Source organism: Musca vetustissima, unplaced genomic scaffold, assembly GCF_032173495.1.
Source record: "Musca vetustissima isolate MV318-11 ecotype Yass unplaced genomic scaffold, APGP_CSIRO_Mvet_v1 utg3042, whole genome shotgun sequence".
Classification (NCBI taxonomy): Eukaryota; Metazoa; Arthropoda; class Insecta; order Diptera; family Muscidae; genus Musca; species Musca vetustissima.
The window spans coordinates 239372-311460 of NW_026885372.1; the positions used below are offsets into that span (position 1 = coordinate 239372).

General features: G+C 33.0%; 1 protein-coding gene and 10 non-coding genes across 11 annotated transcripts; 7 read left to right on the forward strand and 4 right to left on the reverse strand.

The window, feature by feature from the left end:
* Positions 1 to 3871: 3871 nt before the first annotated feature.
* On the reverse strand, positions 3872 to 46945 carry LOC133332644 (serine-rich adhesin for platelets; the record flags this gene model as incomplete). The annotated part of the gene is made up of 13 exons (XM_061541032.1): positions 3872 to 3903; positions 6034 to 6486; positions 11210 to 11546; positions 11615 to 11907; positions 12790 to 12972; positions 13044 to 13458; positions 13516 to 14544; positions 14617 to 14778; positions 14900 to 16536; positions 16600 to 17485; positions 45508 to 45669; positions 46064 to 46212; positions 46615 to 46945. Coding segments are annotated over 13 exons (6069 nt in total), but the record flags the coding sequence as incomplete, so codon positions are not given.
* Positions 37869 to 37942, forward strand: Trnat-agu (transfer RNA threonine (anticodon AGU)). Its single transcript has one exon. It is a non-coding gene; the product is annotated as a tRNA-Thr (tRNA).
* Positions 39474 to 39547, reverse strand: Trnat-agu (transfer RNA threonine (anticodon AGU)). The gene has a single exon. It is a non-coding gene; the product is annotated as a tRNA-Thr (tRNA).
* Trnat-agu (transfer RNA threonine (anticodon AGU)) lies at positions 40450 to 40523 on the reverse strand. The gene has a single exon. It is a non-coding gene; the product is annotated as a tRNA-Thr (tRNA).
* Positions 40897 to 40970, forward strand: Trnat-agu (transfer RNA threonine (anticodon AGU)). Its single transcript has one exon. It is a non-coding gene; the product is annotated as a tRNA-Thr (tRNA).
* Positions 41568 to 41641, reverse strand: Trnat-agu (transfer RNA threonine (anticodon AGU)). The gene has a single exon. It is a non-coding gene; the product is annotated as a tRNA-Thr (tRNA).
* Positions 41849 to 41922, forward strand: Trnat-agu (transfer RNA threonine (anticodon AGU)). The gene has a single exon. It is a non-coding gene; the product is annotated as a tRNA-Thr (tRNA).
* On the forward strand, positions 42400 to 42473 carry Trnat-agu (transfer RNA threonine (anticodon AGU)). The gene has a single exon. It is a non-coding gene; the product is annotated as a tRNA-Thr (tRNA).
* Trnat-agu (transfer RNA threonine (anticodon AGU)) lies at positions 43004 to 43077 on the forward strand. The gene has a single exon. It is a non-coding gene; the product is annotated as a tRNA-Thr (tRNA).
* Positions 43699 to 43772, forward strand: Trnat-agu (transfer RNA threonine (anticodon AGU)). Its single transcript has one exon. It is a non-coding gene; the product is annotated as a tRNA-Thr (tRNA).
* Trnat-agu (transfer RNA threonine (anticodon AGU)) lies at positions 44038 to 44111 on the forward strand. The gene has a single exon. It is a non-coding gene; the product is annotated as a tRNA-Thr (tRNA).
* Positions 46946 to 72089: the final 25144 nt, after the last annotated feature.

Consider the following 72089-nt stretch of genomic DNA (forward strand, 5'->3'; position numbering starts at 1 on the left):
GGAGGATCAATGGGTCTAATATTGAAGGACAATTTGGAATTATATTATAGCATTATTCGGTCTTCTATAAGAGGGCCATGTAACCTTTTCTTAGTTGACCACTTGGTCTTCTATTGGAGGATCATTTGATAAGCACATTTGGTCTTATCTATTATAAAAGGAGGATTAATGGCTCTGCTATTGAAGGAAAATTTGGTCTTTTATTAGAGGACTTTTCGGCGTCTTCTAATTTAATTTGATTATTCATAAAAACACCATTTGGCCTTCTATTAAAAGGAAACCCATTTAGTGTTCTATTAGAGGACCAATTGATCTACTATTAAAAGAGGATTAATGGGTCTACTATTGACGGACAATTTGGTATTCTAATAGAGCCTCATTTTGTCCGCTATTAGAGACCATGGGGTGTTTTATTTGTTGGCCATTTATACTTCTATTAGAGGACCAATTGATCTATTATGAAAGGAATATCAATGGGTCTACTATTGAAGGACAATTTGGTATTCTATTTGAGCATAATTTGGTCTGCTATTAGAGAACCTTGTGGTGTTTTCTTAGTTGATAATTTGGTTTTCTATTGGGTTTCAAATGGTGCTATTCTAATAAAGCACCATTACATCTTCTGCACTATTAGAGGATCAATTTACCTATTATCAAAGGAGAATCAATTCGGACTTATATAAGAAGACAATTGGGAAACCATTTAGTCATCCATAAGAGAATCATTCTTCCATAAATGATCAAGATCAATTGATCATTTATGGAAGGATAATCAATTGGTTTTGTATTCGAGACCTAACTGGTCATCTACTACGGCACCTTGTGATCTTCTTTTAGAAGATATTTGGATCACCTTACGGCCTTCTCTTAGAGCACACTTGGGTAATCTATTATATTATCATTTGGTCTTACCTTAAATTACCATTTGATCTTATATTTGATTGTTTTGGGTCTATGAGGGAACCATTGGATCTTCTATTTTGATCTAATATCAAAGCACAATAAATGGGTCTTCTGTTTAGGAACCACATTTTTTTCTTCTATTAGGGAACCTTTGGATCTTCTATTTTGATATAATATCAAAGCATAATCAATGGATCTTCTAATCGATAACCTTTTAGTTTTCTATTGGTGGACCATTTGGTCTTCCATTAGCGGGGATTTTGGTCTCATAATAGATCACCTTTTGGTATTCTATTAAAGAACGATTTAATCTGAAGGTACCTGAAGGTCTTCATATTGAAATTAGAAAGTCCTCCTATAAAATACTAGAAGGTCTTCTTTTGAGGAAACAAATGGTCAGAGAAGTACAGATAGTCATGTTATAGATTCTTTTAGAAGACCAAATAGACTTTAACTTAGAGGTTAGATGGTAGGGTTTCTCAGAAGACCAATAAGTCGCCTTTATAAGAAGCTGAAGGTCTTCATATATAACATTTTTTAATGAGATAATATGTCTATGAAGTCCAGATGTTCTTGAATTAGATCGCAAGTTCTTTGTATAGGAGACCAGTGTGGTATTCATATTGAAAATCAGAAGGTCCTCCAGAAGATCTTCTTAAAGGATACAATGGTCTAAGATATACAAATAGTCATGTTATAGATTTTAGTAGAAGACCAAATCCACTTCAGATTAGATGGTAGGTGCTTTCAGAAGACCAAAAAGTCATCTTTATACGTTGCTGAAAGTCTTCATACAGAAGATAAAAGGAACTTCTACAAAAGGTCTTTTTTAAGGAGAAAAAAGTCTTAATCAGGTCCAGATAGTCTTGTAATAAAATTGCAGATGTTCTTTTTAAGAAGACCAGTATGTCTCCTTGTAGAGTACCGGAAGATATTCTTATTGAAGATCATAAAGTCGACTGTTAGGCGACCAACAATTCTTTTTGGTAGGCAAGAAGTTATTCTTGTATAAGAGTTTTTAGGAAAGAGCTAAAGAGAAGATCTATTAGCGGTATGCTGGTATTCTATTAGCGCTCAATTTAGACTTCAATGTAATAACCAAATCGTTCTCTAATAGAAGACCAAATAATGCTTCATTATGAGAACAAATTGGACTAGATAAAATAATAATTGAGAGGAGGAGAAGAGGATGCCAAATATCTGATATTAAATATTAAGAAGTACAATTTATTATCAGACGCATTTGCCATCCTATTCTTCTCTCAATTATTTTTTGCTCTGTGTATTCTTATATGGAACACAAAAAAACGTATATTTTTTTAAAGCATTCAAAACCCTGCTGAACAAAAAAAAACATTTTATAATAATCTGTACATAATTATGTATATGCCCGTTTAACAAAAAACAAAACAATATAGAATAATGAACAAAATAATTGAAGGGGGATAGTATGAAAAGTTGGGGTGGTAGATCGGGGGTGTAACAATTTCATATTTTTTTGTTTTTATTTTGTTTTACATTTTAATAATAATATTTTCATTTTATATATAAGGATTTGACATTAGGAAAAAGGAGGTGTTTTGTTGTGGTTGTTGTTTTTGTTAGTGCCTTACATATATATAGTTATAAATATTATAAGATTTTGTTGTATCTTTTTTTATTTTATTTATTTAATAGTTTTCTTTATTTAAATTATTTTAAACTTAAATAATAATAAAAAAATTGATTTTATCATAGAAAATTGTTTATTATTTAATAATTAAATTGTTTGTGTGTTTTTTCCTTAATTAAGTTAAATTTCTTTTTTTCTGTTTTGCAAGAAAACAAAAACACACAATATAGTTTAAAAACTTAATGATGAAAAAAAAACAAAAACATAATAATAATGCTACTATACACAGGAGGAAAAACAAAAAAAAAATAATTAATTAATATTTAAAAAATAATAATAATTAAATTACAAAAAAAACATGTTTTCAACTTTGCTAATAAGTTTAGGTTTCATTCGTGTTATATATATTTTTTCATATTTATTTTCATATATAAATAACATGCAGCCATTTTCCTATAATTTCAGGTTTCCTTCAAGTATCCAGCGGTAATGGCTGGTGGCTTGGCTTCTTATTTCTCCAGGGGATTTGTTATATTTATTTATATTTTTTTTTTTGCTTTGCACTAATAGTAATAATAATATTTATATATATTTTTTAATTCATGTTTTGTTAAAGGGAGTTTTACTTCATTTTTTTCGTAATATATATTTTTTATTTTAAACATAAAAAAGTTATTTTTATTTTTTTGCTGGTTTTTTGTTTTATAAAAATGCATTTTTTTAAATATATATAATTTTTGTTTCACTTTTTTGTTGTTTGTTTATTTAAAGTTGTTCTTAAATTCAAAAAAACATACTATCATCAACATCATCTTCGTCATTTATTTTTTTACTTTTCTTTTTTGTTTTGTTTCTTAATTAAATTTAAATAAATGCTTACGCTGTGTATGTATGTATATGTGTGTGTATTTTTCATGTTTGCAGTATTTTTGTTTTTTTTTATTATATACTTATTTATGTATATGTATATATATAATTTTTTTAGTAAAAAAGAACAGACTATTGCACCTAAATGTTACGTAGTACGTGTGTGTGTGTATTTTTAATTTCATCAGTTTTCATAATATGCTGCTGCAGTGTTGGGTTTCTGGAAAAGAAAAACGATCTCTTTTTTTGTGTGTGTGTTTTGAACAACCAGGAAAAAAATAGTTGGGAGCTTGAATGGATGGATGGATAGTTGTTGTTTAGTTGGTTGTGTATTGTTGTTGTTTTTGTATAGAGGAAATGGCTGTATATCGCTCGGGTTTTCTTAATTTTTTCTTCGGCATTTAGGGTTTCATTTTGCTGGCGGTTCATCATTATAGATGTTCATGTTGACAACTTTTTGTTTTTTTAAATTAAAAACGCATTTTAGGGTCACCTTGTAGTGCTGCTACCGAAAAAGTCTTCTGTAAAACGGAAAGAGGAGGAAAAATTAGATTTTATTTAGCAGGAAAGATCACAAAATATTCGTAGGTATCCTGAAGGATACCTTATTGCAGACGAAGAAGGGTTCGTAATACCAGACCTGATTGTAGAAAACCAGAGTAAGATCTTCTTGGAGGTTAGAAAACAGGACTTCTAACGAAAAAAAGTCTTCTCTTCTAAGAGTATGAAGGTCTTCGTATTCGAAAGCAGAATGTCCCCCAATAAAAGACCAGAAAGTTTTCTTAACGGAGACAAAAGCTCTGGGACGTCTTGTTGTAAGAAGGATAATCATGAAGGTTTTGTTTAATGAGACAAAAGTCCAGATAGTCTTGTTATTAATTCTTGAAAAAGATCAGAAGGAGTTGTCTCAGTGATAGAAATCGGGTATTTTTTTCAAAAAACCAAAAGTATTATTTTAAAGGACCTGATGGTTTTCATATTGAAAAGCAGAAGGTAATCCTATAAAATACCAGAAGACCTCCTTTAAGGAAATACTCTTCATAAAGATTCTTGTAGAAAAGCAAAACATTTATTTTTAAAGACCTGAAGGTCTTCATATTGAAAATCAGAACCGAAAGTCTTCCTTAAGAAAATCTTCTTATTAAAGAAGTCAAAGTCTGGACAGATTCTTATAGATTCTTAAAAAAAATTAGAAGCACTTGTCTCAACCTTCTTTTAAAGGACATACAATTCTTATTTTTAAGCATCTTAAAATACCGCAATATCTTATTTTAAAGAGACAAAGGGTCTGAGAAGTCCAGATACTCTTCTTAAATATTCACGAAGAAGGCCATAGGGACTTTTCTCAGTTATTAGAATTCGGGTCTTTTTTTTTTGAAAATCAAAAAAGTCTTCATTTTAACGACCTGAAGGTCTTCATATTGAATATCAGAAAGTCATATTATTAAATAACCGAAGTTCCTCCTTAAGAAGGCAAATGATCTGTCTTCTTTTTAAGGATATGAAAACCTTCATATTGAAGACCAACAAATCTTTTTATTAAAGGAACCAAAGTCTGGGTAGTCCAGATTGCCTTGTTATAGATTCTTGAAGTAGACTAGAAGTACTTCTCTCAGTGATTAGAAATGAGGTCTTTTTTCAAAAAAAAAAAAATAATAATAATAATAATTTTAAGGGGCTGAAGGTATTCATATTGTAGATCAGAAGGTCCTTTTATAAAATATCAGAAGGTCTTCCTTAAGGAGGACAAATGGCCTGAATAGTCCAGATAAATTCCTGTATAAGACCAGAGAAACTTTTTCTGTTCAAAGGATCTGAAGGTCGGTCTTCATATTATAAGGTTCTCCTATAAAATATTAGAAGATCTTCTTGTGAGGAGATAGTCTTGTTATAGATTCTTATAGAAGAAGAATCTATAACGAGTTCCTCTCAGAGTTTAGATAACAGGGTTATTTTTTCAGAAGGCCAAAATGTAATTTTTATACGTAGTTGAAGGGGTTCATATTAAAGAACACACTTAAGATCACAGACCACTTATAAAAAATACTCTTTTTAAGGAGACAGATGGTCGGGAAAGTCTAGATAATTTTGTTAAGGATTTTTGTAGAAGACAAGAAGGATTACAAACAAAAAGTGGTCTGTCAGAAGGTCCTCTGATAAAAGGTCAGAAGGTATTCTAATAAAAGTTCCTATATTCTCGTTATGGATTCTAGTAGAAGACCAGAAGATCGGAAGACCAAAAAATCTTCACATTCAAGATCAGAAGATCCTCCTATAAAATACCAGAAGGTATTCTTTAAGTCTTCAAATGGTCTTAGAAGTCCAGATAGCATTGTCATATACTCTTGTAGAATACCAAAAGGATTTGTTATCAAAGATTACAAAGAAAAAATCTGTGTTAAAAAAGACCCGAAGGACTTCATATTGTAGATCAGTTGACACTTCTGAGGGGACGCCATGAATTACTTTATTTTCCTTTTTTACATTTTTGTATTTTATCGTTCTAAATGCTATCGATAAGTGTATCATTTACAATGGGTGTGTTTGTTGTATAATTCGGCTACAGAAGTTATCCAGATAGTCTTGTCATATATTCTTGTACAAGATTAGATATCTCTGATTTTTTTTTTTTTTTTTTTTTTTTGACTTACGTGTATCAAAACTAAAGCCCATTGTTGGATCGGGTGATGAGTGTAACATCGAAGTAACACCACCGCTACTTGTACTACTGCTGCCTACAACACCTGATGCATTGTTTGGTCCATTGCCACCAGCACCACCAACCACATTACTATTTGGTGTTTGTGGCTGTTGTTGCTGCTGGGTCATGGCCGCCATAGGATTTGTATTGTTCGTACCGTGCTGCATGGGTCCACCGCCTGCACCACCACCACCGCCTTGTGGTGTCTGTGGTCCTCCCAATGGACTTTGAGGTGTGGCAACACGCAGACCGCCGGGTATTCCAACGGCACCACCACCAGGATTACCACTACCACCACCGGGTACACCATTACCTCCACCAGAATTTGCCGCAGCAGCTGCACGACCACTAACCACAGCGCGCAATTCTTGCTTAACATAATCTGAAGAGGCGGGATTACCAGCTAAAAGGAAAAAAGAAAGCGATTTAAATTATTATTTTTTGAGGTTATATAGAACTATTAAACTATTTATATATAAGGATGTTTGCCTACATTAATTTTTGCTTACAATAATAATTAATTTTTATTATTTACACAGAGAGGGGAGCAGAAGACCAACACACAACAGTAACGGTATATTTATATATATATATATATTTTTTTTTTGGTTTGGATGTGGATTTTGGGGAATTTTCATTTTTGGTTATCACACTTGAGGATTTTCGAATTCGTTGGGTTACTCAAATATAGCATTTACAGGTTTCGGAGTTTCTTTTTTTTTTAATTGATTTCAGGTATTATTAGATTTTTTATGTGCTTTAATGTAGGTGTAAGTGTGTTATACATAAAATTGTTTATAATAAACATATACATATACATAATCATAAAAGGGGATCTGTATACAGCATCACATACAATTATTAAAGGGTTTCTGTATTAAAACTACATAACAGGAATGTTGCCTAGAATTTTTAGAAATTTTTCTATTATACAATTTTCGAATAAATGGCTTAAGAATTGGTCCTTCGAGCAGAGGGTTATTTAAAAACTTATTAGAATATTTACAATACTACTTTAGAGTTGAGAAGTGGCCATTATTTGCCAAAACAATTTAAAACAATTTGTCTATACAGATCAGCGATATATATTTAAGGCAAGGCGTATTAAAAAATGGCCATATGGGAAAAGGTTAGTTAGAAAATGACTTTATTTTGTATAAGAGGACTGTTTTTTTATATAAAAGGATGATATAGAATTTTCTAAATTTGAACGAGAAAATGAAAACAGATCCTACGTGAAGATAATTGCCTCCTATAAATCAAATAAACTTCAATAATACTGGGACCTTCTGAATGACCGGCGGAGGATTGCGTACTTTGTTAGAAGACAAAAATACTATTTCATACGAAGAAAAAAATATATATGTATCTTAAGGAAATCTAATTGGACTCTATCGACCTTGAAATAAAGCGTCAAATATTCTTTTATATAAAATGTTCAAATTATTTCCTATCAAATTGACTTCTTTTTAGGCGATCAAATTAGCATCTAATAGAGGATCAACAGAAATTCTAATGAGAACCTACACACAGAGTAATAAAACCGATAATTACACCATTCACAATGAGGTTGACATTGGAACTACCTAAAATCGATCGGAATTTGTTTATGCGGGATGGGCGGGTCATTTGTAGGATTAATTAATAACCAATGAGAACCTGAAATTAGAGCCAATTCGGGTTGAATAACCTGGTAAAATTCCCATAATACGAAAAATTCGAACGCATAATACGAAATATCAACTACTTCGGCTCAAAAACATATTAAAAAATCTCGAAATTTTGTAAGGTACCGTTATATGGGACCTACCTCGAAACTTAAGACCCTACTAATCAGTTTTGGTGCAGAGATTTTTATACTCAATGAGAATCCAAAAGACTACATTACTGCTATTTTAATTGAAAAACGTGACCAAAATACGGAGGGTACTGGTGGCTACCCTAAATAGTAGACCAAATATTGAAAAATGTCTGTCCAAATTAATGACATTTTGGAGGGGTACTGTTATGTGGATACTATTCTATAAAGTAGATCTATGAAAATTTTCTAGGCACTTAAATTCCAAAATACTGAATTACATTCAACTTTGTCGAAAATAATACCGAATATTGAGGAGTACTATTATTTGTGGGCTATACCACATGGACAGATAAATTCAAATTTTAAAGCTATATCTTAAATAATAAGTCTACCAAACTCAGAGACTGTTTCTTAAAGACGATAAGAAATGTTTGTTATAATTTTTTTCCTGTTAGTCTTCTTGGGAGCATGGGGAGGGCCATCACATAATCGCTTAGTCCCTGTGTTAATTTCCTAAATTTCCGTCCCGGGCGATGGGGCTACCATCTATGGTTATCTAGAAACAACGACATCTTTTGTTCAGTGGTTGGGGTCCCAGCTTGTCTGCTATCCACCGTTATTCATATTTTGTGTTGTCCTCAAGAGTTCATGTTAGTTATTTAAATGACAGGGGTGCTTTTGAAGGAGTAGGTGTTGTCCTCTTATCGATTAAAAGGGTGTAAATATCGTAACATATTACCCAGACTTGGAATATTAAAATTTAGAGTTCAGTGGTAGTTGTATATGGTATCCGTCCGACTATACTTCTCCGCATACTGGTTTTGTTCTAGTTAAGTAGTAGTAGATTGGGCTTTACACATGTCCTAGTTAAATAGACTGGCATCTATTATTGCCTAGAAATAATGACTTCTTTTTGCAGTGGTTGAGTCCATGAAGATCATCTAGTGTTGCCTAGAAACAACGAATTATTGTGTTCAGTGGTTCATGTCCTAGCTTAATTAGTGCTACCATTATCATCAGGGTGGCGCTACCACTTGGCATATTTTGTGTTATCCACAAGAGTTTGTGTGGGTTATTTAAATGCCCGGGGGCTTCTGATAGAGGATATAAACCTCTTTTTACAAATATTCGAAAACCACTTTGAAATAATGTCTCCTCCTCTGAGATTTGAATCCGGGATCACCTCAGGATATCACAACAACTTCTTTATAAAGAAAATCAAAAGACAAGACAAGCCTTTGTCAGAAGTCCAGAAATTGCATCAGTATAAAATTTTTATAGAAACTACTTATTAAAGGGTACCACAATAGGGTACCAGAAAATACTTTTCATAGAATACCAAATAAGTTTGAGAATGGTTGCCAACAGATGAGCAAAAAGAGAGATATTTACAGAAGTTTGGAAGGACTTATGGGCTTCATATTAAAGTAAGACGAGGAATATTAGATGACCACAAAGGGATAACCATAGAATATCAATAGAACTTCTTTATTAAGAAACCAAAAGACCAATTAGGGTAGTCCACCAGATCCATCTGTTTAAGTTTTTTATAAAGAGGACTTCAAGAAATTATTCTTAAAGAAGTATGGCTTTAGACCTTGGTACAATGTACAAATGGTCTCGGTGTAAAAGTAGAGGACAGGCAAGATTAGATGAGCAATAAAAAAGATATTCACAGAACCGATGGACTAATGGGCTTCTAAAGACTTTATTATGAAACATGTAAAACCGGAAGGACCGGAAGGATTTATTTTAAGATGAAAGGGAACTCCAATAAAGTCAAAATAGTTATTTAAAAATGGCCTTAGACCTTGCTACGAGGGTCTCCTAGTAAAAGCAGCTGACATATGATTGGTGGATGAATACCCTACAACCTTACCTAGACCTTGCTATATCAGAAGATTCTTCCAAATAGAATTTTGACAAATTACATGGCACATAAAAACTCCGACCAAAATTAACGTCAATTCCGCTTGTTTGTGTAATGGCTTATCGAAATCGAGGATAAGTCACTTAACTTTCCCTGCTTTTTATAATTTAAAATTATGTGATTCCAATTATTCTGGAGGGGTTGGGGAGGATATTTGTATACAGGTGTAATTTGTTTTTGGATTGAGGGTAAGAGAGCAATAATAATTGTGGTAATGAGTATTTGGTTTTTGTTGGGTGGTAATTACAAAAAAAGAAGTTACACACTGTTTGTACTCCTCTTACCGGTCGTCGGATTGGAGCGACCATAAAAATCATTTGTTGGTGGATTTGATGATGAGTTTTGTTGTTGTTGTGATATTGTTTGGCTGTTGTTAGTAGACGACGATGAATGATGATTATTAAACAATAAACTGCTACCATTGGCTCCTGCTACTCCCACTCCGCCTCCTCCTGTTCCACCACCAACATTGCCACTGCCACTGCCACCGTTACCACCACCTCCACCATTGGCCGTTATAAAACCATTCATATTACCATGGTTTACCGAAGTCGCTGACAAACCATTTAATAGACCAACAACAGCAGATCCCAAGGTGATATCATGACTGGCGGCAGCAGATGGGCCATTCGTATGTGTATGATGGGTATTATGATGTTGGGAATGATGACGTTGTTGTTGGTGCTGCTGCGGGTGGTTATGATGTTGATGGTGGGCATTGTGATGGTGATGATTATGGTGGTGGTGTTGTTGCTGCTGCTGCTGTTGTTGTTGTTGATGATGTTGGTGGTGGTGTTGTTGTGATTGTTGTCGATTGTTATTATTATTGCTGTTGTGACTATGATTGTTGTTGTTGCTGTTGTGGTGATTGCCATATGATCTTGGTGATCCTAAATTGATTTAGGGGTTTTTGTATTTCTTATGTATATTGAGATTTGTTTCATATATTTTTTGGTGGGGGTTAGGTGTTTGTTTTTTAAAGCATTAATAAGCTTGGGGTAATTATTAACTTATTATGGGGATTTGATTTTTTTTAATAAGATTTTAAAAATAGCTGTAATTTTTTCTCTTACTCCCCCAATATTTAATTTTCAATTACCTTCCATTAGGTTTGGATTATAAATTTTTAAAAATACATTCCTTCGATTTTAAAGCCCTTTTGAAATCATGGAATAAAAATCACAATGAGCAATTTTGAAGTTATGTATAACAATCGGATACAACATTATACGTGTAATCCTGTAATTGATGAGCTTTCAATTGGTGAACAAAATTTTACCGACATTTTGGAATAAACCATATTTTCTTTTCCTCTAAAAGCCTGATACAATTTTTCTCAAATTCCAATCTGTAAACTAAATTTACTTCAAACTATTTTGAATTCTCTTAGCTTACCTGGCAAATGTTGTGTTGCTTGCGGTATGCTACTTTGTCGTTGCATACGTTGCATTTGTTGTTGTTGCTGCTGACTTTGTTGTTGTTGGAATACATTGCCAGCGGCAAATGGTGATTGAGGTGATGGGGAATTTGGTGTTGGTGTAAAACTACTATCGTTCGTTTGAAATGAATTTTGACGCTGGAGACCAGCAGCAGCTGCTGCAGCAGCATTGGGACCCTGTGGGCCACCAATCAGACCAGGACCGGCAGGACCTTGAGGTCCAGAGCCGCTGGGTGAATTTAAGCCTCGTCCTCGTTGTTGTTGATATTGTCTAGCATTGTAAGGACTAACTCCCTGGAATTAGAAAAAAGAGAAAAGTGAGGTTATAGTTTGGTAAAAAATAAAAATTCTTTCAAACTCACCTGTAATTGTGCACTTAACATTGGATTATGTTGTTGCAGTGAATGTCCTCTTTGTGGCCCAGCATTAGGGCCTCCGCCCCATTGCTGCGGCGAGGAGTTTGGTCCCAATCCCGGTGAGGGTATACCAGCACTACCTGGGGTATTGGGTCCGCCGCCGCCAAAATGTGGTTGTCTGGGTGAGAGCTGAGCTGCCGGATTACCGGCCTGAAATGCAGCCATTTGTTGCTGCTGCTGTTGTTGTTGCTGGGGTGATAAACGTTGGCCGGCAGTTTGTGGGTATTGGGGTCCATAACCTAAAAAAAGTAACAATAACATTAAATTCAAAATTGAAATTGGATGGAACTTGTACATTTTGAACCCGTAAGAAAAGTTCAAAAAACTTAGCACACAAATAATTCTAGACTCAATTCAATACGCTATTCCAAATTACTTGCAAATCGAAAGAAATATCGGGACCTTGGTACACCATTTACATAAAATCGGACGAAAATATATATGAGAGCTATATCTAAATCTGAACCGATTTTTACAATGTGGAACACATCATTCTAGACTCAATTCAGTACGCTATGCCAAATTTCTTGTAAATCGAATGCAATATAGGGGCTTTAGTGCACCATTTACCGGATGGATAATTAGGAGCGACAGAGCGATATTGCATTGCAAAGAGACCTAATGGTATTTTGAGACCACAAGCCGTGATCTACAAAGGTTTCGACTGTATGAAATGGCATGGAATTTAAATATGAGAGTGAAAGGAAAGTGAGATAATGGAAATTAGCCTCAGAAGGACAGAATTGTTTTTCACGGTATAAATTGAAAGATCTGTACTTTACAGGCACGACGACACTAGAGGTGTTAGTATACTCTAGCCCAGAAAATGAATTTCCCGAATGACTGCTTAAAAGTCATGTCTAAACATAGGACTAGGAGAAATAATTCCTCCAAAACAAAAAATCAATATAACCCCTGGAGACCAGACATTGACCGACTTGGCCCTTAAGTAAACCCTTATGAAATTTAATTACTTCTAGTTGAAGACCATTTAAAATACAAGGTATTTCCAACGCCGCTCTCGAAGTAATAGAAGGGCCTAAGACGTATTTTAAAAATTCTGATGCTATTCAAATGAAAATTTACCCATTATATCAAATGGTAACTATCAAGCAACATACCTGGATTCGATTGTGGACTAAATGGTGCATTACGCTGACCCGGACTTAGCTGCTGCTGCAACATATTTTGGGCAAAATTCGGACTTAATTGCGAGTCGGGTGGCATATTTGTGCGTGATAATGTGACATTGGGTGCCACGGTATTGAGCAAGGTACTTATGTTGTTGAGACCAGGATTAAGACCTATAATAAAATAAAAAAAATAAATAAATTACTCCCTCTTTCAACTATCCTCCCCCATCTAGTTGACTTACACAACTGATCACGGGCTGTGGCATTTTCCGGTACACGCATCAACTGATTTTGTTGTTGCTGCAGCAAACGTTCCTTTTGCTGTTGCGCCAACAGCCGATCTTTTTGATGGGCTGCCATAAGCTGTTGCTGTTGCTGTTGGCCCAATTGTTGTTGTGTCAAGTTACGATAGTGTGATTGCGCCGATAATGCCGCCTGTGCCGACGCAGCATTCAGATGACCAACGCCGCCGGTACGTCCACCAGCTGGATAATTTGGTGGAGCTTTTTGCATATTTTGATTGGCTCGCAGATTGTGTAACGCTTGCATGCGCATCAGCTGATGAGGTGTTAAATTGCCAAGACCGCCGACGCCACCACCACCACTACCCATACCCGGATATGCTGGCGGTTGTAGTTGTGTATGATGTTGCTGCTGCTGTTGCAATTGCTGTTGATGCTGCTGTTGTTGTTGCTGCTGTAACATTTGTTGTGCCGTTTGAGCTGTCATAGATGACATGTTACCCATTCTAAATGCCGATGTCTCAACCATCAGCGATTTTTGTATTTCACTAATGGCCAACTGATCATTGATTTGTTGGGGTGTCAAACCTGTCGGCTGATCGTCCGGAACATAGTCCATGACACTGTCCAGTATTTTGGATAGTTCCTGATCACCATCACCCAATATAGCCGATGCGGCGGATGCGCTGAGAGAGGATGCGGAAGTGGAGGAGGAGGTACCCGTTGTTGCACTAGAATTTGAGGTAGCTGTTGTCGAAGGAGCTGTTGTGCTAAGAGGCGGAGTGGCAAACGGATGTTCTCCCGTTGTAGATGACGATGAGAAGTCCATTTGACTCCCCTGCTGCTGAGGATGAGATTGTGGTAGTCGTTGTAAATTCGAACCTACCGCCGAGGATTCCAGACCCTGCCGCTGCTGCTGCTGTTGTTGTTGCTGTTGATTGAGGTAGACATCGGAAGGCTGCTGTTGTTGTTGTTGCTGCTGCGGCGGTTTCTGCTGTTGTCCCATACCTCTTCCTCGTCCCGGACCACCTGGACCAATCATACTCCCGCTGCCACCACTATTGGCCATCGTTGTTATGGTCGAAGCTTTACCGGGCATCAGGCCCATTGTTGTACCACCGCCCATCGACGAGACAATATTGCCCGGCCCTCGGCTGGGCACCTTGTCGGGTATTGTTTTTATAACCGGTGTAATATTCATGGTAATATTCTTTGGCGGATTACTTAGCAGTCGGGCAAGCATTTTATTGCTTTCACACAATTTGGAGGGACGATCATCGGATCTCTTGGCCGACAGACCATCATCGGGATCGTTGAGGGAGCGTTTGCGTGTCATGGCCGGATCGCCTTGATGTTTCAAAATCCGACGCAATTCTTCGGTGGATATATTATTGGGATTTTGATGTGAGCCATGGGTTTCATCTTTAATGCGTACCAAATCGTTGGAACGGCCCATCGATGACATGCCTTTGTTGTTTTCATCGTCTTCGGATTTGAGTAGCTGTGTAAAAGTAAACAAAACACGCGTCGTGAAATACAATTACACGTTGAACAGATATTTGTTACCACTTACCGACAACAACATGGGATTACTGGAATTTGTTTGTTTCTGCATGCCAGACATGCCAAACATACGCTGCATATTGCCACCGGGACCTCCCGAACCAGGAGCCATTTTAAACATGCCACCTAGGCTGGCTTGCAAGCCCTCTTTGTCATCCTCCTGTTTGTAGAACTAAAAATAGAATAAAGAAACATATTATTACAGATGATCCGAACATAACCACACTTTCTTTCAAATTTGTATAAACGTACACTTCGAGGGTGCAGCTATACAAATTTGTAACACTACTTACTTCTTTTTTCCTTACCTTCAACAAATTATCTTTGTCGTCGCCATCGCTGCCATGCAAAGACGATGAATGCGTTTTATTGGTAAGTAAATGTCTCAAACGTTCCGATTCTGTGGGAGGATTTTGAGCTTGCTGTTGGGATTGTTGTTGTTGCTGCTGTTGGCCACCAGCCATTCCACCACCCATCATCATGGAATTTGGTCCACCCGCACCACCACCATTACCACCATTTGGCAAATTTCCTGACATACCACCACTCATGTTGTTGTTGTTGCCTCCGCTGCTACCACTATTGTTGTTGTTATTGTTATTCATAGGATCCTTATCCATTTTATCACTACTGCTATCAAAGGAATGAAAACCAAAATTGCCAAAAGGATTTCCACCACCAACGCCGCTGCTGTTACCTCCGCCGCCACCACCACCGACACCCGATTGACTTGCATTCGATTGTGGTGAGGGCAAACTTGCCGCCGAATGTGAAGATAATTGATACGGCGTCGAGGGCGATGGACAAATGGCTGGACTGAAGCCATGACCAGCCGATGGTGGCCGCGGTGTACTGACCGGTGTTGTCACGGAGGCCCGTGAATTCGGTCTCGAATCGTTCCAGGCCGTTACCGCATCCATATCGTAGGAATGTCTCATGTCATAATCAAAATCGTTGTAAAACGATGGGACTTCATGACCGGCCGGAGAGGCTGTAAACGAGTTAACTATCGATGAGGAGCTATTTGAGGCAATGCCCGAGGTAGTAGCTGTTGTGGAAGATGATCTTTGTGTAGGACCCAAACCACCGGCAATGTTATTTCCAGCATTGCCAACACCACCACTGCCGGTGCCATTAATTACGGCCGATGTCATTAGGGGACCACCCACACTTATTGTCTGTGTTGAATGCTGTTGTTGTTGTGATGGCACTCCACCACCACCGCCGCCTCCAACCAATCCACCCAAACCTGAGACATTTACCAAAGGCGATGATACCGAATTCGAATTCACTAATGAATCCATGGTTAAACTAGAGACCAATGATGACACCAACGAGGTGCCCGGTGACATGGCCGACATACCCGTTGTAAGCAGGCCCCCACCACCATTACCGCTCAGCATGCACGTGTTATTACTGTTCATATCACTCTCAGCATTCAGCAGGGTATGTACCGACATAATGAAATCACTCTCGCCCGGCGTATGATTGAGGAACAATCTGGAATTAGCCTTTACGTGAACATAGACATCAGGTGTGCCCAGACAAAGGCGAAACGGTTTCGATATATGATTTGATATGGGCGGGTTAATAGATACCACACTGCTGCCAGGCGATTGTGAGGCATTGATCGCATTTACACCGGCCGCTGAATTTTGTACATCGCACAGATGCGATTTTAAAGCTGATAAATCCTGAGGATGACACAGATCCTGCAGCAAACGTCCCACCCATTGCGTTAAATGCTTTTTGTAGGGTTCACGCAAGCTGGTCGCATCGAGGGTAATTATTTTGCCGTGGATATCCAGTTTAAAAGTGACCTGTTCAATGGTTGGATGTTGGACATGTTGTTGTATGTTCATTTCCAGGGGCGACTCATCCTCGGGTCGGGTAATTAAACATAAAACAGAAGAGGCAGAATCAGCTTCGTCTGCAAAAAAGAGACACACAAATGAAAATTATATTAAAACAATAATAGGAGGTTAGTACCCACCTTTTACTGGTGCCGCTATTAAAACAACTTCTTCATATTTAGATTTTTGGTCCATAGAATTACTACTATCAGTATTATTTGTGGTCGTTGTTGTTGTAGTTGTTGATGATGAGGATGAAGAACCTGAGGTTTGGGTTGCCGAACGTGTATCCTTGACTAACATACGGACTTTTGTCGAAATGCTACGTTTCGATTTACCTCCCATGCCACCACCTACGCTTCCTCCGCCTCCTCCGTTATGATCATCTGTATCACCCAAACCCCAACCTGAGTTTAGATCATGCATGCCACCAACACTGTTGGCGCCACCCGCATTACCACTCAAACCTCCTGCTGCTGCACCACCTGTATTACCACCACCTACATTATTTGTTGTCGTACTAAACGTTGATGACATATTATTTATAATGGGATCCAATTTGGCATGATCGCCCGCATGCAGGTACTGATACAAGGGTCTACGATATAACTCCTGTTTTTCATAACCAATTAATTCTTTGATGTTTTGAGTGCAGGACTCAATAATGCCTTCGGCATTCACTTGAAGCAGTACCCAACCAACGGAGGAGATATAATGTTCTAATGCTTCAAAATATGCTGATATTTCGGGTACTTGCCCATTTAGCAGTGATGGTTCAGGCAGTGGTGGTTCCGTAGATGATACTTCACCCTGTTGTACCGGATGTATGGAACAATTATCGGTGGCACAACGACTGCAACGTGTTGAGGTTGTTTGGTTGTTATTATTACTACTGTTGTTCTTGTTCGTACTAGTTGCATTGGCTGTTGGGTTCGATGAAGACGACGTTGTTGTGGCTGATGTTGCGTTAGCTGGTGTTGAGGAGGATATATCACGACTTTGGCCTTTGTCACAAATATCACGATACTGAAATGGGAAAAGGGGAAGAATATTAATACAAGTTAATATTAAAGGGTTATCATAATTCTAGTTTTATTGTATAGGTAGTAGGACAGGACCTCAAGTACTCCAATATGTATCCTACGATATTTATAGGGTATTGCCTCATGTCATAACCAAACTTTATTAACTATAAGAGGTAATGCATGAGATGGTAACTGCTGTTGTGGTAAATGATCATCGAGTAGGATCAAAACCACTGGCAATATTATTTTCGACAATATTATAATTAAGGCTTATGTTATTTGTCAAACTTCGAAAATGAATGGCTACGTTTAAGGTTGTTATTGATAAGAGGTCAACAAGATTTCTTTGTCAGCGCCCCAAGTGCGGCCGGCTAGCGACTTGAGGACCTTGTTTCTACTTCTCAGCTATTGTCATAAAACAGTGGCTTGCGCTGACGACTTGAAAAGGCTGTCGAACGTTACTCCCAGTATCTTGGGATAGTTAGTCGGGGTCGGAATCAGTTCTCCATCGACCCTTATTTTCAGTGGGAGCTTCATTTCAGCCGTCCTTGGGGTGAACAGTGTGTTTGTTGATTTTGTGGCGAATATTTTCATATTCCTCAGATGGAAGAAATTTACGAGAACAGCTAAAACACACTAGATGCCGATACCGGCATCAATAATGGGACCCGACGCCATGATCGTACTATCATCCGCATGTATTACGATCTCTATGCCGTCCGGTGGTTGTGGAATATCAGGAAGGTAGCAGTTAAACTGTTCCGGAGATATGACCCCTCCTTTGGGAACTCCTGTTTCACTCGACCGAACCTTTTTTAATTTGAATAGTGTTTGTATTATCAGGACTTCAAACGCTTTAAATTGCCTTGGCAAATTTTAGAAATCATGAGAAAATACAAGGGTCCCAACGGATCTTTGGAGGCACACATCTCCGGAAATACCAATTTACTCAAGAAAAAAGTATATCCTAGTAACCAGGAGCCCAAGGACCACATGTGGTAACATTTTCAAAACGATCCGCGCTGATACGTTTTTTTTTTCTTTTTTCTTTTAAGAACACTGAACATTTTCTATTGACGATCTAATGAAGGTCTTCTATTCGAAAAACCTGTTGAAATTTCTATTACAGAACACTTTTTAAGGTTTTCTTTTGAAGATTTTCTATCTATTGGCGATCTTTTAAAGATGAACTATATTCATAGAGTGCCCTCAATATTCATTAGACTCTCCATCGAGCAAATTCCTTAGAAGAGCGTGTGAAGAAAGTTCCCCATTCACTGAACTGTTATACCACACGTTTAAAGACGAATTGGCCAAAATGTAATTCCATTGCTACGTTATGTTTTATTATTTCCGTGTGTTTTATTCTATATGAAGAAAAATTTGAATTTTTTTCAATTTTTTTAAATGTAATGCATAACCCCCCTTGAGATAACGATTTGATCAAGGACTTTGATGTCCAATCAAAATCAAGCCTTGATATTTGACATCTAATTGGAGAAGACGACAGCACACAATTGTTATTAACAATTTTTCAGATTTTATCCAAATTACCTTAGCATTGAAAATAGAATATACAATGCGTGTAACTAGTTACTCAATCCCAACCCAATTTTTAACCCCGACGAACCACGAAGAAAATAAAAACAATTTGATTCTCGGCTCTTTTATATTTTCTTCACCTTCACCGATCGATTAAAATGTCATTTCTTTTGTTTTTATTTTAGTACTCATCCATCCTTCTTCCGCTGTTTTTACTTTCGCCGACAAGAAATACCAAGAAGTATCGTACACTTGCTTTGTTGTCGTTAATTCCAACTTGACGTTTAAAACTCACGCAAATGTTTTGTTGTTGTTTTTGTTGTTATTGTCGTTTTGTTATTACTTTTGTTATGAGCTCTGCTTTACAAAACTGTCCAGTTACTAGTTAAATGTATGTAGGTATGTATGTTGTTGGTGTTACTTGTTGGGTTTTGTTGTGTGTTGCTTGCTACCTTGTCTTCTTCGTTTTATTTTGATAATTTCATAATAAAACAAAATTGAAATTAAACAAAAAAACTGTCAAAATGAGGTAATTTCACAATTTATTAAGAAACACTGGAGTTTTTGAAGAGTACTAACATTAAATGAGAAAACAAACAAAGCAGAGAGAGTGAGTGAGAGTGAAAGATATATAGACAACAAAGCAACGCTCAACTCAGCACATTTTGTGTCTCTGAGAATAGTTAAATGTGATAAGTATTAATCATGAGGAGAGGAGGAGTAAAAAATATGCAAAACCGCCAAAAGACGCTACTTGCTGCTGCTGTCATTCATTCAGTTGGTAATTAGCTAAATAAGAAATTTTGTTATATATTTATTGCAATAAATAAAATAAATTGGCAAATGGTCTTCATTACAGGTGTAGTGGGTTGTAATGTGCAAGTAAATTCAATTCGAATTAAATGGAAAAACTTCAAGGAGAAAAACTAGAAGAGGAGTTCATTTGTCAGAAGTCAATGTGAAGAGTTTGTAAATAAAATATGTTGGGTACAGTGGGTGGCAGACATGTATTCCCAGACTTCGATAGCATCAAAGGTAAGCTAATAGAAAAAATCCTTAAGAATCCTCAAATATTGTGACAAATCAGCATTTTATATAACAACAAGTAAAACATCAAAATACCTCAGCCCATTGTGTAAAAACAATAGGACTGGGCTGCTACAACACCAAACAAGTTCAACTATTGGTTTGTTCCCGTACTGCAAAAAGTAAAAATTGTTATCCTAGTAAAAAATATGTACATTCTTGCAAGTTTTGGAATAGACCATATGTGATCCCTCTGTTAATTGGATATCGAAAATTTATATACCCATACTAAATGTATTTCCTGACTGCAAACACGTGTAAGTGAAGTACCACTTATTATCCCTTTTTAACAAAATCCTAACTATGTGATACTCTTTATCATGTTAGGTATTAAAAGTGATCTTCCCAGCCTGTATATTTACACCATAGCACAATGAATATTGTATATTTGATGACGACTATGTACACGTAAGTCGGATGGAAATTTAGTCATTTCTGGATAATAACCAAGGTAACGACAGAGGGTCTACGATCCGAAACGACCCGAGTCTTACTCGGGCAACGTCTGTCACCTCTGCCCAGTGTGTAAAAGCAATAGGGCTTGTCACAACAACAACATAAACAAATCGGACATTGTCAATTACATGAATACATATCGCTCATTTGCTGCAAGACAGGCATAACTAAAAAAACGATTTTGCAGAAAATACGTTTTAAGTTTTCAATTTACTCACACTTTATATGGGACCGAGGACATGTACAGCTTCTCAATTAGAGTGTGTAAGAGATATTCATATGAATTTTTTACACAACATGAGGTCTATTACAGCGAACAATCGTGCATCATTAACTCCAAAATCACGTTTTTTGAGTTATGCCTGTCTTGCAGCAAATGAGCGATATGTATTTTATGCTATTTATGATAACTCGTTCTACGGTTGGTACACAATTGTCTGATGCGACAGCCATTGTCTTAGTAAGATTTGGGTCGATTTATGGGTCAGAGTCATACCTAAATATTACCGAATTGTACTAAATGGACGCCATATTAGCTTCGATGGTATGTACTGTCTATAAAAATATATTAATAAAAAGTTTGAAAATAATTTCGAATTATATTTAGAGTACAATGCTAAAAAAACAAATGAATGTCCTTAGATGACTTGCAAGGATAGCATAAAAATCGGACATTGGCAATTATATAAACTCTTATGTATGGAGTTTTAAAATAGATCGGTACTTCTTGAACACTTTGGATATTTAGATGAAACTGTCTGTATATTAATCCCAAAATACTATTGAAACTTTGATGACCGCTAAATGCAAATCGGATAGGGAGTCATATCTAAATATGACAGAACTGTACAGCGTTTGCATTACCAAACCTCAATAGATTTTAGGTTAAGTACCAAGTAATAAAAACATTTATAAAATTTATAAATTTTTGGTACAATGCAACTACTAAAGAGAATGTTAAGATCGCTATAGATCCAGTATATTCTAAAATTCAATTTAATTAATATAGAAACCCAAATCTATGTGCCTGGTTTGAACCCTTTTCTTGGAGAAGTCTTTCCATGTAAGGGTTGCTCGGGTGTTCAATGGTTTGCCACAGGTTCTTAAAATATTAAGAATTTCGTTAAAATGTTGCAAGAAAAAGTTACTTCAATATGCAGATGTTTATGGATTTTAATGAACATGTTTTCTTTATAATTTGTTAAATACAGAGTGGCCCAAAAAAGACTGAAGGATTAAAAATGGTTATATCTTTTTTGTTTTTAATATATTTTTTTGTCTTTTGCAGGTTATTTAGTGGTTTTTGGAGATAAATCATGTGATGTGCAGAAACGCGTCAAAATCAATCAATTAATACAACTCAACGAAATTATCGTCGTCATTTTAATGTCCAAACAGCACCCAGTCACAACATGATTAGGAACTTAGTCTCCCGTTTTGAGAAAAATGGAAGAGTGTCAGATCTTCCAGGAAGAGGTCAATCTGTGCGCAATTAAGCAGTTGTAGAGGCTGTACGACAGAGTGTAAACGAATATCCATCTGTATCTACTCGTCGTCGTTGTACTCAATTTGGAATCAAATATTTTTATTATTCGTATGTTTATATCCTTCACCACACTGTGGTACAGGGTATTATGTCTTTCTGCATATGTTTGTAACAGAATTAGATATAGCTCCCATATATAGTTTCGTCCGATTGCATGTAAATTGTGCCCCAAAGTCCGTATATATCTTTTGATTTGCACGAAATTTGGCATAACGCACTGAATTAAGCCTAGAGTAATGTCCCTATATATTTAGATATAGCTCCCATATATAGTTTCGTCCGATTTCAGTCCCTATATATCTTTCGATTTGTACGAAATTTGGCATAACGTACTGAATTGAGCCTAGAATGATGTCTGCCAAGTTTCGAGAATATCGGTCCAGATTTAGATATAGCTCCCGTATATAGTTTCGTCCGATTTCATGTAAATGGTGCCCCAAAGTCCCTATATATCTTTTAATTTGCACGAAATTTGGCATAACGTTCTGAATTGAGCCTAGAGTGATGTCTGCCTTGTTTCGTGAATATCGGTCCAGATTTAGATATAGCTCCCATATATAGTTTCGTTCGATTTCATGTAAATGGGACACCACATATATCTTGAGATTTGCACGAAATTTGGCATAACGTACTGAATTGAGTGTAGAATGATGTCTGCCAAGTTTCATGAAAATCGGTCCTGATTTAGATATAGCTCCCATATATAGTTTCGTCCGATTTCATGTAAATGGTGCACCAAAGTCCTTATATATTCTTCGATTTGCACGAAATTTGGCATAACGTACTGAATTGAGCCTAGAGTGATGTCTGCCAAGTTTCGAGAAAATCGGTCCAGATTTCTATATAGCTCCCACATATATAGCTCACATATTTTAAGTAATTGACGCACCAAGGAACCAATAGGAACAAAACGTTCTGAAATTAGTATAACCTAACCTGTGACAAGTTTGCTTGAAATATCTTAATATTTGGATAGAGATTCCATATATATTTTCGCCCGATTTCAAGTAAATTGGGCATCAAACTCCTCATGTTAGTCAGATTGACATCAAATTTTGCACAACGTACAAAATTGAGCATAAAACTACGTAGTTGCGTTTTCTAGAAGTACAGACATAGCCCAACGTATGACCTATTTATATTTGTTTGAAGTCGATTTACATACTTTATGGGTATATCTAGGTAGATTCACATTTAGATCAATATCACATATATTATTTCATCCAATTTCATGTTAATAGTCCTGTTTAATATACCCATAGTGGTGAAGGGTATCATATAGTCCGACTTTACTACTTTCCTTACTGGTTTAATTAGAATTTATGAATTGATATCATTATAGGGTAAACGCACCTAATTCCGGCATGTACCAATAGTCGGCATCTGTTTTATATAACTTCAAATAACTAAAAAATCCTATAACTAAATATAAAAAAATACCTTGAATAATCTTCAATGACACTGCAATCTATCTCTGTATAAAATTTAATCGAGCTAAGTTCATTTACTGAGTCAAAAATTGGCATTTGGTCAATGAGGTTTGTCAACACTAGCGATAATTCATGTTTCATAAGAAAAAAATAGTGGGCATGACGATTTCAAAAGACTTGTAACTATATTAAAATTATATTTTTTTACAAGGATCTTCTTCGTAATTGTAAAGAACAAAGAGGAGAATACTTTAGAATTTAAAATCATTAAAAAAATATTTCTAATAATAATATTTTTATCGATGCCGACCTTAGGAACAAACAATTTTAAGGTTTTCCTATAGTCGGCATATGGGTGAATAATAAGCACATTTTCGATCATTTTGGCTCAAAATGGGAAAAAATGTTAAATAAGTCCTGTAAATAACGATGATTTTATAAAAAAATAGTTTTGAGTGTTTTATATAATAGAAGACACGATTTTAATCTCAAATACTTTTAACCTCTGAAATGCCTTATTTAGCCATGCCGAGAATTGGATAGGAGTTTCCCAATGTCGGCACCATGTTTTATAATTGCAATATTTTAATAAATAATATTATTTTATATAACTGTTTCAATACAACACTGATGGAAACGTCCCATAGTAATAATTTATTATTGCAAATAGCAGAAAACTCAATTAAATATATAATTTTTGTTTAACTAAAATGTGACATACCGACTATTGGAACATAACATGCCGACAATTGGAAAAATGTGCCGACTATTGACACAAAGGCACTATTTTACATAATTATTAATTTAATCTACTTGAGTACAAGTTAATTAAACAAATTTGTATTCCATGGGGGAGTAAACAAAATTTCGAAACAGATGAACCTAAATACAATATCGTGGAAAAGATGCACTTGGAATGGTGAAACATATAAAAAGCGAAAATTCTTAAAGTGCCGACTATTGGTGCACTTACCCTATATACTGTTAGTTCCATGTAATGAAGTTTTTGGAATCGTTCATGAACCTTTGATATAGGTTCTCGTTCATATCAAAATGTGACCAAAACTCAACAGATTTTATGGTACCCACCTAATATTAAAAACATTTACAAAATGCTTAAAATAATTTGAATTTTATTTTAGGTAATGCAACAACTAAGAGAATAGATCAAGCAGCAAGTATCCTTACATTACCTCAATGGAACTTAAATCCTATGGAATTGCTTCGCTTTAGCATTTTTTATACCCTCAGCCTTATGGCTAATGAAGGTATGTATATGCACTTTGATATGCTGAAAATATGCCTCATCGAAATATTAAACCCCATGTGTGTGTGTGTGTGTGTGTGTTTTTTTTTTTTTTGACCAAATCAGTTTTAGAAAATTTGGAGTCGATTTGCAAATGTCCGTTATCCGTCTGGTGTGCACAGTAACTCTCGTAGGGAATAGTTGATTTATTCTAAATTTTCCACATCTTAATATTTCTTCCAAATTTAATTTAAGTTCGAAGATGGGACCCGTTGGTTCACTCCTTCTGGTATCTCCCCCACAAAGGGTCAAAAATTTCAATATGTATAAACCAATATCAGGAGAATGGAATGTCCGATTTGAACCAAACTTTGCACAACCTATTATCTTTACCAAGCTTAGACCAAGTTTGAAGGTGGGACCCGATGGACTCCTACTGGTATCTCCCCCCCAAAGGAAGGGCAAATCTTCATACCAAAAATTATCAATATTAGTTGATCTTTGGGTACAGACCGTTTATAAGGACCTAGGCCTGCAGTTTGGCATTTGACCTAGGCCTGCAGTTTGGCATTTCTTTTCCTGGCAGCAAAATAAGTCCCGATCGATTCAAGGTATGATTTTCCTCCTTTTTGGCCTCAAATAAATAAACGTTTGTATATAGAGGTCAGTTCAGTATTTTGTTTGATAATTTATTTATTTATTATTTTTTTTTTAATAATTTCTTTTTTATTTACATCGATTTTTACTCACATTGCTTAACTAAAATGTATTTTGTTTTTGTATCAAATATCACAGTTTGTTTTGGAATAATAGTAAATTCAATTTTCTTTTGAATTGTTGTGTCGACCACCCTAATGTAAATAGGTATAAACAAATGTATTTATTTTGTTGTTGTTGTGTGTTCACTAAGTCGTCACATGAAAAAAACACAACTTTTTTACTGTTGGAAATACTTTTTTATTGGATTTGTATTTTTTTCGTTTCGTTTTTGCTCGATCACTTTCACTTCGTTGAATGAATTAAATAAAACAAAATCTTATACACGGAACTTAGTGTAAAAAATCCAATTTACAAGAATTTAATACAACATTTTTAATTTGAAACACAAATGATATTTGTTAGAATTTCATTTTTTTAAATCGTTTTTATTTATTAATTTTTTTTTTTTGAATTATTAAAATTATTTTCAATTATTATTTTTTTTGTTATTAGATTCGGTAAAGAATTACACGTTGTTCCTCTCGTTGGTATTTTTTTTTGGTTTCGGGTGAGAGTTGATTTTTTTCAAAACTCTTTCACAGACCAACGTTGCGATTGCAAACAAACCTTAAACACTTAAACAATATATTTTTTATTATAACGAAATATAAAAAATAAAAAAACCCGTAAAAACACGGCAAGACAACAAAAATTAAATTAAAAAAAAACTGTGAACTCTTCGTCGTTCGTTGTATGCCCGCAAATGAAAAGCGCCTCGATCAACGGACAATAAAACAAAACACTCGCGAGCACACACACCCAAACAGTTGTTTTTTTGTTGTGCGATGAGAGAGTGTGGCGTATGCATGTGAGGTGTGTGTGCGTGTGTGTATGTTTGACTGAACACCGAAAAAAGTTAAAGAGCAGCGGCCAAATTTCAACTAAACAACCAAAAAACAAAATTATATTGAAGATACAGCAACAGCAAAAACAACTCCAACAAAAAGCAAATACAACAAACCACGAATGCGATGAACGTGTGTGTGGTGGACAACGACGAACGCGCTACGTTGTCAACAAACGGTGAAAAAACGTATAAGAATTGAATTAAATTCTTATCACATTTCATGGTGAAAATAACAACAACGAAACGATCGACGATGGGCAGGCTGGCTATACGACGACGACATTGTCGTGAACAGCAAGCAATAGCAACTGAAATGTGTGTAAAAGAGATACAAAAACAACAAGAAGAAAATACACTACTATGACAACAACAACAATAAAAATAATAACACCACAATCGCACACACATCACACATTTTATTTTATTTATTTTTTGTTGTTGTTTTCAGTCAGTCAAAGTATTTAAATCCAAATGCGGGTTTCCACACACCACACAATTCATTTCGCATAATCATCATCAACGACGACGACAACAACAGCAACAACGATAGATACCCCCAAAACGAATTCCAACCAGAAAAAAAGAAAACAAAAAACGAAACAATCGCTTAGAAAAAAGAGAGCCATTCAACAGTCTAACTGCTCTTGTTGTTGTCTTGTTGAGGGGGAACTACTCCACCAGTAACCACAAGCGGAATATCTCTCAATCTCTTAAAGTTATCAATCAAACTCTTATCCACACAAAACTTGGACTCTTCTCTAATGCTAGTCTTTTTGTTATCAAAAAGCCCCCCATCATACACCACCATGCATCCACTCTCACTCACTCTCTTTCTCTAATCAATTCTCCCACACTCACCAAATCAACAGATCTTCCGTTGAATAACTCCCAACAACAGCAAACAAACAAAACAATGAAAAGCTCAGTAGTGAAATATTCCAGACTTGTTGGTGTAACAAATTGTTGTTTTTACTACAGTCGAACAAATATCAGGTACAGTGACTCCAAAAAATACTGTAACAAACTTGTAACATTTTATAATTACAAAAATAAAATAAATAAAAAAATCAATGTATACGAGGAATGGAAATTTCAGTACATTAGTCCTTTTTCAGTACCTTTTTACCCAAAAAACTACCGTAGTACCCCCGTAACCATTTCAGTACCATTCCAATCCTTCATTAAACCATGATATATATATATTTTTTTTGGATTAGAATTTGTTATGGATTTGACCGATAAAGATATTGATGTGATTGCAATATTTCTCTAAAAAAAATGAACAGCTTTACGACTGATAACTGTTCAGTTATGATTAAAATTACAAACATTAAATTAAGTTAATGAGTTCCAATTTTTTTAATTGATATGTTTGTCAGATACTCAATTTGGCATACTATGTGCTATCTCCTGAGGTAGGCAAATTGATGACATTCCTAGTCGTCGTGATTACTTCAATAATTTCAAGAGCACTTTGGAACTGAAATTCATGTTAGTTTGGGGTATATTGGCTTTCGAGAAAGAGGTAGTGAAATTAAAATTAGTCAATAGCATATATATTCAAATGCAATCGAAAGAAGCAAGAATTCTCAAATTATTACCATCAGAAAGATACATTAAGTGACATCTTGAAAACCGATCTTTATGAAACTGTATAAAATGTTTTTTTTTGTATTATCTTGAAAAAAGTAATCTTTTATTAAAAAAAAAATAGTCTCACATTTTTCATTTTCCATCCCTGATGTATACCCAACAAAATAGGCCTTCCAACAGGAATATGGCACAATACATACATGACAATACATAATATATTTTGTCCTATATCAGGTGTGGATTCTTTAAGAATACATTTTCAACGGCTATATCCGGCGTGGATTTTTTAAGAATATTTTTTAGGCCTATATCAAGCGTGGATTATGTTAACCTCGAAGTGAGGCACCAGCGAAATTCTCATGCAGTTTATGTCGTTGGTCAGCTAAGTACTTCGCTTTGTTACAAGAGACATTTCGCTATGAAAGGTTTTTTTATATAGAAGCAATTTTTTGGAGGCCTATACCAATTGTGCATTTTTTAAGAATATTTTTTCAAGGTCTATATCAGGCGAAATATTTATTCTTCTGGTTCCCCAACCAACAATAAATTTAAGAAAAAAATAATAATTAAAAATCGTCCTAATTATTAGTAACTTATATACATAAATCAAAGTAACAAAGCCATGCTTAAAAATCATAGAGTATACAAATCATTAACTTTTCTTCGAAAAACATTGTTAGAGTGGGAGAAAATTCGTAATTCCAAAAGAAGTTGATTCCACCTCCTAGTTGATTCCACGGATCATATGGGATCTTTGGTAAATACATTAGGATCGATAAGTAAAACCAAAAATACCCACCAGATCATATCGTATCCTAGGCATTAGCACACCATGAGCCAATTTTTTTCACAGTTCAACGTTATGTATAATATAATATGTAACGGTGGTAATATATTTGGAATAAACTAGGTTCACATGATACCCAAGTCCAAATGCCTATCAAGAAGACACCTAGGCACATATGTTTGTCTACAAATTCAATTTTGTTCCGATCTAAAAATAAATGAATTTCTTTTCGCCCAATCCAAGGTCTTTCCCAAACAAAAATCCATTTTAGCCTGAACGGTGTCAGGATTATCTTGCTGTTCGTTAATAAGAAGAATAATGTTGTCAGCATAGAAAAAAGGTGTACAAACATCAAAATATCGCGAAAGATCATTAAGGTACAACATAAAGATCAATGGGCCATGGATATAACCTTGTGGCAAGCCAGATGTCAATGAAACAATGCTGGATTTTAAACCTTTAAAGTCAATAAATTCATATCTGCCAGAGATGCGACAATACTAGATGACATTCGGAAGAGGAAAACTTAAATTTATTATGTAGTTATCAATAGAATTAAAAGGTTTAGTTAGATCAAGAAAGGCCAAAGCTTGCAACTTATGTTGATTAAAACTATGTCTAACTTCAACTGCTGTCGATTTAACTCTTCTTAGGACCAAAGTAACATCGTCTTTAGTGACAAAATGAAAAGAGAATAAAATGTCATCGTGAGAAAAATACATTAAAATCAACTTCATAAGTACTAACAGGATGACTCCAACTGGCAAGGAATAAATTCAAGTCCTCTATATTACAACCGTTTGCCACCTCATCTCATTACCTCATCCCTTCTAATCACCAATTAACATTTATTTCTATGTTTACAATATTTCCTCCAACATCTATCAGAACGATCATTGTTGTTGTGGTTTTTCAAAATGTTGCGAACGAAATGATATATTGGGCCCATAAAATGGAGTCACTATTTGATCTTCGGAGTCTCAATAAAAATGCAAGCAATTGAAAGTTCGACAAAAGCATTTCAACACATCATAAATATATCTCTCTCATGCAAAACTACACTTCAAAAGATAACAGTATATTTCCACTCGAACGAACGAACGAATTCAAACATGAATATCAATTGCAGGCAAGAGAGCCCGAGTGAGACGAACTAACAATGGAACTTAAACACCACGGGGTATCTTGACTAGAAATATGCATGCAATCATTTCTAATTGAGATATGACTAGAACCAGCAAATCAAATCATACCCCTAAAAAATATTGAAAAAGCACACACTCACAGCAACAATACCACAGCACCTTCTTTGTAGAGTGCATGTGTTGAGGTGTGATACGGTACAAGAAAGAGTTCATTGATCTTTTTGCAAAAAAAAACAACACAGTTCTATACAACTAAATTATATATATATATATTATACAGTCCATTGTTTTAGTTCAATAAAGATCGGTTTCGAGAACTATTGGAAACTTGGAAATAAGGCTAGGACCTTAGACTTGCCGAAATCCTCAAAATGAGGCCCAAAGATACCAGAAATCATCGGCGAACCGTTATTGATGATTATTGGTAAGAGGGTTTTCTATCTAACGAGAATTCCAAATATAAAATTTAAGGGATTTTAATTAATAAAAAGGGCCCAATCGGCCCAAAATGCAGACATTTGAAAGATTTCGATATATGGGGAATAGCATAAAACGTGACCATTTTGGTAGGAAGATTTACTACCCAATGAGAATCCAAAATACAACTAATCAGGACTATAAACTTTATGAGGTTTCCCGTAAAAAATGAATTGTTTAATTTAGTTTTGGAACTAATAAGGACCTAAATATTGTTATACTTTAATTTCATAGAATTAAATGATTATGTTCTCTCCTTCGGCCTACTGTTCTTCCACAACCAGTCAGATATCGTATTTTAATAAACTACGGACCATTTCATCATCCCCTAGCACTGCCACCATTATATTTTTTAATAAACATCTGCTAAAGATACAAATAAATCTTCTTCTACCATGTATGTTTGCAAGAAAAATAATAGAAAGACAGACAAATTTCACTACAATGAAATCAAAATACCGCCAAATTTTTATTGTCTCTTTTATTTCGTATTTTTTCGGGGGTATTCTAAGATTCGAAACAATGGAAATAAAGGAGGGAACCACCAAAACAAACAGATAAACACGAATAAAAAATAACAATTATAAAAACTACAAACACAAAACGATTATACAATTTTGACCATAGCGCCCATAACTCGGATGTACTACAAAACTACAACAGAATTGCAGTACAATCAAATAATCTGAATAATAATTTTCAAATTGGTAATTGAAGTGAAAATGCAGTCAAATGGATTCCTGTTAGAGAAATACTTGGTAGAAATCTAAAAATTGCACCTACAATAAAACTTGCTGGTGTAATTTTTCAAAAAACTCATCAAAAATTCAAATTAAAAGCCCTAATTAAAGAACTCCTTAAAGTCCATAGTTCTAGAAAAGTTCGTACACGAACGGCTAAAATTTGCTGAAGTTCACACATGCTGGCCTCAAGAAAAAAAAAACAAGAAATATTATTTGATCGTATGAGACAAAATTCTATTAAACAACAAAAATATACACATAAGACGGCAATTGGAATGAAAAATGGTAAAGAAATTCATGATAGAAGACCAAAAAATTACACAAATCATTAATTAAAGAACACCTTTAGTGCTAGCTAGAAAAGTACTTTACACTGATATCGAAGAAGAACGTAAACAATGCTACAATTTGTTGAAGTTCACACAAGCTGGTCTCAAGAAAAAAATCGAGAAAATACATAATACGCACATAAGACGATAATTGGAATGAAAAATACTGTCAAATGAATTCCTGTTAGAGAAATACATGGTCGAAAATCAAAAATTACACCTGCAATTAAACGTGGAATAATTAAAAACAACTAATCTAAAATTCGTATTGAAACTCTTAAAGGTCCTTAAATACCATACTGCTAGGAAAGTGTCAATGTTATCTACGAAGACCATACAACAAAGGCTGTAATTGCTGTAAAGTTCACTGGTCTCAAGAAAAAAATTGGAAATATTATTTTATTGTGTAATACAAAAAATAATTTATTTAATTCTAATAGGTGTCTTACAAACCACAATACACTCTTAAGACGATAAAGCAGGGCGGGATCATAAAAAAATAATAATGGATAGACTAATCAAAAATTCAAATTAAAACGCCTAATAAAAGAGCCCCTTAAAGCTCATTGTGCTAGAAAAGTATCAATGTTATCGATAAGTACGTAAAATAAAGTATAAAATTTGCTGAAGTTTACACATGATGGTCTCAGAAACAAAATGGAGAAATATTTGTTTGATCTTATGAGACAAAAATCAACTTAGTTAATTCATATAGGGGTCGTACAAACCACACTGTAAAACTTACAAATTTTTATAATTTATCGGAACAAACAGATTTAATTGCACCATTATGTTTTCATATTGAAAAGGGGACATATCGGTCCACGTTATGGCATAGCCCCCATATAGCTGTACCCCCAAATATTAGATATTTTGGAAATTTTTGTGTACTTTCGGTTCCCATTGGGCAGTGAATATTCCAACTATATTGGTTCATTTTTATTGTAGTCCCTATATAACGCTTCATTCCAAATTTTGGTATTTTGATGCTTTTGGGTAAATTTTTAACATATTTGTCTGTAATTTGGCATTTTTTCTTCTCATTGGGTAGTAAAGCCTTTCGTAAAACTGGAATCTTTTCGGCATTTAAACTGGTTTTGTGATTTCGAGTTATGTCAGTAATAACTTAATATTTTTTTCGTCCATATTTAGTTAAGTGCTACTTTTTTAGTATTGTATGCGAATCAACCTATTATTATAACATGCGACAAAAAAATTGCAACTCTTACAGTTTCTTACATCAATCATAGACTAATGAAGATATAGACGACGAAATACTCAAAAAATGCGCGGTAAAGTGAATCAAAACAAAAAACTCAAAAATGTTTAAAGACGTTTTTTGGGGAAAATGGCCTATTTTTCTTTAATGTTTTTATTTGAGGATATAGTTTGTGCTTAAAACTAACTATATTTAGTGACATTCCAAATTAAAAGGTTCAAACATTTAAGTAAATCGGCATTTAATTCAAAGAGGACGGCAGACTCAATTCAGAGAGGACTGATGAGAGCATTTCGTCTATATTTTCATTAGTCTATGCCTCAATGCTAATAAACCGTTATTTTTAATTTTGTTTTGTTCCAATTCGTAATAAATTGGTAAAAAATTGCACTTGCCTTTAGTTGCACAAATATTTTATTTAAATTACTAGTTGTATTAATTAGCCATAATTTCGATAAAGATGGCACCAGATAAGTTCGGTAAAGATTTACGAAGACATATTGTTGAAGATTTCAATCAATGAATTTCTCTAAAAGAACTGTAATTAAATACAATGTGCAAATATCATCTGTTTCTCGAATTTTATCATGTTAAAAAAACTAAGTCTATGGAGGTTATCAGCAAAGGCGGTCGGCCTCGAATAATTAACAAAAGAACCGATGCGTTACTTGTAAGAGCGATTAAAAAATGTCCTTTTAAATCGGTTCCAGCATTGGTAAAAGAATTTAATATTCCAGAACTATTTCGACGTCTTATTGACACCAAATTAGGTTCGTTCGTTTACTTTCCCAGTAATATTTACTCAGTAAGAATTTGCAGAGAGTAAATACGAATTTTTCCTTTTCAAGAGAGAAAACTGCAAAAAGTAAACGAACAACATCCAGTAAAAAGATTGTTTCGACACAGCTGATTAAAACAACAAACAAATTGGCGCAAACTAAAAAACAGCATTTTTATTAGAAAAATGGATAACAAGCGGAAAATTGATGTTGTTTGTTCCCCACAAACATTTAAAAGGGTTGTGACCTGTTATTCCTGTATCTGCAATTGATATTGGGGTGGACATAACCGATGGTGTTCCAGACATGTTAGGGATGCACACTTTTTTGTTTGGATTTGGAACCTAAAAAATCGTTCGCCAATTACACTTGTGTTACCTTTTTTTTAAATACTTGCATTTTCTTCATCCATTTTGGTATTTAATGATACAAAATCAAAATAATATTCACAAAACAATCAATTTTCTTGAGAACAATTTTTTGTTTGTTTACAAAACATAACAAAACAGCTGATTAAATATCAGCTGATGGTACAAGAAAATTCTTACTGAGTAAATTTTCCTTGTAAGAATTTGCAAATACTCAGTAACACAACTGTCAAATATGCTCTCTCAATTCACTCTCTTTTACTGGAATTTTGGGTAAACGAACAACATTTTGTAATTTGTACAAATTCGTACAAATTATTGAGTAAACGAACGAACCTATTGTTAGATTATCGACCAGCTAAGAAGCCTCTTATGCCATGTTCTGACGGGCATTCGAACAACGTAGTTCGCTCTCAGAATTACGTACATGAATTAACCCGTTCATACAACACTATTCTTAATTCATGTCATCAGGGTTTTTTATTTCAAACTTTTTGTTTCTTGTTTTACACCAAAATTGTAACATATTTGCATGAAACGCATATGGATCTAAATAGAAAAAATAAACTATAATATCAACCCCTATCTCTTTACTTTTAATTCATGTTTTCCATTTTTTCTGAAAATATTGTTGTTTTCAATACATTTTTATATTTTCTCAACTCAAATGTGACATTTAAAAAATTGGAGAATTTTTGTTTGGGTTTCCCCACTTTTGTTTTTCGTTTTGTACGGTAATTAGAACCAAGGGGAAAGAAATGCATATTGCATTATGTAGAAAACAAAATTTACATCCTTTTGCATATATAAAAACTAGAATTTTGTTTACTTTTCATTCATCATTTTCAATTTTACTGAAAAAGTTTGACAAATTTTCGATAAATTCTCTAAATTGTTAGAGATGGGACAAAATTCTTGGTGATTCAGAGAATGATTCGAATTGAACAACGTACAAAAGTCGGTGTTCGCTCAGACAATTTTGTATGGGGAACTAAGTAATTACTTCATAATTAAGGGTCGAACAACGAATGAGAGAGCGAACAACGCTCGTCTGTACATGGCATTATATCAAAGCATAATCAATTGAAACGAATACAATTTGCTCAAGAACAGACAGTGAACCAATGGAAAAACGTTCTTTTCAGTGACGAATAAAAATTCAATATTATTGCTAGTGACGGCATAACTCGTGTTAGACGACCAAAGGAAAAGGAGTACATAAAGAATTTTGTGTGAAGACTGTAATGCCATGTACAGACGAGCGTAGTTCGCTCTCTCATTCGTTGTCCGACCCTTAATTACGAATTAATTACTTAGTTCCCTATACAAAATTGTCTGAGCGAACACCGACTTTTGTACGTTGTTCAATTCGAATCACTCTCTGAATCACCAAGAATTTTGTCCCATCTCTAACAATTTAGAGAATTTATCGAAAATTTTTCAAACTTTTTCAGTAAAATTGAAAATGATGAATGAAAAGTAAACAAAATTCTAGATTTTATATATGCAGAAGGATGTAAATTTTGTTTTCTACATAATGCAATATGCATTTCTTTCCCCTTGGTTCTAATTACCGTACAAAACGAGAAACAAACGTGGGGAAATCCAAACAAAAATTCTCCAATTTTTTAAATGTGACATTTGAGTTGAGAAAATATAAAAATGTATTGAAAACAACAATATTTTCAAAAAAATAAATGGAAAACATTAATTAAAAGTAAAGAGATAGGGATTGATATTATAGTCAGGAGAAAGTTAATTATTTTTTCTATTTAGATCCATATGTGATGCACGCAAATATGTTACAATTTTGGTGTAAAAAAAGAAACAAAAAGTTTGAAATAAAAAATCTCTGATGACATGAATTAAGAATAGTGTTGTATGAACGGGTTAATTAATGCACATAATTCTGAGAGCGAACTATGTTGTTCGAATGCCCATCAGAACATGGCATAAAACATGTAATTTAACTGCTGATTTTTTCACTTTCTGTAATAATTTTATTTTAATAAAATATTAAATGTTATGTTAATATAAATACAGTATTTTTCGGTTAATTGACCCTACGGTTAATTGGTTTCCCCGCTTAATTGAACCACATGATGGGTCAACAAAATATTGCATACGAAAACACATGTAAATTTCCTCGGATAATTAATCCCTCTTAATTGATTTTCCCGTTTAATTGGTTCAAAATTCATGTAATCGAAAATAAATTTCAAGTTATTTTTCACTGGTTAATTGTATTATTATTGAAAAAAATCTGGCATTTTTATAGGTCCGTGGTTTATTTTGAGAATATGCACAGAATCACTTTCTGAGTCGATTTATGCATGTCCGTTCATCTGTTGATGTTAAACTGTAAACAAAAGTACGGGTCGCATTTAAAATCCGATTTAGATGAAATGTGGACACCAATTTTTTTCGGCACAAGGTCGAAACCTATTCAAATTGAGATAAATCGGTTATATATATAGCTCCTGTATATATTTTCGTCCGATTTTAGGTAAATGGTGCACAAAAGCCCCTATATATCTTTCGATTTGCAGGTAATTTGGAATAGCGTACTGAATTGAGTCTAGAATGATGTGTGCTGAGTTTCGTGAAAATCTGTTCAGATTTAGATACAGCCTCCATACATATTTTCTAAATTTAGTCTAGAATGATTTGTGCTATGTTTCGCGAAATTCTTTGACAACAATATTAGAAATTAATTTCACCCAATAATGCGTGATTTCTGTAATTGAACAAACAGTTCAATTATGCGGGTATCGGATAATTGGTTCCTCGGTTAATTGAACCAAAAAATGTGCAAATTTTGATGTGCAATTAACCGAAAAATACTGTATTGTAATAATTTTATTTAAAAATGTTATTCCTTCCGATGAGAATTTCTCTGATCTAATTGTAAAACAACAAAATGTAAACGAATCTATTCATCTCTCATACTCTGCGATCAAACAACTGTTGCTCTGTTACGCAGCAATAACAACAACACGACATAATGCATTTTTTTCATGAGAGCATCGACAGAGAGAAGATACAACGACACATCAACAGCAAACCGATTTAAGGAAAGCAAATTTACACAGCCAATCAGGCTGAGTCAAGCAGTAGTATAACGAAATGCAAAGCAAAACAAAAGCCAATAAGGAATCTTATAAAACAGCAACAACAACACACCACACAGAAATAAAGACAAGTAAAATGGCAAACAAACAAAATTGAAAATAAAGTCAAAATTGCGTTATGACGTCACATAAAAATGCAGTCTGCAGTCGTTTGTAAACAGTGTGAACAACAACAACAACGAACGAGGAATGAACGAGAGCAACCTATAAAATAAAGGTCAATGACCGACCTTCGACGAAAGACATGCGAATGAATGTGCACACAGAAATGAAAGGCTCACCACACAACACGCTCTCTCATGCACAAAAAGGCAGCAGCAGCAGCAACAACACCACAGAACTGCAAGCACTTGAGTAAGTTAAACAAGAACCAACAATTATTATTGGGATACAAGGTGGAGAGTGTGATTTTGATGAGTGTGGAGAGAGAATGATAGGCTGCCTGGCCACAAATAATTGTGAAAAAAAGTTTAATTGTTACTTCAAACAAAAGGCTAAATAAAGAATGGCGAGTCTATTTCTTGTTTCTATTATTATTTTTGGACAACAGATAAAACCATAGAAACAAAGCGGCTAGATACTAGACTGGACTGGTTCCATACAAGTTTGACAAAGAAACAACACACAGAAAAAGAATTATACAATCTTATCTGCTGCTTATTTCTTTTAAAACATAATTTCTAAAAATATCACTCAATAGCAAATGTCTATGTAAATGTTTGTTCCAAACCTATTCGTCTAGATGCAACATGTATGAAAGCTCAACTATTTACAGTATCTGTGTTCACTCTATTGATGATAAATTCTAATGAGAAATTAGTTGGGTGTGTGGCTAAATGTGTCAGTGCCTATCACCATCGCATAGCTACACAGTGTGTGTATTGCTACAACGGGAAAACATGGCGCCGTGGCTTAGTTGGTTAAAGCGCCTGTCTAGTAAACAGGAGATCGTGAGTTCGAATCTCGCCGGGGCCTAATACGAGCGATGTGAAGGGATTGTTGTGCTCCTTCATGTTTTTTCGTTATTTTTTATTGAAAATTAAATTAAAAATTAATAATATTTTGGGATAAAATGTAAAATGAACTAACTAATAAAATATTCTTTTTAATAAAAATAAGACAAATAATAAAAATATTAAAATTAACAATACAAAATTACTTTCGGTGACTAATGAAAAAAAATGCCATAAACAGCCTAACTAATAAAACACTATGTTTTACTATATTTTTTTACTATAATTAATTTTAAAACTTAAAGTCCCCATAAGTTGAAGTTTTTATTCGGTTAGTTTTGATTCGATTATGATTCGGTTCGAGTTATGCAAGCTCGATTGAATTTTTATATGTTAAATAAAAATTAAATTTCATACATTTTTTTACAAAAGCAGAATAAATATTAAATTAAAAATGCTATAATCACTAACAAATTATTTCCGTTGAGATGTAAAAACTGAACATGGTATGCAAATAGCATAAATAATAAAATAATATTTTTTTTGTATAGGTAATAAAAACTGCATAATATCATAAATCGATCAAAACTTTTGTATGGGGAGCCATAGTAAATTTTTGGTTCGAAAAGTTTACATCCAATGAGAACTTCAAATATCAAATAAAAGCAAATTTGTCTGAAATGCGTGCCAAAAACCTAAAATACAGAGTAATGGTGGCTAATGTTGTATGGGGACCACGCAACTTTTGGCGATACAGTACTTTTCAGTCTGTCCATTCTATTTTCCACTCTGTTTTTTTATATATTTTAAACTGGCATGGCATTTAGTTTCCTGGCAACTTCTATGAATGTAAAAAAATTTAAATTCATAGAAGTTGCAAAATTGGGTAAAGGTTTTTTTTTTTGGGTTTTATATTATGTGTGGAGAAAAAAATTAAATTATTAAAAGACTATAAACAAAATGGAATGGATGTAGACAACTGAGCGCCAAATACAAAATGCATACTTCAACAGCTTATAAAATAGTAAAAATAGTTGTAAAATTAAGGTGCTTCATAGATGGTTTAAAGAATGCGTGGCCAGAAACAATGGTGACTGGCCTGTTGAAGAATGTCATAATAATTCCCATGATGAAGAATACACTATATATATATATATATATATATATATATGAATTTGTTTTTATTAAACTTTAATTTTATTTAAAAGAAAATTACATACGTTGTGTATAGTCCATAACACGTGTTATATCAGGATTCATAAACTCCATTAAAGGGCTTAAAACGAAATTTGGATATAGTCCTAATTCGCTTATAGTCCACAAAAATTGTGCAACTATAGTAGTGGACTATAAACGAAAACTACAGTATTGCTAATTTTTGATATAAAGATTTTCTACTCAATAAGGATACAAATTATTAACCTACAGCAAATTTTTGGGCTGTGACCATAACTACCACTGCTCAGGTACAGTTTTTTTAGATGATTTATTGGTCGTTTTATGAGTGTGATCATATTAAAAAAGGCAAAAAATTCATCGCGTTTTTTATGGTAAGGCCCCGGCGAGATTCGAACTCACGATCTCCTGTTTACTAGACAGGCGCTTTAACCAACTAAGCCACGGCGCCTACACGGGTTAAGGTGCCGAAAATGCCTTGAAGACATTAATACGTTCATGGACGTGAGTCCTATAGCATTAATTTTATGCTGTAGCATAATGCGTCCGCGAAGTTATTAAACGGAATAATGTGTGTATGGTCATGAAAGTTCGGTGGGTATTGATTTTTTTTTTCATTTTTGGAATTGAAAATTTTGACGAAATCAGCAAGGCTGGGTTTATTAATTTCCAAAAAAATTGTGAAAATTGTGGTGATATAAATTCGGCAATTTTCCTTGCGCTAATTCTTGATCTATTCCCCTACTGCAATAATGACTAGTTATTAATATTGACTTCGATATCATAAAGGAAAGAATTGTTATCATAGTAAATTGTACATTCTTGCAGGTTGTGAAACAGACCATCTATGTGTAGGGGCAATATGGGTGAGTTGATGACATTGGCATGGTCGTGAATTACATTCGACAATTTTCCTTCCGCTAATTCTATGTGTAAGGGCAATAGGGTTGAGTTGTATGTGATTGCCTAGTATCAATCGAGGCTTATTGGATTGTTCTACCAACTTACTTTTGTTATTCTGAGAAAATAATTGAAGTCGATTTATAACACATCTTTTCAATAAAGTTTCTTAGAACAATGTTCACGTCAAAATGATATGGATATTATTTTCAAGAATAACTATCACACTTATTGTTTCAGTGTATTTTTTGATACTATTTTCGAATCCCGATTGATGTCAACCATGGCATTTTAGAATTTTTACAATTTTTTTTTTTTAAATATGTGGAACAATTTTTCATATCGGAGTGCTAATCTGAATATAATTTTATTTATTAATTACAAAATTTATTAAAACACCTTTAAAATAAACAAAAAAGAGGAAATTCTAACTTGTTCTTCCCTCATCTGTATAGGCCCCGGCGAGATTCGAACTCACGATCTCCTGTTTACTAGACAGGCGCTTTAACCAACTAAGCCACGGCGCCATCTTGTATAACGGTACAATTTTTAGTGCCAGATACGGGAGTTTCGAATTACTTTTGTTATCGAAAGACAACAAGAAGTAATTTTCTACGTATCTCTATTGTCGTCAGCAGATTTTTGTTAGTGATTGTCGTGAGCAGTTTATTAATTTTGTCACACTTCAAAAGAAAAAAAAAACAAGTTTTTTTCTGAATGATAACAACAACAATAAACAAAAATCAATGTCTTCGTTGCACACACATTTTTTTATTGTTTTTAGAAAAAAGTGATTTGTTTACAAAATTGAATTGATTTTTTTTTTGGGAAATTTGCTCTCTATCTTCAATGAAGTGAATTTCGATTTATATTGAAAATCATTGAAAATGGTCGCCAGATGGCGCCGTGGCTTAGTTGGTTAAAGCGCCTGTCTAGTAAACAGGAGATCGTGAGTTCGAATCTCGCCGGGGCCTATCTACTGAGGTACTTACTTTTTTATTCTTGGTTTCTTTTATTTTTGAGGAATTTTTCATTATATGGAAAAAAGGAGGATTTGCGAAGGAGAGGTAACAATCATAAAAATTTGTCGCTATTGAATTTATTCGAAAATAGAAAATAGTTCGCAATATATTTTTTATAATATATTAGAGGCAACTCTCCTACAGAAGGAAATTCACCTACAAAATAATAACCGTATAATGAGCGTGCTGTATAAGATAGATATTCGTCGGCTATAAACCCCTATTCCATAGAGAATATGATCGACTGTAGTAATATATATTTAAATGAGCATTTTTTGGATTTTTTGTTTAGAAAAAAATAGACTTATTGGGACTTTGAATTATGTAATTAATTATTATTTACCTCCTAAGGGTTACCGCGATAAAATACCTCCACACCATCAATCAAATTATTCAATACGATTTTATATAGCATATGCATACATGTATGTATGGTCGAATTTTTAATTCCATTGATCGGAAGTTACGTGGGTTTTTTACCCTCACATTTTTTTTAATTTTATTTAACCGATGCCACACAACAAAAATTAATCAACATCTGTTGTTGATAGGCCCCGGCGAGATTCGAACTCACGATCTCCTGTTTACTAGACAGGCGCTTTAACCAACTAAGCCACGGCGCCACACATTATATTTTCAGAATTGTTAAAAATAAATTTTTTTTATTTGGAATTTTTACTAAATTTAGAAAATATTTTTAAAGAATTGAATTTTCGGAATTTTAAAATTTTTTAGAGTGAAATATTTTCCATAGAGATTTTTATTAATTTCACTATAAATTCTATTGAAATTGTATTATTCAAAAATATGTTTATAGCGCGTAGGCGCATGGCGCCGTGGCTTAGTTGGTTAAAGCGCCTGTCTAGTAAACAGGAGATCGTGAGTTCGAATCTCGCCGGGGCCTACTTCGGAAGAGGTTTTTTCGTTTTTCAGAAATTTCTGTAATAAATCGTTGGTCAGTTTTTCATGAGGCATCCGATATAATATATATATATATATAGTTCAAATTCTTAAATAGTTCCTCTACTACAAATTATTATTTTTTTTTTTTTTTTGAAAATTGTAAAGCCCAGTCGAAGGTCGTTTAAGTAATGAAAGACAATTTCCAGATTGTCAAAGGAGTAGAATCTGCTTCTTATCAATGTTCAACCAAATAATTCTCAAATTTATTTCAATAATATGTATAAAGCATTAAAAATGTCTACTACAATTTTTTTTTTGTATATTGTAATTTTTAATGAATTTATTGGAATTTTAGATCCAAAATACGGCTCTCCTTAGTATTTCAATTTCCAATATAATCCCTGGCAAATAATTTCCATTATCTATTTCCGCAGTTCCCAACAAACTTGGCTGAAATAATTTTGCCCGCGGTGCATATGGCGCCGTGGCTTAGTTGGTTAAAGCGCCTGTCTAGTAAACAGGAGATCGTGAGTTCGAATCTCGCCGGGGCCTAGCAACAACTAGGGTTGTAATTTTTTTGACAGATTTATTTGAAAAGTAAAATTTTAAAGGATAATATGTGGACCAAATATATTTTTCATGCTAGATTAACCTCATTTTTTCGATTTTTTTCTTTATTTGAAAAAGTTTCTAATGAAAAACATTTATTACATTTTTTTTAATTTTATGAGTTAAATAAAAATTTCGAAAAAATCGAAATTTATTTGAAGACGTTTCTAATGAAAAATATTTCTTATAGTTTTTTTTTCAATTTTGTGCGTTGGAAAGAAACTTAGGAAAAATTAATTAATTTAATTTTTCAATACAGGGCTTGGATAAATTTCAAATAATTTTATAAAACATTTTTTTTAATAATATATGTAAATGTTTTATTAACATATATTATTAAAAAAATTAAATTGAAAAAATTTTTTTCTCATTGATTTGTTACATTCAATGTCTCGTTGTATCTATAATTCCCATTATATTTTTCTTGAATTAAAAAAACTGTATGTTTTAAAACTGTAGCCGTTGTGCCAAATGGCGCCGTGGCTTAGTTGGTTAAAGCGCCTGTCTAGTAAACAGGAGATCGTGAGTTCGAATCTCGCCGGGGCCTACTTCGAAAGAAGATTTTTTTTCTTGCAGAAATTTTTGTATTTCTTTTCTTTTTGTCAGAAATTTCTGTAATGAATCATCGGTCAGCTTTATACCCGGCAGATATGAAAATTGTTATTTATTCTGACGATATCTGAGAAGAAAATTCCCTTAGAAAATATCAGGGAAATCAAATTACCAACCACTTTGAGTACTGTACTCAAAGGATGTTATTCTGTATTAAAGAATTAAGCATTATATGTGGCAAATTTGAAAATGTGATTTATTCTGACAATATTTGAGAACATAATTTTCATATGAAATTTAAGGACCCAAAGGTGAAATGAAATCAATGATGATGATCATAGAATATGATCGAAATATTGGAGAAGAAAATCAGTAAAAAACTTTTGTTTTTATTTTCCTCTAACCTCAAGCCAAACTATTTAAAAAAGGAAATTTTCGATATTTAAAAATCTATTGATCGTAACTGAAGAAAATTCGGGCTTAATTTTCTAGAGAAAAATATGTTGTTTTGTGTTTCGTATCTCATTGCTTCAACTAACTTTACAAATAATTCTCATTATTGTTTTCCTATATACATAACATAATTGTGTGAAATAAATCCATGGCGGACTCAAATGGCGCCGTGGCTTAGTTGGTTAAAGCGCCTGTCTAGTAAACAGGAGATCGTGAGTTCGAATCTCGCCGGGGCCTGATCGAAGTGAATTGTTTTTTTTTATACCTTCCACAGTAGGTTGAAGTTTATATTAAATTTGTCATTTAGTTTTCATAATAACGAAGTATTCACCCGAGAAGACTTTTTTTTGAATTTCTTATCAAAAAATATTGAAATCTTAATTTAAAACATTTTCTTTAACTGATTTGCATCATTCGTTGTATAAACGTGTGACAATTCCCATTATGATTTTGTGCAATGAAAAATATTTATGTTTGAAGAATTGGTGACCCGTGGCCATATGGCGCCGTGGCTTAGTTGGTTAAAGCGCCTGTCTAGTAAACAGGAGATCGTGAGTTCGAATCTCGCCGGGGCCTGATCTAAGTGGAGTTTTTTTTTTATTTTAGTAGTATTATTTTATTTGTCAGTATAAATTTTTAATTTGATTATTATTTTATTTATTAGTTAAAAATTTTAATTTTATTATTTTTAATTTGTGTTTTTTTATTTTTATAATTAATGTACAGTAAAAACTCGCTATTCGGATTATCCGGATTGATTGCAGACCCCAATCCGGATTACCGAGATTTCCGGATTATCGAGTTTTATTAATTGGTTTAAATTTATATTAATTTGGTGATAATTTAATTATTTTTATGCTTTTATTAAAAATGAAATTTATTCATTTCAAAAATATGAACTTTGAATATAATAGGTACCATTTTCAATTAAATTTGCAACGATTTTTTTATCAAAATAAAAAGTAACGTATCTTTACAATCCGGATTTTTGAGTCAAATAGGTCAATCAATCCGGATTATAGGATACGCAATGGGTTGTGAAATGCAGTCCGGATTACCGAATAATCCGGATTGTCGAGGTTCGGATTATCAAGTTTATACTGTATATACTTTTCAATATAATTTTTATTTTAAAATATGACCACCAAAAATAAATTAGCCATTTTCCACAACCACACAACAATTGAATTACGACGCACAGGCCATGTGAAGTAAACTAATTTTAAATAAATATTTTCCCAAAACACAACATACAAAAAACTGAAATTTAATTCAATTTAAATATACACCAAACACCATAAGTCAAAAAATTTAATTATTTGTAACTATGAATCCGGTGATACTATTATCCTTCGTATATCATTTCCTAGCTCCATGGATTTTTATGCGACGAAAAAAAAAATATTCCCAAAACGCTGGCGAACCCCCCACTAAGCCATAATACAGAAAAATAATTAAATTAGTGTTGTTTATAAATTGAATTTATTTTCAAATTGATGATGGACATCCGGTGAGATTTTATTCACCATGGTGTCTAGGGGTAGGGCGGGAGTGAGAGAGGATAAAATCCGTCAATATTGTAATAAAAAAAGGACTCTGTGTTTATCCTTGTTTTGTTTAAATCTCTAGAGTCATCATCGTCATCATGGTAGAGAAGATAATTGATATTGAGGTTGTCGTGTTTTTTATTCTTCTTTTCTACACTAAGTTGATTATTGGTGGTACAATAGGGATAATGCTATCCACTAATGGAGTGACCGCCACAATCAAAATTAATCAAATCAGTATTGGGTGTTTTTATCAGAGGATTTCATAATGAAAATACAGAGGAAGAAAAATGTGTTGGAAAGGAAAGAGGAGCTTTGGAGCTCATCCCATTTATTACTGCTAGTTATCGATATGGTATTTGTTTTACAAAATTGTATTTGTCTTACAAAATATTTGTCTTTTAATAGAAATCCTTGAAACTTACCGTTTTTACAACTTGATTTAATATAGCCGCCTTATCCGGTTTGCTCGAGGTTGCATCACCGCGTCTGTTAAGCTGTAAAAATTCGGATAGTTGCTCGATATAATTATTTTCCAATTCACGACGTCGTTTCTCATTGTTGCATTTGTTGATTTGGGATTGAGGCTAGAAAATAAATAAATAACATTAAAAATAGTTTTCAAGGATGTTTAATATTTTTTAAAGGATTATCCACAGAAGTGTGTTTTTTAAATATACACAGGCGTGTTTTTTTTTTAATTTTAAAGGACTATACATAGGAGTGGATTTTTTAATTTAAAAATATTTGTAAAAGGGCTTTCCACAGGTGTGGATTTTTTAAAAATATTTTTAAAGGACTATCCAGAGGCGTATTTTAAATAGACTATCCACAGGCGTGGAATTTTTTTAATATTTTTTAAGGACTTTCCACAAAATATTTTTCGCAGTCTACCCTTAGGCGTAGATTTTTTTAAAAATATTTTTTCACAGTCTACCCTTAGTCATTGTGTTCTTTATAAATATTTTTTTCAAAACTTACCAAATTCGCTTTTGAATCGTTTTTCTTACGTATTTTACGACTCGACGACGTCGTTGAATTGGTTGAGATCGGTGATGCCACCGCATTCATAATGGCAGGACGATGTAAAGCAGCAAAATTTGCTGCAGCAGCTTTATGCAGTGACGACGCTGGCGTCAACTGATTATTTTGATGTTGATGATGATTATGCAGCTGTTGTTGTAGATTTTGTGTTAACAAATTATTATTGTTGTTGTTAAATAAATTGTTAGAAATTTGATTATTTAGAAATAAATTTTGTTGTTGTTGCTGTTGTTGCAGATTAAATTGTTGCTGCTGCTGCAATTGAGATATACGGGTCAACAACAAATTTGCGGCAGCAGCTGTATTTGGCGAAACACGATCCGTGGCTGTGATTGGCGCCGTTGCTGCTGTTGTTGCTGCGGATGATGTCGATGATGAGGACGAAGAAGAAGTCGACGATGACGACGACGACGTGGATAATGATGAATTTAAAGAGGTATTGCCGTTGTTGTTGTTGCTGTTACTGCTGTTGTTATTGTTGTTGTTACCGCCACCACCTCCCACACTACCGCGACTACCACCAATAGTGGTGGGGAGGGGTACAACACCGGCTGATGTCGGTACGACCGGTGCCAGCTGTCCTAACCCCGTCGTTGATCCAGTATTGGAAACAGTTACAGCAGCTGTTGCTGCCGCCGGCGATGAACGTGGCAGATTGCAAATGTTTGTACGCCCGTTCCCCGGAGTTTGTCTACCACCACTAGGGCTAATGCCCCCCTCTGTTGCTGGGGACTTTGTGGATATTGTTGGGGTCGCCGCCGATCCTGCCGTTGATTGATTTCTTGAGGCAGTGCTAATGTTGCAGGCGTTCGAAGCAATTGTTGTGCTGGTTGATGTTTTAAGGGGAGAATAGCCGCCACCGATGCTGCTGCTGTTGATTGTGTTTTTGTTGCTGCTAGCAATGTTGTTGTTGTTGTTGGAATTTGTTGCACCAAATGTGTTCGGCGAAAATGTTGTTGTAGCAGTTTTTGCGTTTGTTGGTGGTGGTGATGATAATGACGACGACAATGTTGCCCAATGGTCTGGTAAATCACATGGGCCAAGCCTAAAATGGGGAGAAAAAATTGAAGAAGAAGAAGAAGAGGAGAAATATTAGAATTTATTAAAGACAACAAATTAAAAAAAAATATATGTATGTGTATATGTGATTTTTTACAAAAATTGTTTGAAGTTTACGAATTTTTAAAAAATATTCTTCAACGACTATTCATTGGCGTAGATTTTTCAAAAATATTTTTCAATGTGTTTTATAGGCACAGATTTTTTTTTAAATATTTTTTAAGTATATATATGGGCAATATTGCCAATTTTTTAACATAGCTGAAGCGGAGGTTCACCCCTTTATAACTCGGGAACTACTTAAGTATATGAACAAAAGTGAATAGTTTTGGGTTAATTGATCTGTCGTTGCAAACTGTTCATGATATTGACCTCCAAACTTTATTTTGGTGGAAGCTGTGCCTACTTTAATGTAAAAAAGTGTGTAAAAACACGTTGAGGCGAACCAGTTTTTTTATGTTCTCTATCGATTTGTGACTACGCCAGTCATTGCACGGTCTTCGTGTCAAAATAAAACTAGAAGCCAACAAAATGGGGACTACGCCCCTTATGTATCATTTTTCAAAATTTTAACTGCATCTACCTTTAAATGATGCTGACATTTTGAAGCTCGATTTTGAGTGTTTTTTTTAATTTTACTTCTAGCTTTAATACGCAAGCAGGAAGTTATAAAAATCGATTATAAGATTATTGTAGTCGCGAATCTGCGTAATTTGATATGTATTTTGTGTATGTAGTATGCACAGCTTCAGAGTAATACTCATCCGAAGTTGCGAATTTTGTGCGATCAAATTTCTAAAAAACCTATTTTTCGGGCCACATTTTTAGATCTGTCAACTGAATGATATGGGTACCCGCGATCATAAAGGTTTTTTACGTTTCGGATGATATAAAATCTTCTTCGTGAAAATCCATCTACTAGAACGGCGGGAACTGGCCTTCCAAAAACACGAAATTTGGCAAAAAATGTTTTTGAAAATATCGCGGATTTATTTGCGTTTTCTGTGTTTCATTTCCGCTTCAATAAATGACCTCATGCGGATTTTGATCTTTCTCGAAAAGAGAACTTTAAAAACTTCAGCCGAAAGAGAGATGTACGCAATTTATCTCAAAAATAGATTTTGCTGGCACATCCATGGTTCTTAATGGACCACATTGAAATGGTATAGATCGATGTATTTTTTTAGGGTGCACACCGAAATCGGATGCGCGTTAATGGCATATGGTGTTTTCGGAAATTATTCGCGTTTTAAGATTTTTTGGGTACTTCGATGTAACGTGCGGCACATCTTAGCCGTCAAATGAAATTTCGCAAAATATGTATGGATTGGAAGATAAACTTCAGTACTTCCTGGAAACCGCATGCGCATCAAATGATTTTGAGAATTACGCGATTTACACGCAATTTAAAATGTATATTTCATAATATTTTTTTATTTTAAGATTTATTCCTATTTATAGAATTCTAAGATTTATCGGAAGGGTCTTGATATAATCCGGAAGGCGTATACTTATACACAAAAAGTGATTATTATTATATATGTCAATTTTTCGGCGAAATTCGGGTAAAATAGCAGAAAAACCCCAACATTTTTTCTAAAATTTCTTGTATACAATTAAAAAAATAAATATGATGACATTATTTTTTCGATCCAAAAAAACAAATATTTTTCCTCAATATCTTGTTTTGTTGTCGCTGTGATTTAGAAACCGCTACACGGACTTGTGTGATTTTGATATCATTTGATTCATCGTGGTGTTTAGATTATGTAGATATTTTTAAATTAATTTTTAGGCGTGTGTATGTCATTAATATATTGAAAATATTGATGTAATCTGCTATATATTTTTTATTTTTCTCATATTTCGCGAATATGTGCAACTTTATCGTGATTATTATAATATATTCATATTCTTATTTTACGGAGGAAGATATATATCAACGTTTTTGGTCAATATAATAAACGGCGTAATTTTAAGATTTTTTTCTTATGCCCAAAATTAAAACCTCGATAACTTTTGCGCGCATCAACCAAAAATTTGATCGCGAACGGTTTCGGAGTCAGAACATTTTTCTCTATATGTATACCAAAAATCATTGATGTGCCACAAAAACAAAAAAGCGGATTTTTTGAAAATGGAATATTAAAAAATTGGCAATATTGCCCATATATATATATTTTTTTATTTTTTGAGAATATTTTCTTAGGGAATTTACTTACGTCAATTTTCAGGGAATTTAAGTCGTGAATTTTTAAGGAAATATTCGATTTCTTGAGAACGGTTTTTTTATAAACAATATTGGAGCCATTTTCTCACTTCCAAATTTTCCCATCACAATTTCGTGGTTTCGACCTCCCACTAACCACACGTCCTCCACGCTGCCCTCATCTACGTATTTTTTCCATAGTTTATTTTTTATCATAAAATTCGAAACAACCTGCATATTTTAGTTTTCTATTTCCCTTATCAACCGTTATTTTTATAAACAATGAGACAATGTTTCGCCACCACATTGTGGCTAGGTTTTGAAAACGACTGTTTGCTTAAAGCCTCTCCTTTGTTTCACCCATTCACTATCTATTTATCAGTTCACAAATTTAGTTTTGTGGTTGTTGTTATTAAATATATTGTTTCATTTAATTATAAAATTCTACTCAAGTTCCAAACTAAAATTTTGACACTAGAGTCTATTAGGCGCTTGTCTAGTGTCTAGTGGTTAGGAATTTAATTAAATTTGTTTCAGGGAGGGGGAGTTTATGTTGCTGTTATTTTTTATTTGAAAACTAACTCTAATATTGAGTTAGCATTAGAAGAAATATTACTTTAAAGTAATATGCAAAAATAAATGAAAATACTATGACGTTTTTAAAAGTGTGGTACATACTTTTAGGCACTCGGAATATTCGATATTAAGAATCACATGCAAACATTGTTTTTTATTATTTACCAGACTATTTTCTAATTGATTATCAGAGTGTATTTCTTCAAAGTCTAACCTTAGGCGTGGATTTTTTAAAAATATTTTTTAAGGTCTAGCAAAAGGGGTAGACTATCAGTAGGCGTGGATTTTTAAAAATATTTTTTAAGGTCTAGCAACAGGGGTGGACTATCAGTAGGCGTGGATTTTTAAAAATATTTTTTTAAGATCTTGCAACAGGGGTGGACTATCAGTAGGCGTGGATTTTTAAAAATATTTTTTTAAGGTCTTGCAACAGGGGTGGACTATCAGTAGGCGTGGATTTTTAAAAATATTTTTTTAAGGTCTTGCAACAGGGGTGGACTATTAGTAGGCGTGGATTTTTAAAAATATTTTTTTAAGGTCTTGCAACAGGGGTGGACTATCAGTAGGCGTGGATTTTTAAAAATATTTTTTTAAGGTCTTGCAACAGGGGTGGACTATCAGTAGGCGTGGATTTTTAAAAATATTTTTAAGGACTACCAGTAGGCGTGGATTTTTTAAAAATATATTTTTTAAGATTTTTTAAGGACTATCAATAAATTAATTTTTCTTTTTAAGGTGTAGCAACAGGGGTGGACTATCAGTAGGCGTGGATTTTTAATTTTTTAAGGTCTAGCAACAGGGGTGGACTATCAGTAGGCGTGGATTTTTAAAAATATTTTAAGGACTACCAATAGGCGTGGATTTTTTAAAAATATTTTAAGGACTACCAATAGGCGTGGATTTTAAAAAATATTTTTTATATATTTTTTTTTAATATTTTTTAATGACTATCAATAGGCGTGGATTTTAAAAAATATTTTTTTAATAGTTTTTAAGGACTATCAATAGATGTGGATTTTAAAAAATATTTTTTAATAGTTTCTAAGGACTATAAATAGGAGTGGATTTTTTAAAAAATATATTTTTTAAGGACTATCAATAGGCGTGGATTTTTTAAATATATTATTTAAGGTCTATTGGGAAGTCCATCAATAGTCGGGGATTTTTTAAAAATATTTTTTAAGGTCTATTGGGAAGTTCATCAATATTCGGGGATTTTTTAAAAATATTTTTTGTAGGTCTAAAAATATTTTTCGAGAGACTACAAAAGGCCCGGATTTTTTAAAAATAATTTTTAAAGGTTATGGTTTTTTAATATTTTTGTAGGGATATCTATGTTTTTTTCAATATTATAAGAGTCTGTTTTTTTTTACTTTTTATATTTTTCTTCTTGCTCAATAATAAAAAAAAAACAAAACAAATCACTTGCAACCTCTGTGCATTCTGACGATACCATAGGTAGCAGTAGTAGTCACCCCGGTTGGCAAGCAAAACAAAACGAACGATTCGAATCGAATACGTAACAAGAATTGTAAATATCGAAAATGGTGCCAGTAGGTCAACCAGACAAATTCTTAATGACGTTTGCAAAAAAAAAAAAAAATAAATAAATAAAATAAAAAAATACGAAATAAAAAGATACGATATTGTGTGTGCCCTTACAATTTGGTGTTGTTAAACAATAATAAAAAATCCGTTGTTATTTTTATGATAATAATAAAATAATTTATTTAACAAAAAGACAAATAAATGAAAAATTGCAGAATAGTTTTAAGTGATTTTTTGTTATTTTTTTATATTAGTACATTAACGAAAAAATAAATAAACAAAATAACAAGGTACAACAATTGTTTGCTAAATCCAAAAAGTAGACAATATTTTTCCAAAATAATATTTTTTTAAAATATATTGAAAAAAAACATTTGTCAAAATTCCGGCCTTCTTCAAAATGAGCCAGCCAATTATTGCCTACAACCAACTTCCTGTTACAATTTTTTTCTCGGTGGGGTTTTGTTGTGCTTCTTAGTTCCTTAGCTTTCGCTTATATTTATTTTGCAAATGTATATAATATATATATATATATACACTTGTATATACACATATGTATATTTATATGTAGGCTGAAATTACATGACTTGAATGTCTGGCTGGCTAGTTTTTGCCTGGCAGTGAAATAGATGCAAAGCACCTTCCTTCGCCCCACATTTCATGTTTTCATTTAAGTGGCCAAAACAATGCTTGAGGATAACTAATTTGGCTGTGGTTTAAGGCAAACATAAAGAAATTTAATTACATTGGCAAGGATCCAAAAGGGGATAAGAATTTTTAAATAAAAGGGGGAATTTAAAAACATTTCTTAAGGGACTATCCCACAGGGATTTTTTTTTTAAATATTTTGTCAATGTCTATCATGTATATTCTCAGGCGTGGATATTAAAAAATATATATTTTTTTCAACTGCCATCACGAGGCGTGGATTTTTTAAAAGTATTTTTTCAATGACTATCCTAAATATTCTCAAGCGTGGATATTTAAAGAAATATTTTTTCAATGACTATCCTAAATATTCTCAAGCGTGGATATTTAAAAAAATATTTTTTCAACTGCCATCCCGAGGCGTGGATCTTTTTAAAACAAATATCAGGTACTATAGAATATTCTCATATTCTCAGATATTAAAAAAAAAAAATACTTTTTCAAGGGCTATACCGAAGCGTGGATTTTTTAAACTTTTTAAGGAGTAGATTTTTTAAAAAAAACATATTAACATATTTTTGTAGAGACTATCCTGGTTCGTGGATTTTTTAAAATATTTTTTAAAGGACTATCGACAGGCGTCGATTTTTTAAAATATTTTTGTAAAGACTATCCTGAGGCGTGGACTGTTAAAAATATGTTTTCAATAATATTTTTTTTAAAGACTATCCTCTGGTGTAGATTTTTTAAAATATTTTTAAAGGTTTAAAAATACTTTTGTAAATACTATCTTGAGGCGTGGATTTTTTAAAATTATTTTGTCGCCTCTTACCTGATGTGTGGAATTTTAAAAAAATATTTTTATAAAGACTGTCCTAAGACGTGGATTTTTTAAAATATTGTTTAAAGGACTATCCTCAGGCGTGGATTTTTTAAATATTTTTTCAATGGATATCCTGAGTCGTGGATTGTTTAAACACCTTTTTTCAATGGCTATCCTGAGACGTGGATTTTTTAACATATTTTCCAATGACTATACTTAGGCGTAGCATTTTTTAAACATATTTTTTCAATGGCTATACTTAGGCGTGGAATTTTTACAAAAATATTTTCTTTCAATCATTTTAGGAAATTCTTTTTTAGAAAAAATTTTGCGTATGATGTCTTCCAAAATTTATCAATCATATGCACCATCGTAACCATAATTAAAATTAATCATACATAGTATACATTTTATGATTTTTATTTGAATATTAATTCAATTGTAAATTTTATAGTCGATCGTCTATTCACTTCTCTTCTTATGAAAAAATCTGTCACTTCATATTTACCTAATATTTTCATGAATTTATTTCCCCTCAATATTTATTTCGTTCAAATCGTAGCCAATAATTTCATATGACAAATGCGGTGAATGTCATTAGTCATAAATCTTCAGACTAAAAAACAAATAGTAGCAACAACAAATCAGACGGCAAAAAGCACAAAAACAACAACAAAATAAATAAATTACTCAAAATGTGAAAAATGTCACACCTACCAACAACACAAACACCGATGGATATCGAACATAACTGGATATGTGACGCAACAAATTTAAATATTGAAAATGTTCAACAGACCAAAAAACGCCCTGACTTTGATAGGCAACGAAAAAAATGGGCACCTGAGTATCAGATAACGTTTGGGGAGGAGGGTATGCGGGATAACGTATGATAAATAATAATTATAATTGTAGGTGATTGTGGTTGTTGTTGTCAGACCACTTAAATAATGCAAATCATTTATTTTAAATTGTATCCAAATTTAAACGCTTGTGACTTTGTCTACTATTCACTTCGATTTTGTGCAGGTAGATTTCTAGTAGTTCCCCATTTTTTCTAGTATTTTTATTTGCCAAAAAACAAAACAAATGTTGATTATTAGCTGGGGTGTTAGATTAATGTGCTACCTGGCAATGAGGATTGTGATTGAAAAAACAAGATAAAATAGATGTTAAGTTTGGCCGGGTCGAACTTTTTATACCCTTCACCATAAGATAGCCATTCAATATATCTGAAGTAGATCGATACTTTCATGCAATGGTAAATTGCGGCCCTGGAGAAAACGAAATACCAAACTACAGAAAAGCAGGTTGGAAATACCGAATATATGGGGGATTTACCTGAAATTTGACCGATTGTGTAAAATTTTAGTTGGGGTGTTTGTTGCCCATTGGGAACCCAAAATACCAAATTACAGTCAATTGGGTTGAAAAATACACTCAAAATAACTAAAATCGGAATCGGAAGTTATCGTTCTATGGGGGACTACCCTAAAATATATATCAATATTGATATTTTTTGGTAGGAAGGTTTGTTGCCCAATGATAACCCAAAATTCTAAATTACAGCCAATTCGGTTGAAACATGAGTTAAAAATATCGAAAATCGCAAGTTCCGCTATATGGGGCTATACCGATATTGAAAAATTTTGGTAGGAAGATTTTCATCTCAATGGTAAACCAAAATACTAAATTGCAGCCAATTCGATTAAACACTGTGCCCAGGACCCCCAAAATACCGAAAATCGGTAGAACGGGGACTACTCTAAAAATTGGATCAATATTGATCATTTCTGAAAAGAAGATTTACTACCTTATGAGAACCCCAAATACTAAATTACAGCCAATTCGATTCGAACTGATGTGGATAATTTTTGGAAGCAAGATTGGCTACCTAATGAGAACCCAAAATACTAAATAACGGCGAATATTGTTAAATGATGTACTCAGGCTCCCCAAAATACCGTCATTTTGGGATGTACCGTTATATGGGAACTACTTGAAAAAGTTGACCAATATTTATAATTTTTAGTAGGACGGTTTGTAACCCGCAATGAACCTGAAATACTAAATAACAGCCCATTAGGTTAAAAACGCGGTCAAACTCCCCAAAACATAGAAAGTTTGAAGGTATCGATGTATGGGGACTATCGTATTAATTGTTTTTGGCAGGAAGATCAAATACCCAGTGAGTACCAAAAATACCAAATAGCAGTAAATTTGGTTTAAAAAAACACCAAATAACAGCCAATTCGTTAGAAAATCTTGTTCAAAATCCTCCAAATGCCGAGTATTGGAGGTACCGTTATATGAGAGCTACCTTGAAAAATGGACCCATATTGATTATTTTTAGTGAGATGCTTTGTTATTCCACGAGGGATAACAAAGCATGCCCAAACTCCCCGGTTTATTGGCACGTTTTTCAAATTTTGTGGGGTACCCTTATATGAGGACTGTACCAAAACCTGGACCTATATATCCCATTTTCAATATCAGACATGTTGAGAGTATTATAAATATATGTGCATAATTTCCAAACTCTATCTTAAATATTTCAAGCTCCATCGTAATTTCAAAATATATGCATTGGACCTCCGAGGACCCAAGTCCGTCGAGGCTATAACCATACCCATATGATAGAGGCTATAACAAACTTATCTAATGACTATTTAAGATTTGCAGTAGTAATTCCCCCAGAGGCTATTTGAAACTAAGTCTAGTTAGTCACTTAAAACTAGTTATAGTTTCAACTCAAGACCACTGACGTATAGTCTCAGCCTGATGGCGGGTTGTTGCGGGTAGCTGACTAGCTTTTTTGTTGTTGTCGGAATATTTCTCATGTAATATCGGTTGTTTTGTTTGGCTGGCTAGTTGACTGTTTGATTGCTGTTGTTGTTATTGTTATTGCTATTGTTACTGGCGTCGATGATTGTTGCTTCGGACTGAGTGACTGTTGCTGCTGCTGCAGCTGCTGTTGTTGTTTCGTTGTTGACTGTGCTGTGGTGTGCCTCATTGCAAATCTGGGTCATGGATGAAAGAAAAAGCGCTCTAAAGTGGGTCATGAATATTGTTTCACTCACGTTCAAGTGTATTTCGAATTTTTTTCGTTTCGGTTTTTTTTGTGCAAAAAAATATTTTTTTTATTTTGCGTGCTATTCTCAGTTTTCGCTTTTTATATATTTAATTTATTATTGTTTTTTTTTTTTTTTGCAAAAAATACTTGACAAAATATAAAAATGCTTGTTATTGTATTGTGAGACCGGACCACATGATTCAATGTGTGTTTTTTCAGTTTCGGTTTTTTTGTCGAACATTATTATTTTGTATTGTTTTAATTTTTATTTTTTGTTTATTTTTTTTTTTTACAAAAATGTGTTGTTGTCTTACCCCTCAATTCAAGAGAATTTTGCTCACAATCGTATATAACAATTTGCCAATTGTTAACTAATTTCAGATTATATATGTACTTCTATTTATTGGCATAGAGTAATATATCACGCGTTCAACCACTTACAATTCTGAGATATAAATTTTTTGATTTACTTAAGTGTTTGGAATTTTATATAGGTTAAGTGTAATTACGTGGAACAAGTGAATCAAAATGTTTTGCTTGATATGAGGAAGAACCAAAAACAAATGTGAAGAATTTAAAAAAAAAAACAAAATTGTTCACCCCTATGAGAGAGCTTTATTTAAAAATAGTACAATTTATATATAGTTAGAAAAAATCCAAGAATGTAAAAATCTCAAATCTGGATTATTATATATTTTTTGGAAACCTCAAAGACCTTTTAAATAAAATATTTGTTGAGCCCCCCAAGCAAATCCTGGATTTTTAGAAAAATGTCAAACCTCTAATACCCATAGCGTGGATAATTTTTTAAATATCTATTTTCGAAACCTCAGACATAGGGTGGATTTTTAAAAAAAAATATTTTTGAGCTTTAGCAATGGCGTAGAAATTTTTTCTTAATTTTTTGAAACCTAGTCATAGTGGATATGTTTTTTTGGCTACCAAATGAGAAGCAAAAGTCCTAAATAACAATTCGGTTAAAAAATTTGCTCAGGCTCCCCAAAATACCGATATTTGGGAGGTAACGTTATATTGGGGATAACGTTATATGGGGATACCACCGAAAGATGACCAATATTTATAATAAAATCGAAATACCAAATTATACCTAATCAGTTATAAATAGCAAAAATCGGAGGAACCGCTTTTTGGTCACGTAGATTTTTTAAAACACTTTTTAGACTCTAGTCATAGTAGGGATGTTTTTTTAATCATAAGTCTGAATTATTGTAAATATTTTTGTAAATTTGAGGTTTTTAATAAAATATCCATAGCGAGGATTTTTTTAAATATTTTTGTAATAAAGAATTTGTTGAGCTCCCAAATCCATAGCATGGATTTGTTTAAATATGTTTCTCGAGACCTCAACCCTTAGTTATAATGTAAATAAAAAAAATAGTTTTAGAACCTGACACATATATATATATATATATATATATATTTTCAGAAATCTCAAACCCCAACAGATCTCCTGGATTATTTTTAAAACAATATTTTCTCAACTTGTATATTTTAAATAATATTTTCTCAACCTCCCAAAGACCTTTGTATGTGGACTTATATAACAGGGAAATTTTAAATATTTAAAGTTAAAATATTTATTTAAACTTAAAAAATTTTTCTACAGACCTCCAGGAAGTTGAGAATATTATCTCAACTTCTAATAGATTTTTAGAAAATAATTTTTGAGAAACATTTTCTCAACCTCCCAAAGACCTCTAGACGTGGATTTATAAAGAAATATATTCTCTTAGCCACCAACAACAAACGTTTTTAATATTTAAAAATAAAATATATAAATTTAAAATTAAAATATATTTTCCTACAGGCCTCTCGGCGTGGCCTGTAGGAAAATATGCAATTTTTCATATTTTCAACCTCCAAAAGAAATCTAGACATATATTTATAAAAAAAAAATATTATTTGTTTTTGCAAAATTGTAAGGCTAAATCTCTGTTTCTTGTTTTTATAAAAACAACTATTAATTAGTGGCCACTAACAATTTTAAATATCTATAATTTTAAATATTTATTTCAATAAATGTTAATTAAATTTCACAATAATGGAATTTTGAATACTTGCAAAAATATTAAACATGTTTGAATAAAATTTTTAATTTCATCAGATTTTAAAATTTCAATGCCAATTTTTTCTTCAACTAACAACTACTTCATTATGAAGTGTTATCAACAGTTACTTCTGCACATAAATTTCAATGTCAAATATGTGCAAAAAATTATTAAATATTTTTTCTTATGAAATTAATATGCAATGTACAATAGACTATCAAATGATATTTTTTTTATAACAAAAACAACTAAAATCACTAACAAGTAAAATAATTACCTATACATGTATTGTAACACCCAGTGCAATCAACAGACACAATACAGTCGAACAATGCAATAATGAATTCGTTCGAACCTAATTTTAGGGGTAACAAAAATATTAGAATTAAATAAATATTAAAAATCAACGCCTTACGGCTCAAAAATATTTAAAAAAAAATCCACACCTTATGGCTGAAAAATGTTCTTTAAATATGAGCACCTTATGTCTAAAAATATTCTTCAAAAAAATCCACGCCTTGTGGCTGAAAAATTCTTTAAATATCAACGCCTTATATCTAAAAATATTCTTCAAAAAATCCATGAAAAATATTATTCTACAATCCATGACAAATATTCTTTAAAAATCCACGCCTTGTGGTTCGAAAATATTCTTTAACCAGTAAGGAAAGTTCAAAAGACGGACGGGCCGACTATATGATAGCCTTCACCACTTTGGGTACATCCAAGAGATGCTAATATCTACAATATCCTGTAGATATAACACACATAGAATCATTGAGATGGAATCGGGCAAAATTAAATGTGCTATATAGATAGATATTTCTACGAATTGAAAAAAACCCATACACATACCATTCTGAAATCAATGAAAAATTGCATGTCAAACAACTTGGATTTTTTGGTGTACCATTGGTATGAAATCGAGTAAAAGTATGTATGGGACTATATATAGATAGACACATGGAGCTAATTGAGCAACCCTTGCATACACCATTTTTTGTTATCACTCTATATTCAATCTAATACCCTCTGCCAAATTTCGTGTAAATTGAACAAACATAGGCCCTACGGTGCACCATTTATATAAAATCGAACGAAAATATATATAAGACCTATATCAAAATCTGAACCGATATCAACAAACCTTATCACAAAAAATCGGCCGAAACTATATATGGGAGCTATATCTATATCTGAACCGATTTTAACAAAACCTCGCAGAAATCAGTCTGGACCTAATTCAGTATTCTGTGCAGAATTTCGTCCCAATCCGACAAATATTGGGAAAAATGTTTTCCCAATCGGACAAATATTGGGAGTTTGGTGCATCATTTATATAAAATCGGACGAAACTATATAAAAATCTGAACCGATTTTCTCCAATTTCAATAGGGTTCGTCCTTGGGCCAAATAAGTGAGCTGTGCCAAATTTGATCCAAATCGTATCATAAATCCGACAAAAATACATGGACGGATGGACGGACATTCGTAAATCGACTCAGAAAGTGAATCTATATATATTCTCAAAAGGAACCATGGGTCTATCTCGATTCCTTTTGCCTGTTACAAAAATATGCAAAAAGACGTAATACCCTGTACCACAGTGTGGTGAAGGGTATAAAAATTCACGCCTTATGGCTGAATAATATTCTTTAAAAATCCACGCCTTGTGGCTCAAAAATATTCTTTAAAAATTCACGCCTTATAGCTGAAAATATTCTTAAAAAATCCACACCTTGAGGTTCAAAAATCTTCTTAAAAACACCAGGCCTTGCGATTAAAATCAATAATATTCTTAATAAAAATCCACTCCTTATTGCTTCAATATTCTCCAAAATCCACGTCTTGTGGCTCCGACAATATTTTCAACAATACTTGAAAAAATCCAAGACTCGTAGCTCCGACAATATTTTATACAATAATGAAAACAAAATCCGTTCAAAAATAGTTTTAAAAAATCCACGCATTATTGCAGGCATTCTTATTCTTTGGCTCAATCCCCTTCTCCATGTAAAATTTCGCGATTTTTGGGCCATAATTGCGGCCTCTGGAGCGACCAGAAAAACCGACAAAAATTAAGTATTTGGTCCATTTCATCCCCTAAATATTAACCGATCTTTACCAAAAACAATTGGTCAGAACCCATCCTACATGCAAAATTTCGTGAAGATTGGTCCATAACTGTGGCCTGTATCGTGTTTACAAACTATAATGGACAGACGGACGGACGGACACACATGTCTGACGATCGGTATATTTAAAGGTAGGTCTAGGACCAATATTTCGGGCGTTACAAACTCTTGGGGCTGCACAAAGCTATAATACCCTGACAACATAGTTGTGAAGGGTATAAAAACCGATATATGTCTCGAATATTCCTATCAAAAATATTTTTAAAAAAATCCATGCCTTATGTCTCGAATATTCCTATCAAAAATATTAGTAAAAAATCCACGCCTTATATTCCTTTCCTTTAAACAATTTTTTAAAAAAACCGAATATTCCATTCAAAAATATTTATAAACCAGTGAGCGGAGCAGTATAGTCGGACGGGGCCGACCATGCGATACCCTACACAACTACCACCGAAACCGAACTTTCTGTGGATGTTTATTTCGAGCCTGGGCAATATTTCGTGATAATTGCATTCTATTGCCTGATTAGAGGTAAGCAGCACCTCTTCCTTATACTGACATATTTTCCGAATATTACGAGTATTCAGTACAGCTAGGGTCCAGATTCCTTTCACCGTGGGTTGTGTTGTGATGTTCGGCTTTCATTTGTGGTCTATAGATCGACTCGAAAATATCACAAAAATAATTAAGTTTTCGGCCCACTGCATCCCGAAATAATTTTCTGATCATCACCGAAAGTTATAGGCGTTGTCCTTGACCATAACTGGAATCTCATGGAAATCTTCAAAGCGATCAGCGCTATATTTCCGCCCTCTAGTGTGGTTTTGGGTTACTAAATAATGTCTGAATGCATAAGCACCTGTAAATATTTAAGTGTAGCTCCCACATCTGAGTACATACGACCCTATAATTGGTATCAATTTAAAGGTCAACCACTCCTCTTTAACATACTATCAACTTTTTGGGTCTAGGTCCTTCAGGGGCAAATATATACGCCAAAGAATACAAATTTTTTCATTTTTCACACAAAAGTCAGGGTCCATTTGACCCGCTAAATATTGACCTATCTTTTTCAAAACAGGCATGCTTATTCTTTGCCCCGATCCCCTTCTCCTTGTAAAATTTCACGATGTTCGGGCCATAATTGCGGCCTCTGGAGCGACCAGAAAAACCGACAAAAATTTAGTATTTGGTCCATTTCATCCCCTAAATATTAACCGATCTTTTCCAAAAACAATAGGGGTCTTCATTGGCCAGAACCCATTCTACATGCAAAATTTCGTGAAGATTGGTCCATAATTGTGGCCTGTATCGTGTTTACAAATTATAATGGACAGACGGACACACATGTCTAGATCGACTCAGCTAGTCGAGATATGACGATTGGTATACTTAAAGGTGGGTCTAGGACCAATATTTCGCGGCGTTACAAACTCTTGGGGCTGCACAAAGCTATAATACCCTGACAACATAGTTGTGTAGGGTATAAAAACAGGTTTTATTTTTCGAATATTCTTTTCAAAAATATTCTTAAGAATCTACGCTTTGTGATTCTAATATTTTTTTGAGAAATGTTATTCAAAATCTACGCATATGATTATAATATTTAGCTTGAAAAATATTTTTAAAAAATTCACACTTTAATAAAAGTCCATTGTGTCGTATAACTATTATTATTTCAAAATCATATGGTGTATACGTATTATATTTGGGACAACACTAATACGCCCTATTGTAAATCTCTCTTTATTTTATTATTTAATTCGCCTTCCAACATCTGTTACAACACCTAAAACCATTTTTTTTCAAATTTCTTAAATCTCTCTCAAAAAATTAGATACATTTACTTGCCATGATTTAACAAACATAAAAATTTGCCAAACAATATAAAATTCAATTCTCTTTCCTTTTTTGTTTAAATAAAATGTTTATAATCTCCCACATTTCTAAACGGCAATTGTGTGTGTGCGTCACAACAGAACAAAGCATCGAAGTAGACCGTCCAAACAGAGCAAATCATTCTCGAAATGTAGACAATTATTAGACGACAAAAGTTATTACTCATACAGTATACCATACCTCCATATTAGATCTGTACAAAAACAAATAGTGAAATAACAACAACCATTATAATAATGGCCAATACTAATAAGATTTATAGACACTTTTGTTGTTGTTCATAATGAAAATGAGTCTATAATGTATTTAAAAAAATAATTTGTCCGTAAAATGAAGAGAATTTAAAATAAACATGTTTTTAAACCACTATACATTGTATCGTATTAGTAATATCAATTATTCCAATAATTTATTGACGACATATGATGCAAAGAGATTAAAATTTATCATACGTCTCCAATTCTGGCAACATTTCCATGTTTCGCAAATAGGCGTGGTATTTTTAAAGATTATTTTTTGGTAGCGCAAATAACGCGTGGACTTTCTAAAAATTATTTTTTCAAAAAATGATTTAAAAAATATTTTTTACGAATAATCACATCCAAAAAATATTTCGAACCACAAATAAGACAAGGAATTTTTAAAATATTTTTTGTTCAGAAATGTGGCGGGGATTATTTTAAATTTTTTGGACCTTTTTAATATTTTTTGAACCACAAATAGGCAAGGATTTTTTTACAAAATATTTTTTGAAGCAAAAAAAAAAAAAAATAAAATAAATAAATAAAAAGTAATAATTTCAAAAAAAAAAAAAAATAATAATAATTATTTGGTGCCACCAACACATTGTGACATATTAGTAACATTAATGATTGCTTGGCAACATATGTTGCAAAGAAATTTAAACTTGCCACACGTCTCCTAGTAGTGGCAACATTCTCAAATTTCAGAATTAAATACGATTCTTTCACAAAAAGGTTTGAAATTGGTAAGTTTTTTTTTTGGAATATTTTACAAACAAGGTTTTTTACATATTTTTCGATTTTTTTTGACCAGAAATAAGTTGAACATTTCTTACATACATATTTTTTAATCCACAAGAAAGTCGTGAATTTAAAAAAAAAAATTCAATCCACACCTGTCGTAAAAAATATTAAAAAATCCAACTACGAATATGCGAACATTAAAAAAATATATTGTTTTCAAAACTTAGATAATTTGTGGATTAAAAAATATTTTCTTAAGTCGATGAATTTATTTTTTTTTAAATACAGATACGATCAGGAATTTCCTATATTTTTTTTAAACTACAAATAAGGTTATGCATTTCTTAAAAATATATTTTATGAACCAAAGTTAAGGAGTCGGAAAATTTTAAATATTTTTCAATCCAAATATAAGTAAAGAAAATTTTAAAATATTTTTGCACTGAAGGTATGGTGTTAGAAATTTTAAAATATTTTTTTTTTCAATCCAAATATAGAGCGAGAAAAAATTTTAAACATTTTTGGGGCCACAACAATTTTCCCTGGTTTTGCATATAATATAATAATAATTTTCGTAAGGTAATTTTGACCTAGTATTTTCAAAATTTTTTTCGAACTATAGACACATTTTTACACCCTACACAACTATGTTGTCAGGGTATTATAGCTTTGTGCCTAGACCCACCTTTAAGTATACCGATTGTCATATCTTGACTAGCTGAGTCGATCTAGACATGTGTGTCCGTCCGTCCGTCCGTCTGTCCATTATAATTTGTAAACACGATACAGGCCACAGTTATGGACCAATCTTCACGAAATTTTGCATGTAGTATGGGTTCTGGCCAATGAAGACCCCTATTGTTTTTGGGAAAGATCGGTTAATATTTAGAGGATGAAATGGACCAAATACTAAATTTTTGTTGGTTTTTCTGGTCGCTCCACAGGCCGCAATAAAGGCCAGAACATCGTGAAATTTTGCATGGGCAAGGGCATCGGGCCAAAGAATAAGCATGCCTGACTTTTGTGTGAAAAATTACAAAATTTGTATTCTATAGCGTATATATTTACCCCTGAAGGACATAGAGCCGAGAAGTTGATAGTATATCTAAAAAGAGTTGTTTACCTTTAAATTGATGCCAATTATATTGTCGCATGTACTCGGATGCGGGAATTACACATAAATATTTACCGGTGCTTACATATTCAGATATTATTTAGTAACCCATTACCCCAATAGAGGGCAGAAATATAGCGCTGATCGCTTTGAAATGTTCCATGAGGTTCTAGTTATGGTCAAGGACAATGCCTATAATATTCGGTGATGATCAGATAATAATATTGGAATGAAGTGGACCGAAAACTTATTTTTTTGTGTGTTTTTTTTTTTCAAGTCGATCTACAGGCCACAATTGAAAGCTCAACATCACAACATAACCCACGGTAAAGAAAATCTGGACAGGTAGCCCTCGTCTACTGAATATTAGAAATATTTGTTGACATCTAGTCGTCTAGAGGGTGCAAATATCGCGAAATATTGCCTAAGCTCTGAATATAGAACCATAGAAAGTTAGATTTTCGTCGAAGTTGTGTAGGGTATCATATGGTCGGCCCCGTCCGACTATACTGCTCCGCTCACTGGTTAAATATTTTTTAGACCAAAAAAAGTCAAGGAATTTTTTAAATATATGTTTGAAAACAGGTAAGTCCCGAGTATTTTAGGGTTTTTTTACTATTTTGTGATCAGTCATTTTTCATTTTGAACATTTTTTTGGAACAATAATAGGTGGTAGCATGTTTAGATATTATTATGTTGAATGTTCAGAGCATTCTGGCGTATTGTTAATATAAATAATTAATTTTTTTTGGAAACTAATGTTGCTAGGTATTAAAATTACTTATACGTCACCGAGTCCTGGCATTTTCACATTTCACAATGTAAATACAATATTTTAGAACCACAAATAAGGCGTGGAATTTTTTTAAGAACATTTTTTGGCCCACAAAAATGAGAGACCAAAAAGAAAATTTTAAAATGCGACAAATATAGCAACGAATTTTTTAAAATTATTTCTTGGAATCATAAAAGATTTGTTTTTTTAACAGAAATTAAATAAGTTTTAGACCACAAAAAGGCGTAATTTTTTCCAACAATTTTTTTTTTTTTGCAACAATATTAGGTCATAGCAGGTTTATATATTATTATGTTGAATGTTCAGCGCATCCTGGCGTATTATTAATATAAGTTATAGCTTAGCAACAAATGTTGATAACGATTACAACTACTAATACTTCACCAACACCGGGTGACGTACGATTTAAAAAGATTATTTCAAATTTTGCATTTCTTAAAAATATATTTTATGAACCAAAGTTAAGGAGTCGGAAAATTTTAAATATTTTTCAATTCAAATATAAGTAAAGAAAATTTTAAAATATTTTTGCACTGGAGGTATGGTGTTAGAAATTTAAAAATTTTTTTTTCAATCCAAATATAGAGCGAGAAAAAATTTTAAATATTTTTTGGGCAACAACAATTTTCCCAGGTTTTGCATATAATATAATAATAATTTTCGTAAGGTAATTTTGACCTAGTATTTTCAAATTTTTTTTCGAACTATAGACACATTTTTACACCCTACACAACTATGTTGTCAGGGTATTATAGCTTTGTGCCTAGACCCACCTTTAAGTATACCGATTGTCATATCTTGACTAGCTGAGTCGATCTAGACATGTGTGTCCGTCCGTCCGTCCGTCTGTCCATTATAATTTGTAAACACGATACAGGCCACAGTTATGGACCAATCTTCACGAAATTTTGCATGTAGTATGGGTTCTGGCCAATGAAGACCCCTATTGTTTTTGGGAAAGATCGGTTAATATTTAGAGGATGAAATGGACCAAATACTAAATTTTTGTTGGTTTTTCTGGTCTGAATAGTTTTTGGTCAACAAAAAAGGGAGATTTTTTTTAATTTGAGCAAAACATTGTTTGGCGAGAAAATTTTTAAAAATATTTTTGGTCCGGAAATGTGGCGACGGCTATTTAAAAGTATTTTTTGGATCAAAAATCTGGCAAGGATTTTTTTTAAAATATTTTTAAAGCAACTGCAAGGTTGAGGATTTTGTTGGGCCACAAGTTAAACCCCGTGACGTATTACTAATATAAATTATTATCGGAGAACAAATGTTGCTAAGAATTAAAATTACTTATACGTCACACCGACCTTGCATTATTTTCTCATTTAAATCAAACCCCTTATTTCATTATCATGAATTAAAATTCAAACATATTACATGATTCCCCCTAAACGAAAGGTTGATAAAAGAAATGTGAATATATTCACAGCTATTAAAAATAACACAAGTTTGTTTATCATTTGAAACTATTCAATCAGTCACAGCATGACGAGCCTCCTCTTTTGTTTGCTGGCACCCAAGCCATGAATTACGTTTGCGCCCTCAAACATTTGTGAAGAATAAGCAGTTGTTTGATTGTGTGGGGTTTTTCTTGTTGTTGCTTTTCCATTTTTTTATTTTCTAAATGTGTGTTTTTTATTTCTTTATTACTTTCACTCCCTCTCTATTATATAGTCTATTTAGTCTGACGTTTATTTTATTTTCTGTTGCTGTTCATGTGATTGTTGTATTTTTGTTTAGTTGTTTACTAGTTATGACGCGATGCCGTGTGATTTAATTTTGTGTGAATGTACGTTTTCTTATTTTCAGTCGCTCCTCTCTCTCTCTTTTTTTCTAGATTTTTCATTATAATCAAATAAATTTCACTTTCATTCGATGATTGTTGTGTTAGATAAATATTATTATTATTGTTACTTAATTTGTTGTCTGCTGCTGCTGATGGATGCTTCATTTCAATGTCAAATAGTTTTGTTAGGAAAATATTTTTTTGTTATTTTTTCCACCACCATTCATTTGATAAATGTGGGAAAGTAAATAAAATAATTGATGGGGGAATTTCATTCAAGAAAAACGATATTTATAAATTAGTATCAAGTGACGTATGAGTTTTATTAATTAAATGTTTAGCAACATGTTTTGCCAAGCGAATTAATATTACTTATACGTCACTCTCTCGTTACAAATGTAACAGTTTAATGGGGCAAGGTGTCGTATGATATATTCTATAGCAACATTCTTATGTTTCTAAGTGAATTAGTAGTACTTATACGTCATATACTAAAAAATTCAATTTAAATTATTAAATATTAATACTGAAATGCCTATTTTTTTATTTTGAGAACTTACTCATCATTTAGCTGTGCTCTCAATACACTTTGCATATTCTTTAGAAACGAAAATTTTCCTTTACACCTCGCACACTTTGGTATGTATTTGTGTATACAATTCCCTAGGAAACTTACCTGTAAAGAAATAATAAAAAAATGAAAATTAGTATTAATGTACGTATGTATATTTGAAAGAGATACACAAATAAAATAAACAGAAATACACACGTTGAAATATTTTGGCAGTCATGTTTAAAAAAATTAGGTGAAATATTTTCACATGATTTCTTATGGGAATTGTCGAGTGACAGAAAGTGACATGATTTTGAAAAGGATATGCAATAATTTGTCACTTTATGGATAGAGAAAGATATAGAATGTGTCAGGCAAGCGGCGGAGCGGCAGATTAGTTGGAGAGCGTCTTCATAGATGAGCTAAAGTGAGTCTCTTTTGCTAAATGGAGTCTTTAGAATCTTCTATAGACGAGCTAGTATTCTTTAGAAGATGGGAATCTTCTATGAAGGAAATCTTCTATAGACGAGATAAAAAGAGTCCTTTACAGACGAACTAAAGCCATTAGTCTTCTATAAACCAGCTGAACAGGGTTTTTTTTATAGACGAGCTGAAGAGAGTTCTCTACAGACGAGCTAAAGGGACTAAACAGTCCTAATTTTTTTTTTTAAGAATATTTTTATGCGGCGTTGTTTTTGAGGGATAGCTTTTTAAGGACTAAGGATGCGTATATATTAAAAGAAAAATAGTTCCCGACGACTAAGAAGGCTTGTACTTAAAAAGTCGTGAATTTAAAAAAAAAAATTCAAGGAATATGAAGTCGTAGGTATTTAAAGGATATTATTTCCAAGATTAAAAAGGCGGAGATTTTTAAAATATATTTTAAAAAAGATCTAAGAAGGTTTGATTTTTTTCCAAGGACAAAGAAGATTTTTAAAAAAATATTTTTTCCGAAGACAAAGAAAGCGTAGAGTTTTAAAATATATTTTTTTTCAAGGACTAAAGAAAAAAAAAAGAAATATTTTTCCATTAATTAAAAAGTCGTAGATTTTATAAAAAAAAATATTTGTTGCTATATCTAACAAGGCGTTGTTTTTTTAAGAATATTTTTTTCAATGACTAAAAAAGCTATATATTTAAAGAAAAATTATTTCCGAGGATTAAAAAGTCGTGAATTTTTAAAAAATATATATTTTCCAACGACTAAGAAGGCGTAGATTTATAATAAATATTTTGTCCAAGGACTAAAAAAGCTATATATTTAAAGAAAAAGTATTTCCGAGGACTAAGAAGTCGTGAAGTTTTTTAAAAAAATATATTTTCCAACGACAACGATTTATAACAAATATTTTGTCCAAAGACTAAGATGGCGTGGATTTTTTAAAGAATATTTTTATAAGGGCTAGAAAAGGCTTGAATTTTTTAAAGACTATTTTTTCCAAGAATTTTTTTTCCAAGAACATAGAAGGCTTGAATTTTTCAAAGAATAATTTTTCCAAGAACATAGTAGAACATCAAGGCCTGAAGTTTTTAAAGAATATTTTTTCCAACACCCAACAAGGCCTGAAGTTTTTAAAGAATATTTTTTCAAACACAAAACAAGGCCTGGAAATTTTAAAGAATATTTTTCCAATACCCAACAAGGCCTGGAGTTTTTATAGAATATTTGTCCACACATCCAACAAGACGTTGATTTTTTAAAGAATATGTGTCCACACAGCCAAAAAGACGTAGATTTTTTTTTAAATTTTCAATTCCTGGGTATTTTCTCCAAAGTTGTTTAGATTGAAATTTGTTACTACGAAATATTATAACCGTTAAATATTTCAAATTTAAAAATGTAAACTGCTTTATTGAATTACTTAGTTTTTGTTATCTTTATCTAACTTATTCTATTGTTTCTTCTTTTTCATCATTTGTCGGAGATTTCTTTACCTCCTCCAATAGGTTGTGGCATCTTCAAATTCCAAGATCATTTTCTTCAAATCTGTACATTTGATATCCATTTCTAAGTTGTTGTTATTATGTTGTTTTTTTCTGTTATTAAGGATGGAATAAAATTCCCTAACATGTCCGACCAGTGGCTAAATGGCTGGCTGTCCTGGCCTTATAAACACCACCAGCAATAACAACGACAATAACACATGAGATTAGAAGAACATGTGTGTCTGCAGGCTGTACAAACTGTCTATTGAAAAAAAACTCCTTTGGCCTTTGGCAAAACAACAACGATAACAACAACAAATGGAAAGGAAACAAAAGCCTGTTAGTGGACTTAGATATAATCGAAAAAGCAACAACAACAACAACTATGCTGCAGGAAGACACAATATAAACAACATGAGAGTCAACCAACTATACTAGAACCAGAAGGTATTACCTGCTGTAATCCACAGGCCAACAGACAGGCTCATACTGAGAGAGGGAAGAAGTGGGGTCCAGAGATTCTCTAGCCATTAAACTTAATATGAGATTTTTTCACTATGACTATGGTGGTTAACTGGTTTTTTGTTGCTGTCGTTGTCGTCATTTTTTGTTTGTGGTCAGCTTCGGCCATGGTACCGGTGGATTTTTTTATAGCAGCTCTGTCTATCAGCAACTACCAGTTCATTAGGTCTGTAGCTGTTGCCGTTTTGTAGTAGTCGTATATAAGGCAAGAGGTCCATTCGTATACGAGTACTGTTTTCTTGTCTGTCCTTGTGTTGTGCGCCTGTAAACATGGGTCTTCTTCTTCCTCCCGTTTTTGTTTTGTTGTTTGTTGTCGTTCGAAATCTTTGGGTTTGTAGGTCTATTACGGTGATTTCATTTGTTGGTCGGTTGGTTTGTTGGTCCGGTCCACATCTACTGAATGTTTACCGCCAATTTTGTCGTTGTTGTTGTTTTTATACTCTCCATTGGCTATTTGCGTTTCATCTTTATTTGCGTCTGTTAATTTGCCATCCTTGTGTTGTTTTTTTGTGAGTGAGTGACTGAGTGGTGTTCATTTCTTTGGTCCATCCATCGATGTTCTTGTAGGGCGTTGTTGCAAAATGTGGTTCCACAACTTTGTTTTTCTTTTTTTTTGAGTTTGCAATTCTGATTTGTTTTTTCGTCTTCTTCCTTTTTGAAATGATGTGGTCAGCATGGCTTTTGGTTTTTGTTGCTTTTTGTTGTTGAGAAGTCTTTAATATGAGTTATAGGTTTTAAATAGGTGTTCTTGTCGAGGTTTTTTGGATTTTTTCCTTGCTCGCAGGCTGGAATACAGGTTTTGCTTGTGTTCCTTTAGGAATTCTTAAACGGACAAAGTTGTTTATTTTTTGGAATTCAATTTAATATTTTATTTATTCATTTAATTATGACATAATATTGAAATATTTGGATACACGTTTCGAATACGCCTAAATAGGTGTAGAATATTAAAGAGTATATTTCCAACAACCAACAAGGTGTAGATTTTTTTAAGAACATTTTTTTCGAACAACCTAAAAGGCGTGGATTTTTTAAAGAATATTTTTTCCAACACCCAACGGGTTTTAAAGAAATTTTTTCAAGCAAGCAAGAAGGCGTGGATTTTTAAAAAAAAAAATTTCCAACAACCACCAAGTGGTGGATTTTTTAAAGAACTTTTTTAAGAATATATTTTAAACAACGTAAATTGCTCAAAGAATATTTTTTCAAGTAACCAATAAGGCGTATATTTCTTAAAGAATGATTTAAAGAGTATTTTTTCCAAGGACTAAAAAGGCGTGGATTTTTTAAACGTTATTGTTTCCAAGGACTAAAAGGGCGTGGATTTTTAATAGAATATTTTTCCAAGGACTTAAAAGGGCGTGGATTTTGATAGAATATGTTTTCAAGGTCTAAAAAGGCTTAGATTTTTAAACCAATTTTTGTAAAAGTCTAATAAGGCTTAGATTTTTAAACGATTTTTTTTTTCAGGGTTCAGAGTTTTAAAAGAATTTTTTTAGGTATAAGAAGGCGTAGATTTTTATATGAATATATTTTTTAAGTTCTAATAAGGTCCAGATTTTTAAATGAATATATTTTTTAAGGTCTGAGAAGGTTCAGAGTTTCAAATGAATGTATTTTTAAGGTCTAAGAAGTTCCAGAGTATTAAATGAATGTATTTTTAAGGTCCAAGAACGATTTTTATAAGAATATTTTTTAAAGTCTAAGAAGGCATAGATTTTTAAAACAATATTTTTTCAAGGTCTAAGAAAGCAAAGATATTTAAAGAACATTTTTTCAAGGTCTTAGAAGATATAGATTTTTAAAATAATATTTTTTCAATGTCTAAGGGGGCCGAGAGTTTTAAACGTATATATTTTTTCAACGTCTGAGAAGACATATATTTTTAAATGAATATATATTTTTTAAGTTTAAAAAGGAGTAGATTTTTAAAAGAATATTTTTTAAAGTCTATTAAGGCATAGATCTTTAACAGAATATTTTTTAAAGTCTATTAAGGCATAGATTTTTAAAAAAATAATATTTCCAAGGCATATATTTAAAAAAATATATATTTGTGCAAGGTATAAGTAGGCGTAGAGTGTAGTCTTACTACAGCACGTCTACTAAAAACTCTATGGAAGACTTCTTGTTCAGCTCATCAATATAGACTTCTTGCAAATCGACTATAGAAGTAAAACGTCAGCACTACTTTAGAAGAAACCCCTCGGTTCGTCTATAGGAGGCTCC